The 72089-nt window shown below is 38.1% G+C and overlaps 1 protein-coding gene across 1 annotated transcript; it reads right to left on the bottom strand.

Annotated features, from left to right (window-relative positions):
- Nucleotides 1-30213: 30213 nt before the first annotated feature.
- LOC145788497 (alpha-galactosidase MYORG-like) lies at nt 30214-63746 on the bottom strand. Its single transcript, XM_082600260.1, has 4 exons — nt 63408-63746; nt 33644-34185; nt 32819-32999; nt 30214-31771 (listed from the first exon to the last, which is right to left on the bottom strand). Exons 1-4 carry the CDS (start codon nt 63744-63746, stop codon nt 30728-30730), a joined length of 2106 nt encoding a protein of 701 aa, XP_082456386.1. The 3' UTR covers nt 30214-30727.
- Nucleotides 63747-72089: the final 8343 nt, after the last annotated feature.

Here is a 72089-nt window from a genome sequence, read left to right as displayed (position 1 = left end):
GCCAACAAAACAGTATCATCAGCATAGCGTAAATTTGTTATGTTCAAACCGCCAACTTTTACCCCTTTCATATCATCAATGTGTCGAAAAATCATTTCTGTATATAAATTAAAAAGACATGGAAAGTACACATCCTTGGTGTACTCCACGTTTGATATCAATTCCTTTAGACAAATCTTTTTCCGTGCGAATAAATGCTTTTTGATTCCAGTACAAATTGATAATAAAAAGTAAGTCTTTGCCATTTACAGTATTTACTGCATTGTTACTCTCACAAATTGTTCTGAAATCAAATATACCCTTTCGTGTTCCTTTACAGTACAAATTGATAATAAAAAGTAAGTCTTTGCCATTTACAGTATTTACTGCATTGTAACTCTCACAAATTGTTCTGAAATCAAATATACCCTTTCGTGTTCCTTTACCAGTCATAAATCCACTTTGAGTCATGCTACCTCATTCTGAATAGTTTCACAATTTTTTAACAAAATTATTTTCAACAAAATTTTCAGTAGCCTACATGACTGATCAAACTTGTTCTAAAGTCACTATAGTCCTTTGCTTTGGACTTCTTTGGTAGTCTGACAAAAACAGTTTCATTCATTTCTTTAGATAGGCTAGTCCTACAAATCCAGTCATATAAATTTCAGTAGGCTACATATAATTTGTGTATGCGTTTTAAAGTTACGCCATTGAGTGCTTTTAGCATTTTTGAATAAATGTTATCCTTTCCTGCAGCTTTATTACATTTCAGATCTTGAATCGCTTTCTCAACTTCAGATATCAACAAAAGCTTAAAGTGCCCCTGACAGGTTGGATCCAAGTATAGTAAATTTTTTAAGCATTTCCTAGCGCAGAATTATGCTAAGCAAACTTTTTTATCTTAACCTCGAAGCTCAACTGGTTAGGGCGTAATTTATCTCAAACGACTGCTTCGCAGCGCCACCACGGGCAAAACTGCATATTTCACTGCTCTGGGACGACTTTGGTGGTGTTACGTCATCTTAAGTGGGCGTCGTTAGCGACGGATGAACCAAATGTTTCCTAGATGTATTTAGTGGATCACAGTTTGGTCGGAGTTGGTACAAGCGGTTACTTTTTTCAAAGATTTATTGTTTTTGCAGTTTAATAAAACTGTACTGGATACGTTCCTACAAACTTAAAATATACTTGAAGTGAAAAATGAAGAAATCGTAGGGGAGATGCAGGACCTATTATACATTTTTTTCTTTTTTGCTCTCATTTTTTCAGCTCATATCAAAATTAGACAATTTTTTTACAGAATACGGCCAAGGTCAATGGTTATTGACTGTATAAATATCTTGATAATCGGATTTATTTTTGTGAAGTTAGAGCTTATACAAACTTTTTTGAAGAGTGTATAATAGGTCCTGCCCCTGCAGGACCTATTATACACAAGCGAACATTGAAAAACAAAACATGTTTTTTCACTTTCACAGTAAAAACAAGAACATAAAAATGTGAAATAATAATACTTAGTGTTTATAAACACTTTAATTGCCAAAGTAAGATTGATTAGCATTACATCAATAGCTCTTAATTGGGGGAGAGGCGTCTTCATAAGGGGGGTGTTAAACTCTTTTCCGCCACGGCCAAAATTCACTATTTTTGTTGAAATGACTTTTGGAGCTTACGTGTAATATAATGTTGCTAGAAAAGTAAGGCTTAATTTTAAAACATACAAAAGTTAATTCTTCAAGTGCCTTAACTCATTGTATAATAGGTCCTGGACGTTACTGTATAATAGGTCCTTCAAGGAATCATTTTTATTTCTTAGTTAATACAAAAGTATCTACACAAGCAATCACTCTGAAATTTTGTGACAACCTAGGTTAATCACCACACAACCGTAAATAAATGCAAACTTTTGCAAAGAGCTTTAATAACAAAATTTATCGCGTTATTGCTGAACTTCCAAAAATTTACATTTTGACCCAAAAATGGAAAAGCCTGTGTTTCTCTTGAACCGAAAGCTTTTATCACACGAAACTTCATATAACTAAGTTGGACTAAAATCTCGATCCAAAACCATAAAAACCGAAAACATTCATTTTGAAGTAAAGAAAATACAGCGCTGTATAATAGGTCCTTCTGTATAATAGGTCCTGCATCTCCCCTACGAATCATCATTCATATTCACTATTCATAAATGAATAAAATTTCTTTCTCTCTCTCATAATGTGTCTCAGTTGGCCATTGAAATCCGGTGTAACGGCCATCTGGATTTGGAAAATTGTTTCGGATTCGCCAAACAATGCATGACGGCAGCACAATCCGATTGTTGCTTCCAAGGGCATCACCTTTTTAGTATCCACTCCAATATACATGTCTGTGGGCAACTATCCGATACTGCCTGCAAGGAAATAAAATCACTTCTTTTAGTGTGCATTCTGTAGCGTTTAGTGTATTTTTAGCCTAATGTAGCATCCTTACTCGTTTGATAGGTCTCCGTTTTCTCCTTTCGGTTTATTGGTTTTTCTCCGGTTCTTCCTGCTTCTCATAAAAAAAAGTCCTCAGAACTGCATGATGTAAGCGTGCCTCAAAATCAGTCAAATTTGTAACACAACTAGATGCGTCTTTCTTCAAAAGTTCTTTCGTCTGTGGCACTTCATGGCAACATAGGCATTCATTGGGCTGGGGCATAGACTCGCACTTGTGGCAAACGCACCACCATAACAAAATCACTTTCAGTGAAGTGAAGAGAACGTATACGACTAGTTTTGTAAGGCCCATCCCACTTTCGAACCTTGAAGAAAAGTTTGACGGTTTGACCATTTTCTTCTCAGCACCTTGTTTTGTGGGAAAGCGTAAAAAGATAGCACACGTCTTTGTCACTGAGACACTGACACTGTCACATAAGCAGCAATTTGTAGGCATTTGCCTCAACCATAAATTAAGGAGGTAGGCTACTGTTATTACATTGCAAATGGCTATACTGCAGCCAGATTAGGACATATAAAATTATCAAAATTGTAGCTCTACGAAACTGCAATTTCAATTGAATTGAGATGCTGTTTGATAAAAATAAACTCAACCTATTTGATCTAAACCTGATAGTAATAATAAGTGCACTTTTTCATTTTGGTAATTCTTATTTTGCACATGCTTTAGACCAGTGGTTCCCAACCTGGGGTGCGCGGACCCCTTGGGGGTCCGTGAGAACGCATTTGGGGGTCCGTGATTACCTTGATGAATTTTGAAAAAAACAAACGAAAAGCGATATTTTTACTTTCATTTCTCTCTTTAAATGCAAATGTGTCAAGCTCAAGCCCGCGAGAATAAACTGTACCGGTATGTATTACTGTAAAATAAGTCTATGCTGCTGTCTACAGTGCGTATATTGACCTTAAAGTACATCGATCTACCACAACGCATGTCGATTACAAATCGCCTGAACGTTGAAGATGACATGCATGTTGCATTGTCAAAAACTCAACTACAGGTCAGTCGTTTAGTTCAGGAAAGGCAACAACAGCCCTCTCATTAAATTTGCTTACGTTGAAAAAGTTTCGGCATGGCACCTTGGGTCACCTTAATATTCAAATACTGCTGACATTTCTTGAACAATTCATTCATTTTATTATTTGAGCAACTGTTTAACCTGATATTTGCCGCTGAAGTCATAGCGGCAATGCAATATGACACAGTACAGTAGTTGAGTAGTATAATTATTACAATAGTCAATAGTATGTTAATTGAGTTTCAGGCAAAATTTAGGCAGGGGTCCGCAGAACTAATAATTTGTCTAAAGGGGTCCGTGACAACAAAAAGGTTGGGAGCCACTGCTTTAGACTAACATAGCCCCACACATTCACGTTTTGCAGTAGTCTTACTATACCTTACCAAGTCACCACAGAGAAAGAATGTATCTTTCCCACTTATGGTGACGTCACAGCGGTGTTGCCGTTTTTATTTTCGCAATTGAATGAATGCCAGATTCGCCGAAAGTCAACGAAAGTTTGCAAGCGTGTAACCTTCACCTTTCGGCTGCAAGGGACTAAAGGCCTTTTTGAATGGTGTCCATTTGTGAATTTCAACCTTTATCCTATTCATCACGCTGGTTATGTGCGGGCTGGTGAGTGCCTGTAACTTGATTAAGCAGCAGGGCAATGCGACAGGTGGTAGGCTCTTACAGCCAAGTATCTTAATTTAAGCCATTTGCATTTATTGAAAAATTGCATGGCATTTTCAGTAGCATCAATAAATAGTTTACCAAATAGCTTTGACGTTCTTTTGTGTTCAATGAATACGTTCTTTTGTGTTCATTTGTTTTTTTTCCTATTTTCGGCTTAGTTTGCAAACACATTTTACATGTATGGCGTAATAACAAGTTGTTGCAATGATTTTACATTAATTTGTTAGGCTACTTGTTCCTTTTTTACGTCATCTGTTTTGCAATGGTTTGCTCAAATGGTTCGCTAAAAGAAAAAAGAATTTGTAATTAGGAAAAGAATTTGTAACGCGTAGAGATCAATTTTAATGCATTTTTAAAATTTCTACTTTCAAAAACAGTCAAAAACAAAAACCCCAAAGTTAGAGCAAGCAAGATTGTCTAAAAAGCACATAAAAACATACGAAAACAAATTCAAATTGTGGGTGTGTTGTTGAAGCAATCCAATCAGAAAAAGCTAGTAGCCCACTGATTAAGCAACACTTCTGTGGCGACAGCTTAACAATAAATTTGATTTTATTCAAGTTAGTGACGTAGCTTATACACTCTGCTATTTTTTCATATATTCAAGGTTGTATTTACATAATAATCAAAAGCCACATCAAGTAATTACCATTTTGTGCATCAAGTGTTGTCGAAATACTTTCAAGCCTTCATACAACACAGCAAACAAAAACACTCCAATACAAGAGCCCGCTAGACCAGTTTCGTTGATCACATTCCAGTCATGAAACAACACTCGAATGGGTAAAGCGAAGTTAAAGTACATCTTCATGTCCTGTACAAACAATATCGGATATAGAAATGGAGCAACATGATTGGTATTTGCAACTAGCTATAGCCTGCTATTGCAATGCCGAACCCTTTTTATGTTTCGTCAAAATGAAACAACAAAACAATTTTAATAGTAGCCTACAGTAGACTACGTTATATCCAATAGCACAGGGGTCGCAACCCATAGGTTGAGAATGGGGTCGAAAAGCGTAATTTTAGAGTCGCCAAACAAAATAAACATAGACTCACAGAGTTAGAGTGGATAGTTTACACTAGAAACTGTCCACAAAGAGGTCGCAATGAAAATAATTTTTCTGATTTGGGTTGGAACAAAAGAAAAGTCTGAGAAGCCCTGCAATAGCACATCTAGGGAGCTGCTTATTTTGTTGATTCAAACTAAAAAGAATTAAAGATACGCAATTAGGTTAACCCTCACTCAACCATATAAAAAACAAACTAGGCATATATGGCATGCCAAGAAGTCAATAGCCTAGCGGATTTTAAGAGGCGGTAAAAATAACAACGAAATATGTTCAATAAGTAGCTGCAAACAGTGCAGGAACTCATAGAAGTGTAATTCTATGAATTCCTAAAAGAATGTTTCAGCAAAGCTGCTTTTAATTTCTAGACTTTTTTACGCACACTATAATAAACGATTTAGAAATCGCTAAGAAAACAAAACGATCGATAGCTTACAACTTTTCATGTTGATGGTAGGTTATAACCAGCCCTTTTTCTTGTAGGCAATTGCACTTCACGACACGTAACAAGCCTATAGCCCACTTACCAACATGACCATACTATTGGAGCTGTTCCCCGCCAGCGTCATAGTTTCATGTTCTGTTGACATACCGGTATGTCCATTAATACTGTTCATGTCTTGCATCAGACCGTTATCGAAAACAAAGTAATTTGGAACAGAAGATTCATAAATTGTCTGAATGCAAAAAAAACTTTGAGCAATAAAAGTGAAGAGTAGCAGGGTACTGGTAAGTTAGAATCCTTAGCCTACTTCGTGTTTTGTTTCATTTTATGTAAACGGAATTAACCTGTCATTAATTTACAAGCAGGGACGGCTCGCTACTGCGTGCTGCGGTGCTGGAGCATCCCCACGGCACAAAAGTTTTTCAAATATCTTAGCGTTCCTTCTGCTCAAAATGTATTTTAAGCACTCTGTTCAGAGAATTGCTGACTGTTATAAGAGTAAACTCTTTTTGGAAACTCTGCGTGTTCAAGGAAATATTTTGCACACAGTTACAATAAAAGAAACACTCGATTGTGACGTCGAAAAGCCGCAAGTTTTCTTGAATTGCCAATACAAACGACTAGCAAAAGATTGTGCTGTGTTCAGAGAGCACAATTGAGCAGGATGCTATCTCAAGTGGAACGCGAGTGTTAGGTTGTGAAATTTAAGTGTTACGAACTAAAGTTTAAGTATTACGCAATAAACCAAGTAGTAGTTTACATTTTCGCTGATTTGTATTGTGGTAGTCTGCGTAACAAAAGAATGCAAACAGGGAGGCACTAGAAAAACTGATACTTTTTAGGATAGGTCTACTTCCCATCTTTAGAGAAAACTACTTAAAATTAATATGTCAGGCAATAACCAACGTATTTAGATGCAAAATGTGAAGTGACATAGACCACCGGAGATTTTTTTATCGAGTAGATCATAAAGAAAAGTAACCTATACATTTTCTCTTTTACCATTTGGATTAGAACGCGTTATTCACATTTGTTAGTTGATCGTCCCTTCCAAAATATTACACACATTTGGAAACTCTTGAATAAGCCAAGTTTTATATTAAACTTTTATCACAATTCAGAGTTGAAAATACGCTCAGAATGCAACCAAATGTACTTTTTCAAAAATTTCTGAGGGAGGCCCCCAGACCTTTCGCTGCTGTGTTCGCCGGTCTGCAGCACCCCTATTTCTAGAACTCGCCAGCCGCCACTGTTTACAAGTGTACAATATGTCTTCAATGATTGATTAATTTAAATTACACGCCTTGAAGAATTGATGCGCTTTCTTCTGAAGTAGGCTTTTGCCTAGCTTTTGCTGAGACTTTTACATTCAACTAGGCTACTATTTCACTCATGTCAAAACATCGATGCTCAACACTGAACAGCCTCACACAAGGACTGATGTTAAACTGTAGCCTAGGAGTCTGCTACCATTTCACCAGTCGGAGGTTGATTTCAATATCTTACTTGTTTAACGAAACGCAATGATTTAGTCTGTATTTTGTTTTTGTCAACAAGACGAGGCACTGTCAATCTAACAGAGCTAAACCATTAACTTCCGTTCTCTTATGATAGCTCTGAGCTGACGTTTTCGATGAAGGACTACCGCCTACCTAAACTATATATAACCAAGATAAGAGAGAGCTAACAGTAACAGCATCTGACATAGCATTTCAACTCATAATTGGTTAACGCAGGTTGACGATTGTTTTAAACAAATTTGTTTTTAAAAGTATGAGATAGGCCTATGGTTAAGGTCGGGGATACCAATTTGAACAATTTGAATTTGAAAAAAATTGCCTTTGCATGATTTTAGCCATCCTGCACAATTAGCCTACTGTAGGCAAAGGTGCATTGCCTAATTCTCTCCAAATGGAGTGTTTGGGTTAGCATATTACGATAATCAACGTTTCGTAAGTTGCGAGTGTTCGCAGGCCCAATATCTTTCCTTTTTGAGACAAAATGTCGATATTCAGAAAAATAGAGTCACTGACCCAGCGATAGGCTATCAGTGAAAACTAGCTTTGAATCTTCATAAAACTAGGTGTGAATTGTGATCACTGATCAGCGTGCACCAACAACAGCTTTTTCTAATTAAACAAAAGATCAAGCAGGATTTGTTCCATCTTCGGCCTATAACAGTGCTTTTCAACTTTTAAAACAACTGTACGCACTTTTTTTTTTGGCAAAAAATTTTATCCGCACGAACCAGAAATAATAATTAGTTGGCAGCTATTTGTTTTCACTGTTTGTGGAATAACAATGGAAGGGTTCGTCCAATAAAACCGTATAGGCTAACTCAGCTGATTTTTAGTCGATTGCTTAAGTTGTAATGGATTGATCTGAATTTAACTCTGATTTAATTCACTCGTTACTGCTCTCAATAACTAGGCCTTACAATTTAGGAAACGCGAATTTTTTTTATTTTACTAACAGTAACAAGGAGAGCCGTGTGAGCACCATCTTAACCCCCCCGAAATCCATTAATGGGCCCCTATATTTTGTGATGAGAGCGAAAAAAAATTACAAAAATAGATAAAACATCCATATTAAATGTAACCGTACGCTTGAATTACACAAGCAGAAAAACGCAGCACAAACTAAATATGTGCAGCCAGTAGCGTAGCCAGGAATTTTGAAGGGGGGGGGCTTTGACCACCCAATGGCGGGGGGTCTGGGGGCCTCCCCCAGAAAATTTTGAAAATTTCTTTGAATTTGGTGCATTCTGAGAGCATTTTCAACAAAAATGTGGGTACGAATATTCCCGTAAAATGGTGCTGTCCGGTAGCATAGCAAAAGGATAAGATCATGTTTTCTTCGGCATTTTTCGGAAAAAAAGCTAAGTCTCTGTGTTTTCTTGTTGCTAATTCCTGGCTGAGATGTTTGAATGTTTGGTATTGGCAAAACTCGCTCTTTTAATGCAATTTTGTTTAAAATTAGGCAATTTTTTTTTAGACTGAAAGCATCATTCTCAATATCGTGACGTCACACGCGTGCCAAAGGGGGGGGTTGTAACCCCCAAAACCCCCCCTTGGCTACGCCACTGTGTGCAGCCCTTAGATGGAGGTGGGCCTCCAGCCAGGAGTTTGAGAAACGATACGGCTTTGTGTGTAGTGATTTAATCTATTGATTGTATTGAGCTTCTTTTAATAGTCAATACACATTATACAAACTAATTGAGTGGACTTTAAAAAGCTGTGCTCTCCCTCCTGGCTGGGGGGCACAGGGGGCGGTTAACATGGCCCTGGTAACAACAACAATAACCGGTACAATGGCCAAGTCGTTTGAGTGCTCGCCTCTGTGTCAATCGATATGGGTTTGGTTCCACTTCGGGTCATGCCAAAGAAAGATCTTTTTAAAACAACCGCTGAGCAGCAGTGAGCACTCTGCTCTCAGTGATGGGGGATAAGCATGTTACCCTACGGGCTGTGCGAATTGCGTTTGATCTTTTAAAAAAAGGCAGTTGATTGCAATTTAAGAACCTTCAATATTAGAGCCTAGGAAGGAACCCAAACTGTTCAACAAACAACAACGAAAATTATTATATTTTAGGAGAACTAGCATTTTTTATTCGACCATCCAAGTAGGCTATCTTATATCAATGGCTACCGAATATTTCTATAATAATTTTAGACCAGACAATAATTTATAAACAGACATATAAACATGTCTGTTATAGTTTAAAAAAAAAGTTACCTCTCTACCCAAATTGTAGGTAGTAAGTTAATTTCTAGTGCACTAAAATCCTTTTGAGCCAAGTAGCTAGTGAAAGTTTCCACACGAACTTTAAGCGCTTAAATCACTCAGTCTTTTGAAAATCTATCAAGAGCTCCGACCCAAAATTCAGTGTGTTTTTCACAATAAAACCCTTCGCCTCGTTAAAATGTTGCAAAACAACTAAACTTGTAAACTTGAACAAGTAGGCCCACCACACTTCTAAATTATAAAACCGCAACCAAAAAGCAAAACTAATCCAAAAACTGGGGACTGCTGAATTTTTCTCGCGATTTTGAGTTAAAACTAAGTTCAATTTCGCAGGAAAACTGCGAGACTGGCAACCCTATAATGAAACATAAGTGGAAAAATTGAATTGGCATAAGGGAGTCAGACACATGGCTATTGCTTAATATGGCCTATTTGAATTATTGCACATAACGAAAAGTAAAAATCATCCGCCTCATATGCACCACGTTTGTTATCCGCATTACAAAATTTTTCATCAGCACAAGTGTTTACCACTGGCCTATACTGTAACATTATTTCGGAATCCAAATCGATTCATGGATAAAAAGCTTCCTACACTTAATTTCCCCTTATAATTTTTATGACTCATTTTATCTCTATAGGCTAGGCCAGGGGTGTGCAACGTGCGGCCCGCGAAGAAAAATTGTGCGGCCCGCGAAAATGTGCCAATTTTGAATTGTGTGCGGCCGCGAAACGTGTTTATAATTAGTTTAGTCTGGTACGTGTGAACAATTCATTGTGGAGTGGATTATTTTAGATTTCGCAACTTCTGTTAACCATTTTAGAAATCTCCCACTGGCCACCGCTAATCCATTGTATTTAATTATTTAGAATGTAAAAATGTATGGTCACATAAAAGGCGTTATGAACAAATTACAACTTTGGAAAGCTTACGTAGCCTACAGACAGGAAATCCTTTCCACTTTCCAACTTCGAGAGACTATGGAATGCATCCTGAGAAGAAAACTGATTTTGCAGACCAACTTGAAAATTTGTTGTATGAATTTTTGGCACTTTTCAAGAACTTCAAATCTCATGCACATTTGTTTGGTATATTCGCTTCGCCATTCAACACAGACATTGACAAAGCACCAGCAAATATAACTTGAACTGATTGATCTTTAAGAGAAAACGGATTTGAAAGCAAAGTATTTAGAAATTAATCTTGGCGATTTCTACCAAAAACATCTCAACCAAGATGACTTTCCACATCGGAAAAAATCCATGGCTTCAAAAATGGCTCTTTTTGGCCCAACGTATTTGTGCGAACAGTTTTTTTCTAAAATGGGCGTCATAAAATCTCCCTACCGATCAGTTCTGACAGACAAACACTTCTTCTTCATCGTGTGTCACACGGCCGTAGCCCAGAGCATCACGCAAGCTCTTGCTCTATCGTTGAACTCCGCCAAATCCCGTGCAGAGCACCTTTCTTTTAGGTCAGGGCATTCGAGTAGATGTTGCATTGTATGCTCCTGTCCGCATTTGCAACTTGTGCTCCCCATGAAATTTGGAAAATGGACTTGAATTGCGAGCACTTTCATTAAAGTAAATTTGTAAAATGCCGACGGTGAGGACAATAAATTTAAATACCGTAGCAGTTTTCTTCAGAAATTTATGCGTCTTAACTTAAGTTATTATTTCTGCAAGGAGATCCCCTAAATAATGCCATAAGAATAACAAAAAAACTACTTTTTTGTGCCTGCGACTACTGGAAATCATATGTTAAATTAACGTGCGGCCCGCGGTTTCACCCAGTTATTTATATCTGGCCCTCCTGTAATAAAGGTTGCACACCCCTGGGCTAGGCTACTATTTCGCTGTTTTATGACCATACAATAATAGTAGGCTATAGTGGTAGCCTGGCGCAAATTGTCCACCATTGACTTAGATTGCCAAACTGATCTCTAATTTGTCATAGGCTACTCACAAATATTTATGTTTTGCAGAAAAAGTCAAACTTTACCAATAAAGTAAAGTTATACCAAAACCTTTGAAAAAGAACAAACCGATCAACTTGTTTTTATATTTCCAGTTATTATGGTGACTTAGCGCTATAGGCCTACTAACAATGGCATGGATATTTATAGGAATAGTAGCCCATTTTTTTTATGATAGTCTCTTTTCGTTTCTGTTGCGCAGTGACAGCTGCCACCATTACCACAATCCAATTCCAACCCTTTTTTTTTACTGGTGACCTAACCCTAAAAAGGTTTCTTTATTGGCTATGAATACCAGTTAACCAAAGTAATTTTTTATCTATTTTCTTTACTTCTTTTGTTGAATTGTTTAGACTTAGAGACTACCTATGCCTACTGATCTTTCCTTTTTGGCCGAGAGGTTTTGTTTTAAAAGTTTAGCCTAAACAGCAGCTACGGATCATTCTAGCCACGCGTTACAAAGTTCAAACTCTGACTCAGGTCTTATAGCGGAAGTTGACGGGATTGAAGCTCCGCGTGTAGTTTCTGCAACGTCCTGAAACCAATCTGGTTAATATTCTTGCACTGATTCAAAAGCTGTTTTCAGAGAAACTTCTATGCGTCACTGGCTATAGGATTAAGCCAAACATAAAGTTTGGCAAAAATCACACAGTCTTCCAATAAGCTAAGTCAGTGCTGCTCAAACTTTATAATTGTCCACAGAAAAATGACATCAGCAAATCCAACCTTGGTTTTACAAGTTTATAATGTGCAAATTCATAAACAGTTTTTCCCAGACATTTCACTAACGGCGTGTGCTTTTCGAGCTTTCTCAATCTCTGGCACTACTTTATACTTCATAGAATGCAAGTGAAGCTTTTATATTTATATGAGAGTGCCGCCGGTGTAACGGTCCAGGAGTTACTGCGGTCTGAAAGTTACCGTAACTTCTGGACCGCGTATACGCGGCCTGAAAGTTACTGCCAGTCCAGAAGTTACTAAAACAGGGTTTTCAGATTTGACGCTTGCAGCAGATTTGTATAAATGATTTCAACATTGGAAACATGTTGAACTTGAAGACTTATCCACCATTGCATCTTAACAACATGATTTACAGCAGAAACGTATTATTGGGAATGAAGCGAAAATAAGATGAGTTTTGTACCAGAAATTGTTGCTGTTTTGGAATGAAATTTGAATTTGTAACCTAACAATTTACGTAGGCTATCATTTTAACCTGATTTGTTTGTATCATACCATTTGAAGTTGTGTCCGTGCCTTACGTGCGTTGGCAAATAAATTTGCATGGGGAAGTGATTGACTAGATGACCACTTAGCTTATACCCGCACAACAACGTGTCGTTGGTCCAACGTTAGACCATCGGAAACGTCCCGTGGGCCCTCCGTTGGTTTCCGACGTTGGCGCGTAACAAATTTGGCCAGCGGGCCACCTTGGGCGAATCGTCAGTCACAAAAATCGGTTGGTTAAACGTCGATCCCCCGGTGGCACACTGTTGGCCAACCCTTTCCCAACCATTTGCCACCTGCGACCAACCTGCGACCAAACGCTTTCGTTGGTTCGACGTGGGATCCACGACGCAATTTACAACTATCCTCACTGTGGCGAAAAAAGGCTTGGCTAATCGTAGACCCAACGTTGATGCACTGTTGGCCAACCCTTTCCCGACCATTTGCCACCTGCGACCAACCTGACGACCAAACGCTTTCGTCGGTTCGACGTGGAATCCACGACGCAATTTACAACTATCCTCACTGTGGCGAAAAAAGGCTTGGCTAATCGTAGACCCAACGTTGATGCACTGTTGGCCAATCCTTTCCCGACCATTTGCCACCTACGATCAAACGCTTTCGTCGGTTCGACGTGGAATCCATGACGCAATTTACAACTATCCTCAATGTGGCAAAAAAAAAATGCTTGGCTAATCGTAGACCCAACTTTGGTGCACTGTTGGCCAACCTGACGACCAAACGCTTTCGTTGGTTCGACGTGGGATCCACGACGCAATTTAGCCTACAACTATCCTCACTGTGGCAAAAAAGAGTTGTTTAATCGTAGAACCAACGTTAGTGCACTTTTGGCCAACCTACGACAAAACGCTTTCGTTGGGTCGACGTGGAAGACGCAATTTACAATCATCCCCTCTGTGGCGAAAACGATTTGGTTACTCGTGGGCCTAGCGTTGGCCATCATTTGCTCACCAAACCGAAAACGTTTCTTAACTTTGACCACATGATGGCGTGTTGTTAACTCACTTTTTTCGAGTTAATCTATGCTGAAAATGATGACCACGAAGACGTGGGATCGAGGCCTCAATTCGCAGTAAACCTTATCACCTACCATAGCCTACTAGCATTCCACTCGGTACAACATTGCTAGAAAAGGCACTTATACAAGCAAAAAGTAGGACAGATGGCAGTTAAGTTTGTTTTTATTTCTAACCATCACAGCAAAAACAAAAAACATGCTAAATATAACAGCGGTCTAGAAAAGGGCATGAGGCAAATTAAATCAAATTTCCTGTCTTCCTCTTCTCAAACTTCTCAATCCCTATCTCTTGCGTATTTCAGCCAGTCTGAAATAGCGGCATGGATATTTCAATTTGTTGCTGTGGACAAGTTATGCGTTCTTCGTACTCCATCTAAAAATAATAATGTCATTGGGATAAATTGCCAATAGCTGGTCCAAACCAATATGTCTAGTGGAAAAGGTTGGTTGCTGAAGCCACGTAACTAACTCTAACAAGCAACTTTTTCCCATAAACAATGAACTAATCACACTGAAAAAGCTCTGAAAGTATCTCCCATGGATAAACTCAGAATTACATTGATTACAACAGTCTGGAAAAGAAAATGAGAATTATCCTGCTACAAATAAACTTTGAAACCATTTCTTCAAAGATTTTGCGAATTACTTCTATTACAAATACAAAATTATGATTTTTCGTCACTGTAATAAACACCTTTTTCATGCAACCTTGCATTAACCGTATCTGTTACTGGCGTAGACCTTATGGTCTCGCCCTCTGCTAATTCAGCAATTTCACATAGAAGCAGTGACGCTAGAAACTTGAGATTTCTTGACTTTCAGTTTTTTTTCTTGCCCTAACTTTTAATTCCGATTATGCTGGTATCCGATAATTGTGAAGTTTACAATAAACCTTTTGTCACAGCCAGTTATAAAATGCAAGAAATTTCCTGATATTCAATAGCTTGATTGACAGTTTATTATTAGCGTGCGGTTTCATTTTGTGTTTGTTATTCATTACGCGACAGCGCTAAAATTCCATTCTCCACCCAGGCAGCAAAATCCGTCATTTTTACATTGATTCAATGTCGATTTTGCTGTCTGGGCAGGGAGTTGGTCTTTGACGCGATATGAGTCATTCTTTGCTGGCGGACATCAATTAGGAAGGTAATTTATTATTTGCGCAAATTGCTTTGTAGTGCAAAAAGTGCATGGAATACTGTTTGTACAGAAACGGAAAAACAAAATTGATGAAATTCTGTGTTCTATGCAAGAGGACTTTCAAAATAAAATGTGAACTGAGAAATTTGACCAAGAAATGGCGAAAATAGGTCAAAAACCGAGTCTTTATCACCTTTTCTACCTAAAATACACAATCACGAATATATTTTGCGAAATAAATTGGTTGAAGTGATAGATAAGGCTTTAGACCAAAGGCATACTTTTTCCCGTTGTTATTTGATATAAGCCGACGGAGTAATTAGCAATAAGAGAGACGTAGACCTGATGGTCTCGGCCAGTAACTCTTGCCTCCAAAAGGAAGCAGTGACAGATACGGTTAAATTAACTACAGAAGCTTTGTCTGTAGTTATTATTCATTAAAAACTGAGAGTTTGTTGAAAAAGAAACATAAGGTAAAGGGGTAAATGCTTAAGCTGACCATGCTTGTGCTTGGAGTGAAAAAGGATTATCGAAATCTGATGTAGCCTCATCATCATCCGTCATCACCATCATCCATCATCATCAGCCTATTTCTCACAAATAGAGCAAGTTTTCATCGACCTGAATATTCAAAACAATTTACTTTAAAATGTGAAAATGACCTTAATGACCTAACAAAAACTTGACCAAATAATTTAGTGTTTTTTTAGATTTTATGTTAAAACTAATTGCTTTTAATCAATTAGATCGTACCAAAATTGCAAAATTGCGATACAACACAGTAGTCTAAGCCACAAAACTGGCGACATAAAAATAAACAAATTATTGAGGGTTAGCTTTTTTTATCAATGTAGGAGGAAACACTTTGCTTTACCAGTGTCCATTTAAAACAAACTGACTTGAAATAAGTAATGGTATTGAATTGACTTTTCATTGATCTATTAAATAAGCATCTGGAACCTTTTCCTTACTTTCAGAATCCTTACAAAAAAAGCACCGCGCAAGCTTGCTACAAAAAGTTGACTTCATTGAAAAAACAGGAGATAAGCTATTTAGTATTATCAAAACTAACACAAAAATCAATGCACTGCACAGTACACACCCAGGTGTGTCCTAAAATTTAAATTTATGAATAATTATGTATCGGTATTGCATTATAATTAATTATAGTAGGCTACTACATTAAACTAATTGAACCATCTCATGCTTTATCAAAAATGCTAACAACAATAAAAACAGCGATATGCAGTACCTAGTAGGCTATACACTCACCAATGCTTTTCCAGGCGACTAATGATATTATTTGAGGCTGGAGCTTGTAGGCTTAAAATCTTTCGCAATTTCATTGGTTGGACCTTGCTGACATACCAAAGCACCGCAATATTATCTTTGTAATTCGTACAAGCCCTCAAGCCGTCACAACTCACTGTGAATAAATTTAAAAGCGGGGCAGCATGGGAAAAAATGAAAAAAGAAGAGGATGACCTAATTAACACCAATGCATGACCTAATTAACAAAGAGCTGTTTATTGCCAGCCAGCAAAGCATGCTTTTGTATCAACATCTGTGAACGTTGAATCAATGAAAATCAATTTCTGCTCTGTTGTCCGGGTGAATCTAGTAGTTAAACTTAATTCAATTCAATCAAACTTTGGATTTAATTAAACCACAATTCTATTTGGGTTAAATCACTGGCGAACAAAATCAGGCATTTTACATTGATTCAACATCTTCAAACATTGGATGAATGTGAAAAAATTGGACTTTGCTTTTCAAAAGAAACTTTTAGGTCGAAACGAAATACTTCGAAAATTCGAAGCAAACGAGATGAGAACAACAAGTTTTGTGGCTAAAGGAAGTAATTTGTATTGAACGCTCGAAAGTCTGAATGGTTGAGAAATAGTTTTTGCCCACCACAAACATTTATATGATCATTTGTAGGCTACTTTATGGGGGATATTTGCGGTTATTGTAAAAACATGATGAAATCATTTTTTTGGTCCAAATTAAATTATTTTATTTTGATGTAGTTAATTCTAGTCAAACGTTAAATACGGCAGATGTAGGCTAATGAAAATCCTTATCCTCAAACAAGACAAAATTTTTGCATTTTGAGTTTTCTTGGTTATATTTTCAACAAAATATTATTTTTATATGAATTTTTGGCGACGGCTTATATTTCATTTCCAAAAATTTCCGATATCCAACCGATTTACTGACTTTTAAACCATTGAAAAGCTGTAAAAACGTTTATCAAAAGAAGATGAATTTCTTTAATCAAATTTATGCAGCATTTGGTCATGCAACATTTTAATATAGGCTATTTGTATGAGTGATTGTAACACTTTGTTTCGTGAGACTTGTGTTTTCTCTAATTGAAAACTATTTGATTTAATTGCATAGGCTAAGCATTTTGAATTCTATGGACTTTGAGTCTGATTGCAAATAAATAAATAAAATTAAGATTTTTTGGCAAAAGGTTTGCTCACAACCGAATGCCCACGGCGACGAACGCGCTGTGGGGCCCACCATTGGCTCAACGTCGCTTCAACAAACTATTTTTATATAGCGTTTTTGTTAGAATAAACCTTTGTTCACTTTAATTTCGTCAAATTGTAAAATATACTGGCCAATGCTTTGAATTATTTTGTTGTGAATACGAAAAATGATATTTGTTGTAGAAAGGTTGATTCACAACCGAATGCCCACGGTGACGAACGCGCTGTGGGGCCCACCATTGGCTCAACGTCGCTTCAACAAACTATTTTTTATATAGCGTTTTTGTTAGAATAAACCTTTGTTCACTTTAATTTCGTCAAATTGTAACATATACTGGCCAATGCTTCAAATTATTTTGTTGTGAATACGAAAAATGATATTTGTTGTAGAAAGGTTGATTCACAACCGAATGCCCACGGCGACGAACGCGCTGTGGGGCCCACCATTGGCTCAACGTCGCTTCAACAAACTATTTTTTATATAGTGTTTTTGTTAGAATAAACCTTTGTTCACTTTAATTTCGTCAAATTGTAAAATATACTGGCCAATGCTTCGAATTATTTTGTTGTGAATACGAAAAATGATATTTGTTGTAGAAAGGTTGATTCACAACCGAATGCCCACGGCGACGAACGCGCTGTGGGACCCACCATTGGCTCAACGTCGCTTCAACAAACTATTTTTTATATAGCGTTTTTGTTAGAATAAACCTTTGTTCACTTTAATTTCGTCAAATTGTAACATATACTGGCCAATGCTTCGAATTATTTTGTTGTGAATACGAAAAATGATATTTGTTGTAGAAAGGTTGGTTCACAACCGAATGCCCACGGCGACGAACGTGCTGTGGGGCCCACCATTGGCTCAACGTCGCTTCAACAAACTGTTTTTTACATAGCGTTTTTGTTAGAATAAACCTTTGTTCACTTTAATTTCGTCAAATTGTAACATATACTGGCCAATGCTTTGAATTATTTTGTTGTGAATACGAAAAATGATATTTGTTGTAGAAAGGTTGATTCACAACCGAATGCCCACGGCGACGAACGCGCTGTGGGGCCCACCATTGGCTCAACGTCGCTTCAACAAACTATTTTTTATATAGCGTTTTTGTTAGAATAAACCTTTGTTCACTTTAATTTTGTCAAATTGTAACATATACTGGCCAATGCTTCGAATTATTTTGTTGTGAATACGAAAAATAATATTTGTTGTAGAAAGGTTGGTTCACAACCGAATGCCCACGGCGACGAACGTGCTGTGGGGTCCACCATTGGCTCAACGTCGCTTCAACAAACTATTTTTTATATAGCGTTTTTGTTAGAACAAACCTTTGTTCACTTTAATTTCGTCAAATTGTAACATATAGTCTACTGGCCAATGCTTCGAATTATTTTGTTGTGAATACGAAAAATGATATTTGTTGTAGAAAGGTTGGTTCACAACCGAATGCCCACGGCGACGAACGCGCTGTGGGGTCCACCATTGGCACAACGTCGCGTCAACAACTATATTAGTCATATTAAATTTTTGTTGAAATAAACTTTAAAAATTCTTCATTTCACAGAATTATAATACATACTTGCCATATTTCTTAATTCGTTTGTCAGAAACACCAAAATTGAGATTTATTCTCAAAAGGTTGGCTGACAACCGAATGCCCACGGTGACGTACGTGACGTTGGTTCTTCGTTGGTTCAACGTTGTGTTAACAACCTATTTATGATATTGACGTTTGTTGAAATAAAAATTTATAAAAGCTTCAATTCACAGAATTGTAATGGGTACTTTTCATTATGTAAGATTATTTCACCCGGAATATCAAAATAAACAATTGGTGGCTGGAGGTTGGTTTTCAACTGAATGCCCACGACGACAAATGCGACGTTGGCCCACCATTGTCTTAGCATTGTGTCCACAACCAAGTTTTACACAATATATATTTGGTAAAAAAAATGTTTTATGTGGTTTATATCACCAAATTATAACATGTTGTACCCTTTTTTACTGATTCTTTGTTCAGTTAAAGAAATAGTGTTAGTTGGCAAATGGTTGTTTGGCGGCGAAAAGCCGACCGCGACGTTCGCGACCGTTGGCCAACGATCAGCCGACATTGTTTGCTGTGCGGGTAGTCTTTTGCTGTCATCCTGATTGTGCTATAATGCAACCTACGATTCACAATGTAGTATTATGAGTGTTTTATTGACTCATTGTAGGCTATATGGCTCTGTTGAAACAAATAATTTAATTGATCATCGCTCCAAACATTTCAAAGTTTAAATCGGGCTATACGCGAATCGGTGGCATTTAATAAGCTATACAGCAGAGTTAACCATGAGAAACTGATTCATTGTTTGTCCAATATTGGTATGAATGGCAAAGACTTACGTTTTATTATCAATTTGTACTGGAATCAAAAAGCATTTATTCGCATGGAAAAAGATTTGTCTAAAGGAATTGATATCAAGCGTGGAGTACGCCAAGGATGTGTACTTTCTCCATGTCTTTTTAATTTATATACAGAAATGATTTTTCGATCCATTGATGATATGAGAGGAGTAAAAGTTGGTGGCTTGAATATAACAAATTTACGCTATGCTGATGATACTGTTCTGTTGGCTGAAACACAAGAAGATCTTCAAGAAATATTGGACAATGTTAACTCAATTGGTAAAGAATTTAATATGAAAATTAACGCTAAAAAGACCAAATCAATGATAATATCAAAATCACCAGACACTTCAGTACTCCAAATTATAATTGACAACGAAATTATACAAAAAGTAAAATCTTTTTCATATCTTGGTCATTTAATAACTGAAGATGGGAGGTGTGACCATGAAATTCTTAGACGGATAGAAATTGCAAGAACTACATTTGGAAAAATGAAAAATATTTTAACCAATCAACGTTTAAATTTATCAACTCGTCTCAGGATATTAAAATGCTATATCTGGTCGACCCTATTATACAATTCCGAAACTTGGACAGTGTCACAAAAAATGGAGAAACGGATCGATGCCTTCGAGCTCTGGACATACAGGCCAGTAGCGGCGCCACGGGGTGGACTGGGGTGGACATGTCCACCCCACTCCTATTTATGGTCAATTTTGTAATTCGTCGAGATCCGATGAGAAAACTTGGGGGGTGTATGCAGGGGGTTAGGGGGGCCTAGTAACTGCGTCATAAGTTAATTTCAACTACTTACGTATGAATTACTTTTGCAGCATTGACATACGAAGAAATGAAGAATCTTCAATTGTTATCGCTCTGTTGTATTGATTGATTGTAGTCTAATTTTACCATTTTGAGGTGATGGCTTTTATCACAGCTGAGAAACAAGCTTTATAAGACCTAATAGGCAAAGGTTTTGATGGGGCCACCAACATGTCAGGCAAGGATGAAGGTGTACAGCAACACCTAGTTGCAGCGAGTGCCAAAAACTGTCGGTATATTTTCATTGTTTTGCACACCGATTAAAGCTTGTGCTTGGGCGCAGTGTTGAAAACGTAGCGACAGTCAAAACAATTTTTGAAACAATTGGTAACATCTACCACTTTATGGACTGTTCTCCCAAGAGACATTTTTTGTATGAAGACCATTTGAAAAAGGAGGGAATCACGTCTGGAAAAATTGCATTGCACTCGTTATCTGATAGGCTACTAGATGGTCTGCACGTTTAGATGATCTGGATGGGGTTATTAATGTAGCCTCTATCCAGCACTGCTGTCAATGTTCCAACAGATGTCAAACGAAGGTAATGATGTAGCTACTTGTTTGTTGTTCCGCATCAAGCAATCTGAATTTGTTACTGCTAGTCTTATTTCTCATAAATGCTTTTCGTTAAGTAAACAGGCTTCAGATTATTTAAACAGTGAAGAAATGGATCTCACCACTGGGGTTGTTGGCTTGTTGCTATCAACGACTTGACAAAAGCATTTGACTCACTGCGTTCAGAGGAAGATATTAACAAATTGGTTTTCAACTCATCGCTGTTTGCGGATAGAAATCAAATTACCAGTGAAACCACCACGCCGGCTAAGCGATGCCGCTACCCACTAAGCCATTTCCGAGATGGTAAGATATTATATTGATAGGTTGCAACAGTCTTTTTTGGAGTGAATCTGAATCCATTACAGAAAAGTTAAGAAGAGATTTTTCTCCATCCTTTGACAGAATGCTAAATGAACTTAAAAAGCGTTACTCGGATCAAGCATGTGAATTAATGTCAAATGCCGCTACATTTTATTTCATGCACATGTCTCCATCAAATTTGCCTAAAGTTGAATATTTAGTCAAATTCTATAATTTCGATGAAAATCAGGTTGGGCAGCAATATCTTATTTTTTTGATGTCAGTTAATTGTCGCAAATGGAAACTAGAATTTGAAAAGCACCAAAGTGGATTGACCAAGACCGCGTGGTTGTGTTCGCCTTCACTTTTGAATTTGTGTGGACAAAACGATCTTAAATCATTTGTAGGCTACAGCGATTTGTTTCAAATTATTGCTACTGTTGCTACTTTGCCCATGACTGTGGCATCTTGTGAACGTATCCACAGCAAAGTTAAGACAATAAACTATTATCTGCGACCTGCCATGTCATCACAAAGACTTGAGCATCTGCTGCAGATCAGCAGTGAACGAGACATTGCCGTTAACATTGGTCCTCAAAAATTGGTGAAAGCTTTTAAACTGACCCGCGAGCGCAAAATAAAACTTTAGTGCAGGGATTCTTAACCTATGGGTGGCTATGGGTAATATTGGGTAACAGCCAGGTTTTTAAAAATTCTGTTTAAGGGGCCACCCAATAAATTTTTATGAGGCCGCCTATCATTGCAGCAGCAGCTCCATGACATAAAATAACGACAAGTTTGCTAACATCAAGATCGTAGTCGGCAATCCTAGATGGACCGCAGAAGAAATGTTTGGGAGCGTTTGGCTCCATTCTATTATTTTGTTCATAATTTAGAGTGTGCTCAATAGAAAACCAGTTTTGCCCCCTTTAAATTTCCTTTGCTTATTTTTCAATAAATTTCGCAACCGAGCTGCAGTGAGTCACATCGCAATCGGTAATCTTAGTGACCATACTTTACGGTAGTATATTACCTCGAAATATGTTTGTCCACCCCACTCATTTTTGGCTGGCGCCGCCCCTGATACAGGCAAATGTTAAAAATTTCATGGAAACAAAAGATCACTAACGATGAAGTACTCTCCAAATTCAATTCAAGCAAAATGCTCTTACAAACAATCAAAAGAAGAAAATTGAAGTATTTCGGACACACAATAAGGCAAAATTCCTTACAAAGATCATTAATAGAAGGGAAGATAAACGGTAAAAGAAGTAAAGGCAGACCAAGAATGATTTGGACAACAAACATCACAAAATGGACAAAATTAACTTATGAATGTGCAGTACGCACAGCTCATGGTCGAGAACAATGGCGCATTGTATCCAACCCTCCATACGAGGAAGGAACAAAATGATGATGATGACAGCAACAGGCCTTAATATATCGTACAAAGTTTGCATTTGAAGGCTGACTTGTTAGCCGCTGGTCTTGAGTTGTAGTTGACGAACATAGTCTTTGACTATATTTTATGTAGGCCTATTTCATGAAAGTTAAAACCAAAGTTTTCTAGTGAATGAAGCACTGAGCCTATTTTTGGTCTGGTTTTTCATAATTACCGTTTTGAAGAAATATAAAGTAACTTAGGCTATATGTAGGCCAACCAGTAGTCAAAACGCCATCAACCTTCAGTGAGTAGGCTATCACAGTCTGACACGCGGGGAAGGCTTTAGCTTTTACGAAAGTGTTGAACACTATGAGATTCCAATGAATTTCCGTTGGACTCCCATCGAAAACACGTGGCACGAAACTTAAAAGTCTAGAATTATGGTTTCGTGGTGAGAATATTTATCCTTGGGATTCATCTTTCGCACACTTGCAGAGGGTTTAATCTACTGACCAAGTGAAGTTTCAGTCCATTCACAAGTTTTCCCAAAAGAATTTCGAAAAAGCACACCCACTTACAATAGCAGTAACTTTTGGACTGCTTCTGCGGCGTTGCAGTCTGGAAGTTACTGTCAGTCCAAAAGTTACCAGCGGTGCCAGGCGTTTTCACAATCGATAGAAAAGCGAAAATTGTTTTAACTAAGTGTAATGAATTCATTGCTCTCAAACTAATGCAAGCTTTTCAGTTAACATTACAAAATACTTGTAATTATTAATCTGACCTTTTGAGAGGTTAAAAATTTAATTATTTTTTTGAAACAAAATTAAATAAAATTTAAATGAAATATTTGGCAACTCTTGTAACTTTGACATGCAGTAACTCTTGGACTGCTACACCGGTACATTTTTCCGCAGCTTTTAATTTGTTTCGTTTTCCTTTCAAAAAATTTTTTTTGACATATTTCTAATTTCATACTTTGAATAGGCTACACCGCAAATGCTTTGTTTAGATCTGAAGTTTCATTGGGTCATTGATTAGCACAAATCCACAAACTGACAAATTGCCGTTTCGGCACACTAGCATCATCTATTGTGATATAAGTTAACCAAATTTTTAATAAGATGTAGCCTACCGTATTGTAGAAAAAAAAAATTACCTCCAACGGTTTGGCACTTCCAATAACACTTTTACCGGAATTGAGTCAGTTCAGTTCAGCAGTTTGTTTTTATTTGTGACCATCACAACGAAAAAAACAATATATGACAAACATAGCAGAGGTCCAGAAAAAAGTAGAAGTGACAAAACGCGGACGTTATAGCGTGCATGATACCAATGCAGGACAATCAGTTTAAAATATAGCACGGTCGCAACACCTCAGTACAATTTTTATACATTTAGAAAAAAAATAGACTAGTGAATTTTTTCTTTAAACAATTTATATGAGTAAAAAAAAAAACAAGACGAAAAGACAGTTGTTATGTTGATCGACCTTGGTGGGTTATCAAAAGTGTTGATGGTCTTGAGGGGAACACTCTTGATGCGTTAGCTCATCATGTAAAGCATCAAGGTATATGCAAAGATATCCTACCACGGGAAAAGTCTGAAAGTAATTGTTTCTTTTTTATGTAGGCTACATGTCGAGGAAACCACTTCTTGCTAATTGAAAAATTATGTCGTATATCGCTTTAACAACATAAGTATTGGAATTATTCCGAGCAAGAAAAACAACCTGAGCCTGGTGAATTTCAAGCTAGTCGCGTACCGACAGTCAAGTGCTTGTGTACCGGCACCGGTACGCGTACCACAGTTTGAGTAGCACTGGGCAAAGTGACCTTGTAAAACAAACCTATCGAATCGATGATTAATTTATTTAAATACAGTATTTAATGTGCACTCATACTTAGATAAATGAATCATTTAGTTTCTTACAGGTCCTCAATCAACAAAAGAGCTGATGGCTAAAACAATGAGCAGCCTATAGGGTCATGCTGATGATTATACGGCACACCACGAAACTTAAACTATATGCTGATGAGTTGTAAGCCGATGAGTTGTTTCTCTTGGACCGAGATTATGTAATTTTTCGATTGATGTGCACTCGTCATTCAAGTATTTCACAGGCTTTGTTACATGCTTTCTTTTTTTGTTTGTTCAATTTTTGGTATTCACTTTTATTGTGTTTCTTTTGATTTTTGATCAGGACAAGATAAATTGGCTGTCTGAGATCATTGGATGAATAAAGTGATAAATAACCTTGGATAAGCAGTTGTGCAACTTTACGCATTCCGGATTAACATAGAACACGTAAAGAAAACTTAATACTTAATATTAAAGAAAACTTAATATTATCAAGAAGGACTAAAACGAACAACAAAAACTCAATTTTGTTAATGAGGCTGCTTAGCAGCTTCTTCTATCGATCAATAAACAAAATCACATATTTGATTTTTAACTTATTGTAGCCTACACCTGGAGGTCATGAAAATAAGTTTTATTCAGAAGCCAACCATAGGTCTCTATAGTAGTTAGCTATGAACACCTTGAATGCCAGCGTTTGGAGCAATTTGGAGCAAATTTTCCTCTTCCTCTTGTTGCCATGGTTATGAAAAAATATGTTGCCAAACAATCGCAACGCACTTTGAAGTTTTGGTGCAAATTGGTGTTGTGACTGATCGGTGAAACGACCCATTGCATTTACCAGCGCGTCGCGCCAGTCAGCAAATCAGTTCCCTTTTTACATAGAATCAACCTATTCAGACATGAAACAACGTAAAGAAAAACGATAGGCCAACTGGGTGATTCAATGTATTCAGACGTTGAATCATAGCATCTTTTCATATATAAACTAGGTGGGCACTTGCCCACCTAGTCCCTTTGCTTGCCTCCCTAGACCTTTCTTTGCCCCTCTAGTTTAAAACTCGGTGGGTAGTTTTTAACACTTAATTTTTGTTTAAATTAGATCCAAGTTAAAAAATGAACAGCTAAATTCAGTGGTTCTCAACCTTTTTTTGGCTGTTACCCTAATTTCCGCCCTGAAGCAAGCCAATTACCCCCAATATCAATTTTCAAAAACAAAGTGCTTGTTGCTATGTAGGCTATTTCAAAGGGCTAACTATGACAATAAAATGCAATACACAATGCTGAATACAAGATGACAACGCGTGGTAAACATTCAATGCGAAGGTTGGACCTGGACTTCAGCCGCCAACTTTGTGATCCTGGGCTTTGTGGTACTGAGGGCGATTCTTGTGTCGCTTTCGACATCCAGGCGATTGCGCTTCTTTGTCTTCATTCCCAAGATAGTTGAAAACCTTTGTTCACAGCGATACGTTGTTGAAAAAGATGTCAGGATATTTAATGCAGTGTCGCTAATGTTGGTGCGTCCTGGAGTCTGCCAAACCAGAAGGGTTCCAATCCAAATCTTTTCCCTTGAAATCGAGTTTCAACGCTTCGTTCATTCGGAGAGTGATCAATTCTACTTTGGCCGGAAAGTCGTCATCATCCACCTGGCTGTCATCACATGTGAAGGGCTCAGCGCAACATTGGAGACTAGCCGTGTCCAAATTCGGAAAGTAGTTGGCCAATGTCCATCTTCTTGGCTTGGTGACCTAAGTGGTCAGCTATTTCCTCCTTCAACGCCGCTGTCAACTCAAGTCCATTGCCTTCGACGTACCACATGTCAAGCGTCTGAAACTGCACTGCTGTGCCTCTTCCAACTGGGTTGTTCCACAATTTAACCTTTGCGATAAATGCAGCTACGGCTACTTTGGTGTCGATCACAGTTACATTCTTGCCTTGAATTAAAAGATTGTTTTGTTCAATTCACCAAAGACATCAGCCAGGTCGCACAGCTGGGAAATCCACTGTTGGTTAGGGAAGTATTCAGCCAAATCGGACTTCTTTTCTATCAGAAAAACATGGACAGCCTCACGAAGTTCGACCAGGCCGGTTATCACCTTGCCACGAGACAGCCATCGTACTTGTGTGAAGTGATGTACGCGCATACAAAGAATATTGACGCCGTCAGCGTAAACGCAAACGTTCGAAAAATCATACGCCGTATGCGTCAACGCAACTTGTAAAAAAAAGTTGGTGGCTTCAGCGTTAGCGCATACACTAGCGTAAACTGATTTTGTTTGCTAGGTGCCAAACATTCACACGGTAAGCTATAAACCACTCGAAACAAACAAGTTTTATTTTGAATTTCCACGAAGAAACACAAGCATCTGAAAGTGTTCATCTGACATTTTGCTGTGTTTTGGTTCCAATATGTCTTTGCCGATTGAAAACATTCTTTCAACTGCAGTGCTGGGAGGCATTGGCGTGCGGTAGCAAAAAAAATACATTAAAAAGTATGCGTTGACGCTATGCGCTAAAAAACCGCGAAAACTTCACGGCGTAGCCTCAAGCGACAACTATCCAAAAAAATGTGGCCATAAGCGTTAGCGCAAACAAAAAGTCTACGCCGCAAGTCTGCGGCGTATATGTACATCTCTGCTTGTGTGTGGTACAATAATGCTTCGTATCTTTCTCCCGTCTTCCTGCACAGTTCCTTGAAAAGACGGCTGTTCAATTCCTTCGCTTTTATAAAGTTCACAACCTTCACTTGCTTCATTGTTTCCAAATCGCGTCTCGTTACCCCCCCCCCAAAATAGGCAAATTACCCCCCGGGGATATTTTACCCTCAGGTTGGGAACCACTGAGCTAAATGGAAAGCTTTAGCATACATTTAGAACTGATGAACCTACCTTTGACCTTACTTATAATCAGTGTTGGGCGCGATAACTCATTTTTCAGTTAAGCGATAACGATAATCGATAAACGAAAAATGCCTAAAGCGATAACGATAAACGATAAATCAAAAAAAAGTTAAGCGATAACGATAAACGATAAATTATCGCCGATAATGTCCGATAACGATAATTTTTTTTTTCTTGATTAGCGCTGCCCCACCCCATGCAGCACGAACTGTTTTCATCAACATGACGAAAAATCGAACAGAATGTGCTGTAAAGGGACAAAACTTTTTGTAAGTTATGCATGAATAGAATTGCAACAGCGGCAGTAGGTATCGAATCTTCAACCTCTTGATCCAGAATCAAACCACTGAGGTAACCGCCCTGCTTATAATTATACCTTCAGATACCAGTTGGATGCTTTTATCAATTGAGTTACACTGCCGCTTACGTGCAGTAGGCAAAATAATTAAATCAAATAAAAATACCATAAAAGTTCCAAACTTTGTATTTTGCTTTCTACGGGCTGTTTACAGCAAGGTCAGCAATAATTGAAAAAATTCCAAAAAACGCAAAATGCTTGAAAATTTATCAGTAATCTTAAGCGTTATTGGTAGTAAAAATGTGCATACTGTGAAATCCATCAAGCTTGTCAAATTAGTCGTGTTTGTTCAAGAACAATAACATAATTATCGTAACTTACTGATAATTTCAGACAAATTTTTCTGTTTTCTTTGTGAACACCATCATTAAAGCAATGGCAGAACGCTGAGTTGTTAAGATAAGAATTACAATATAGGCACTGTATTATTAGTGGGAATAAAAATATTTGATTGAGCGTTGGCTATGTCACATAGGTAAATCGTCGTCGTATCCAGGCTTACGCCCGGTGGTTGAAGATTTAGATTAAGTGGACGGGAAGGCAAGGAAGCCAATCTTCATGTCCACTTTCAGGCATGCCTTTAAGTGTCCTGCGAAAGACAGTGTCCTGTTCTTTTGATTGCCGTTCCAGCGCTCTCACCACTCGGCTATGCAGCATAGGTAAATGAGAAAGGTTATACTGCATTTAGCATAATTTTACCACGCAACTCGATGTGCCTATTGTCATGTAAAAACTACTACAAGATGCAAAAAGTGTGATGTCGGTCTGCATGTCAAATGCTTCAAGCAATATCATATTCTGCAATGACTTTTCTCAGTGATGGTGGCGCGAAAGACCATGTTTCCGATGTAAAAGCGGCCTCGTATTGCGACACTTTCATAAACCACTTGCCAATTTCTTTCGCTTCGCTTCAAAGGAATCTGTCCCGCCTGTGCGCTTACATTTTAATTGTAAAATTCACTCGCGATTGCCGATTGCAGCCAAACAACAAGAGACTTGTTGCATGCATTTCATTGCATTGCAATTTGCAATTCTAAAAATTATTGTGTTGTCAGGGCCGTCGCTGCAGGGGGGCGTGCCACTCCCATGACAACGACCTGTGCACACACACTTCAGGCACTGAAGAAGAACTGGTTTTAATTTTAGTTTCATGAACTAGGTGGCTAGTAAAATATTACTTTTCATGTTCTTTCCACTTGTGTGTTGATCCGAAATAAAATTTATCGGCGATTAATTATCGGCGATAATCAAATATTGCCTTTGGCGATAACGATAAACGATAACTGAAAAAATAATTAAGCGATAACGATAAGCGATAAAAATTTATCGCCGATAATTATCGCCGATAAATTATCGCCGATAATGCCCATCACTGCTTATAATATCCTTAATATTCCATTCAAGCAGATTAATATTATCAATTTGTGTAGTGATCGAGTACCTCAAATTTTGTGTGAGATTCTAAATGTCTGAAGTTTGTTTGTTTCCGAGGTTTGTTTCCTGATTTTCATCAAAATAAAATACCAGCTTTTTAGAATCATCTAATTCTGCAAATCTTTTTACTTTAGTACAAGAGACCTCTGCAGTCTGCAACTAAATGTCGCTAGATTAAATTTTATTACATTATTATTTACAAAGAATTGTGGGCGGGGATGAATATAGGAATCAATTATGGGTCTCAAAAGTTTAGTCTAGTTATAATATGCCTTTTCATCTACAATTTGCCTGAAAAATCTACATTTTTAAGCTTACATGTTTTACGCTAGGGAAATAAATGCCCTTTTCCCATCATTTACGCTCGCAAAGTGCCCTTTTCAACATAACTCTCGCACTAAAAGTGCCCTTTTTTGAAAATTTGCCCACCTAGTCCCAATTTGTGAAAAGATGCTATGCGTTGAATTAATGTAAAAATGAACTGTTAGGCTAGCTGGGTTCTTGGAACAAATAGAAGGGCTTCTGTGAATGTTTCTCAGTTTCAACGTATCCTAGTCAGCAAAAGTTCCTTTTTCTGCACGATTTTAACGTTTAGCGACGTTGAAACGATGCAAAAACGACAATTTCTGCTGGTCGGGATAACTAGGCTACGATAACTAGGCTTCGGAAACTAGGCTATGCTACCTGCTGATCCTAAACGACCACTACATCTAACTAAAACTTAAATTATTTATGATCTTACTAAAATAAAGAAAAAACTTACATAGCAGCACTATCAAGAATCATTACCTGAATACAGTGCAGTTGTGCACTGTGCAGCCTATAAAAAAACAGTCTTAGCTTTCCAGACCTGAAATTACAGTTTTGCATAACAACAGCATGGAACTCTACAACTCCTCTGGCGGATAATTTGTATTTTCATTTTTTAAAAGGGATCAATAGGTTTAAAATTGTTTTTGGGGTTAAAAAATAACAAAACCTGTCAAACCCCAAGATTGGCAACACAGTAAGCCTTTTTGGAGCAGTGTGACACCATGGGGCGTCAAATGACATCACAATGCGGCGTGTAAACGCGTGGTCGGCACTGGTAGTATAGCAAGTTTGTTTGAAAGTCAACGTGAGGCCAAAAGAAATGAAATTCAAGTCAAAACGTATTTTAGAAGTATTTTTTTGTTTTTAACAGCTTTGTTAAGTGAGTGACACTTAAGCAGGGCCGGATTGAAATAAACAGAGGCTATAGATTATTTATTTTTTAAGGCTCCCAACCTCCACCCTAACAGCCATGGAGACGAGTATTTCAAACAAGCAATGAATAAGCTATTATTACTTACACTTGAAACTAAACTTTAGATTATAACACAGTTTAGTGATAGCTTGTCACAAAATTATTTTTTTAATAGTTTGTAAGTTTTAATATAAGTTCAAGCTAATTTTTCCCACCAGGAGATTTCTTCCAAATCAACTTTATAAGATGCTATCCATTTTCCTCCTGTTTTAATACATCCTTCAAGTTCACTGTTATCTGTGCAGTCTGAACGCATTCTATCTTTCCATTTTACAGTTTCATCACCTGGTAAGTAAATATCTCTCTGTGTAACACCTTTTTCAGTAATTGGGGCTACGAGGTATTTGTCTCCAACCATGAATTGATCGTCGATCGTAAAAGCTACTTCATCATCATGCTTTGCTTGAAACCACAAGGGGGCGACAAGGAGAGACATTTCCCCAGAAACATAGCGATTAGCCGCAAGAAAAAGTTCGTCGTAAACCACAGTTCTATGAAGATTTACGTAACGATGAGCTATGGATGTCACTGTAGCGTCGTATTGCCAAGGAGAAATAGAAAATTGCATGCAAGGCAAAAACGCTCCCAGCTCAATCCACCTAATGTAAAGTTCTCGGTCGGGTTTCAAATCATTTCTTCCAAACACGTATACATTTCCACCGATCATGTCAGGAAGTATGAAGGGATACCCAAGAATACTAAATGTAAGTGCAGTTGGGATTATAGTTTGAAATCCCCTAAGGTTACCCCAGCTAGACCCTTTATCCATTAAGCGCATATAAAAAGCCTTGTCTTGTGTTTTCCAAGCTGATCTCATTTCCGACATGTTGCCGCCAATTTTGAAAGCTGCACTGGCGTAAGCTGTTGAATAATCACCGGGATTTTGGCTCTTGGTTGCAGTAAAGTTTAATCCTGACTTTGGCAAGTAGCTTGTTTCCCCAGCATCGAACTTAAACGAATCTAATCCGTAAGTTGTTTTGATATCAGTCAAGATTTTTGTATACCAATCTGAAGCCTTCAGGTTTGTAAAATCAACCAATGACCCTCTTCCATTCCACCATCTGATCACTGCTGGAGATTGGTTTTCGTTTAAAACAAAGAAATTTTTCCGTCGAGCATACGCGTAGTTCTTGGAATTCAAGTTTATAAATGGAGTGACCCACGTAGTTACTCTAAACCCCTGAAAGCAAAAATGCATATTTAGCAATATATTTGTGTGATAGGTTTAAAACAGTCATGTGGGCCTTGCTGGCCACAGAAAAATACCACTCGTCGTCGTGTGAGCCTCTTGGGCAGAGGGTCTATCATTTTACCAATTCAGATTCACGATGTTTCCAGACTACACTGGAAGGTTACTAGAAAGCAATCAGTCTTTAGTTTCATATCCATGACGTGCAGACCTTTCACTCCGTTAGGTTGCTTGAAGATGGAGCAGTTATTGATGATGTGGTCTGCGGTCTGTTCCTCGGCACCACATTCACAGGAGGAGGAAAAGGCCATTCTCTATTGGTGCATGGTTGAGCAGAAAAGCCCGAAACCCGTACGAAGACGGTTGAGGCGCACCCATGCCTGTCTTTGTATTGTCAGGCTGATGAGGCGTGTGTCGGCGTCGGAGATGAACGAATGGAGTCTGATGATACTTGACTTCCATTCAGAATTTCATTTATGGTCTGACCAAGTAGCTACATAGATGTCTTATTCATCAGCTTTGTTGATCAGAAGTTGAGCGGCTGGCACGAATGGGTGTCTTGATTTCAGTCAACAAGGATGCTCGTTTGAGAGAGCAGAGATCTTGTGGTAGAGAAGATGGTTAGTGCCAGTCGGCGAGAGACAGAGTGGCTTCTTCGAGACGAAGCTCAGCAGGTTGGGTGCCAGTAAGAATGGGAAAATTGGCCAATGGTGTGGAACGCAGGCATCTGGTCACTGTGCGCAGGGCGCTGTTTATGGCAGTGAAATAGGATACCACATAGAAGACACATAAAAATACAATTTAGGCATTACAACATTAAAACTCATAAAACTAAAGCAAGACGTTTTTTTTTTTATAAAAGATATGAAAAATGTAAGTCAAAACTTTCGTAGCTAACCGATCAACCAGCTATAGCCAAAATTTTGGTACATGATAAAAGTAAATTACATGCCAATATAGTTGCCATATTGAACTGGATGGTAGGAAGTAGTAACATTGGTAGGCATAGCCTAACATTTTAAATGATAGTTTGTTTACTTGTTTATGTAGTTGATTGATCATGTCTTTGGCGTTTGGGAACTTGGTTTGATCAAAAGTGAAGTCACCGTAGTTGCTTTCATATCCGTCGTCGATCTCTATCTGACTATTTGTGAAGTTGTGAAGCAAGATTTCTTTTGCAAAGTTTTCAATTGTAGTTTGATTTATCGAAGACTTGTATCTACAAATGTTTCAGGATAAAATTAATACAAGTGTTTCGAGTTATGGATTAAATAGTTGTGTGAAGAATTTTGTGCGTTTTTTAAAATGAGTTTTGACTTCTGTGAGTTAGTAAAATTTAAAAAAATGGCTTGGTAGTTTACTGACTCAAACAAGTTTAGAAACCTTTTTGTCATAGGCCTGTAGTGTACAGTTGTACACCTATGACAAGGGCGGTTGGAAGGATAATTTAGGCTCGGTAAAAACAAGATTTTGGGCTCCAAATAAAGATAGTTCTAATAAAACAAAAGCTTTTTATCCATAAAAGTGTGGTTTCTTCACGTTCCCAGGCTTTTTGGAAAAGTAACGGCCTTTAAAATCTGGGCCCGGGTCCAAAAGTACCCCTTGCCAGTTCTAATTCTTGTGGCATAGAATAGACTAGTATATTTAAATAAGAATAGACCTTTATTAGTTATTTGCTATCAAATTTATGGCATCAGTCCATATTTCATAACAACAAAGAAACCATCAGTGTTTATTACAGATATGGTTAAATGAGTACACCCCAACCTTGGCATACAACGCAACATGTAGGCTTAAAGACTACAGTTAAGTCTACTACAATACTATATACAATATAGCCTATCAAAGATAAAAAGTGCTTACCTTGCCCATGTTGACCAGATTGGATTTTTCATCATTAACAAATCTGGCAAGTCTTTAGGCCTTTGTATATATCCGTTACTTGGATTAGTGATAACATGATGAATATCTTTTGGTGATTTTCCAACGCAAACGGTGTAATTTAGTCTGAGAGTATTTTTGTCATTTTCCAAGTTTAAATATGTCGGGCCCACCAATTGCGATTCACTGTAACTTGCTTCCAAACAAATAGCTTCCTCCGGTAAGATAGATACATACAATGGTGTGTCAAGGTCAACGACAATGGCTGATCCTCGAGAAGATAAAAAGTAGCGATCTAAAACGTTGCCGAATCTCTTTGGAAGATCAGAAGATAAAAACGATGTCGCCTTTTTTAAATTGAGTTTATTAATTGGCCATTTTTGTGAAACCATTTCAGCTCCTCCGAACCAACTGATTGAGGTATCTCCATCTGAAGTTTTCATATAAATACAATCTCGAACTCGTGGATTAGCTTCATCTCGGCATAAGAAGTTGCTTTTAAATTTTGATTGAATAGACCAGCACTAAACAAATATAAAAAACGTAGCCTATATTTGGTTTGAAAACCTTATGATCCAAAACAATAGCGCAATGCCTCCAACTCTCAATACGAGGAAGGAACATGCAATAATGATGACGAAACAAATACAAAAAAGTGCACTACAAGCAGAGGCGTCTAAGTAAGAGGTTGGAGTAAAAGCCATTTTTCTTGGTTTACCTCAGCTAAACTAAAAAACTAGGTCTCGTTTGGTTATTCAAAAAATGGTAGAACACAGTTGTAGCCGGTGGTCTCTGTTCAACTCATCAAGCCCTCTACACAAATTAGCCTACTTGTTGCATATTTCCAAATTTGAATTTCCGCCATAAGCCTACAAAGATAGTAAATGAAAGTATTTATAAGCAGAACAACCTCTTCCGATTATCGGTCACAGTGGTAAAGCATAATATCTTCGTGGGAAAGTTGTAACATAAATTTCTCGGATCGATTCGTCTGTATGCGATGACACGAAAAAATACTCTTCTGAAAACGTCTTTTTTCAAGAATTTTATTTCAGCAAAATATAGCCACAGACTGTCGAAAATGGGGTGCGACGCGATACACTACTAAAAATTTGTCACCACAATACAAATTACTGAGATAAAAAACGGAAATTTCGTCTAGTTGGTAAGCACAAGCAAACAGTTAAATATTCGACCAACTTTTCAAAACGACAATTCTAAAATGACAAATTGATTGCAATATTTTAACTGCACGTAACCAGCTTATGTGACGTAATAGTGCATATGCATTGTTATGCAATTCTCAACAGGTGTTCAAACGGTTGTGCAATGTTATGCTACATGTGCAATGCTTTAATTTACAGGTCTTACGAAGTATGTTGCAATCTCTGGACATTTTCTAGCAATTTCCATGACGTAAGACGCCAGCTAGGTTAAGTAGACCATAACTGTTTTATGTGACGTTTGATTTGTACAGAGATTGTCCGGAACATAACGACCCCTAGTTATGACAGTCTGACATGGCATAACTAAAAAAGAATTTAAGGACAGTCGTGAGCCAATAAATAAAAACACACGACACACAAATTGTTTGAATCACTCATGGTTAGGTTAATACGCAAATACAAAGGGCATGCAAAGAATGAACAACAATAAGAATGATACACGACGATGCATGAAATTGGTACCATAGGTACACGCAAAAATGACTCTATATACAATGGTTGCGATAATAACCGACTGTTCCGGGCTCAGACAAATGTCGGTAACCGCAGACAAAACTAGGCTCAAACCCTAACTCTTAACCTTTTAAGGAACATAATATTTCTAAGAAAGTTTTTTCCCAAATAAATATGTTTGTGTTGTTGAAAATGGCAACTTAAATTGAATTTAAGACTTTTTTTTTAATTTCTTTGGTTGTTTATTATAAAATGGTATGGTACATATATGTGTACCATTGTCCCTTAAGGGAAATTTTATTGATAACACGTTTGGTTATAGTTGTTCCATATTAGGAGCCCTAGTTGTTCATAAGCACTATCACTTTACAATCTTGTGATTTTAAAGATTTTACCCACATGACTATTCAATGTTAGGTATGTAGGGGGTCAACCCAGCCCCATATTTATCCCTTTTATTATGAAAATGTTGTTTCCACGCAATATAACTTGATGATGGAAATCAGAAATTACCACATTCGTACAGAAACAACTCCCAAGTATAATGGTGACAGTTCAGTAAAGTTAGCCACACTCATGGTAGCCTACAATGAGAAGCAATTTTTACCATTTACATAGCACAGGTGGACATTGCACTCAACACATATAGGGGGTCAACTCAGCCCCATGTTCACCCCTTTTATTATGGAAATGTTGTTTCCATGCAAAATAACTTGATGATGGAAATCAGAAATTCCCAAATTCATACAGAAACATCTTCCAAGTATAATGAGTGACAGTTCAGTAAAGTTAGCCACATTCATGGTACAATGAGAAGCAATTTCTACCATTACATAGCACAGGTGGACATTGCACTCAACACATATATTGTTTATTTTGTTTTGGAGTTTTTTTTCTGGTGCAATGTTTACATATATGTACAATTGTACATAGGCTATTAAAATTTGATAATGTTAAAGAACTGCGAATCAGCAACAACACGAAAACACACTGCCTACAGGCACCTCAACAAGATCTGAAAAGTTATCTGATATTTCCCCCAAGGGACAATGGTACACATATGTACCATAAAATTTATATGATTTTTTTCAATACTAAAATACTCTCAACAATGGTAAAAACGTTTATATATTACAATACAACAACTATCCTTTATGTTTCGAAATGAAATAGAGCAAACTGCTGCTTGTAGTTTCCACAAACATACCGTGAACAGACGTCACCGTGGTACTGCGCTAACTGCTCAAAAACCAACCTTTGAAATGTGTGAAAAATGATCCAGAGTTTCGAAATTCTAACCTTATATTGAACAATCAATGTAGTAGAATATCATCAAAACGTAAAATGAAAAACAATGTTCATTTTAGTTGCGTAAGTCCAAAATTTTCATGGTACACATATGTACCATTGTCCCTTAAAGGGTTTTAAGTGTTCTTTACGGGGGTGAGGCACGAAATATCCCTCAACACGTAGTCTACTTTCACTTCCCCCGTACTCTCATCATAGTTGCAAACGGCAACTTTAGCTCTCCAAACCACAGGCTTCCCTTTCCTAATTTGTGGGACCACCTCATGCACCCTCCCAAGTTGATACTTCCCACGTTTACCAATGTCTTGGAGAGAACTCACCACTACAAGTTGTCCAGGCTCCAAATTTTCGGCCATTTTAACCATTTTTTTCGGCCCTGAAGCCCTAGCAAGTAAAAATCTATCCATTTACTCCAAAACTGCTGAGAAAGTGCCAAATTGAACCGATAATCCCTTCTTAGTTGGTCACGATCATGTGGTTGCCCAACAGCACAGTATGGGTCCGAGTAGGGTCAACAGTGAGGCAGGGATGATGACAGTAAAATTCCTAGGGTCGTCACTCAAAGGTACCAAAGGGTGTTTGTTCACGATCCGAACGGCACTGCTGGTGTACGTAAGCAGTTCAATAAAATTGGGCTTGCGTATTGAAGTGTCCAAAATGTGAAAAAAGTATTTAGTCATATCGGCCACGAAACCAAATCTACTAAGCCAAAATCTAGCCAAGACATCTACCAGAGGGCTTAACAAATCAGGACACGAAAACATTACATCATTTATACAAGTTCCTCGGAATTCAGACTTGCCATCGTAAACAATGCGTTTTTTAATTGTGACGTCACAAAGTATGTTAAATACCACTCAAATCCCTTTACATTTCCTGCTTCACCAGCACGCTCAGTATAACCATTAGATTTAAGATCTTTCATGGTGTCAGTAAGGAAATCACGCAGTTCAGGTTGTTTTAAAGCCTTCTTTCTTAAAGCAGCAGCTCTATCTGACGCCAACACAAAATTGTTAAGTAGATCAATATCTTCCTTCAACGGTACAGGTATCTCAAATCGACCATCTTCCAACTCAATATTTGGTTCAACAAGTTCTCTAGCCAAAACGTCATTGCGAGACAATTCACAGGTTTCATTTTGCAATGTCAAATCCTGAATGACTTTATTCAGCTGACTAATAAAACTTTTTTGTTTTTAGTGAACCACCCAGCAAACTGTCCACTTGAAGCGGTTGACTGTCTCTTATCATTAGTCTCGTCCTGTTGCTCAACACAACAAACAGTGTACCAGCCAACACAACAAACAGTGTAACACAACAAACAGTGTACCAGCTCTTAACAATATCAAACTGAAGATGCTTTAAAAGCGAAATCGATATTTGATTACAAAAATGAGGCTGGTACACTGTTTGTTGTGTTGAGCAACAGGACGAGACTGGTGACTTTATTCAGGTCTGCTATTTCCATATCACAAGACTCAATTTTACGATGAAAGCCAGATATGACATCCGACTCGGAAGACGTATCCACTCTGCACACGTTAGCAACGTTTTCATCTAAGAGTGAGTTACCACCACAAGCCAACCAATCAAGCGGAGTAAGTAAAGCATGTAGTTCACTGCGATTTTCACCAACACGCTCTTCTTTTGCCCACATCAAATAAGCGTTGTCGTTGCCAATCAGTACATCTACAGTACTACATTCACTCAAATGATACATATTCACGTCATGAAAGTGACGGAAACCACTTAAATCCTGCTTATGCGGTAAAGTTTTAACATCGTCAGCCCAAGCTGGGTTAACTACTGAAGATACATCACAAAACAGTTCATCCGTCTCTAACGACTGGGTGTTGAGTTTAACAAGGTCAGCACAAGTAGCTTTCTGACGAGCCAGAATATCCATTTTAAACGACGCTTTATCATACGATTTAAGGCCAAGTTCGCACACCAAATCACTCGAAACAAACGTCAACTGCGAACCAGGATCATGCTGACAATACACCAACTTCGATTTACCAGTTATTGGATTCAAAATACGAGCGGCAGTAGGCCTAACGTGGTTAAAGGCTGCTTTAACATTTCCAATCTTAACATTACGCACAGGAACTCTGGCACAAGCATCATTTTTGCCGACCGAATCCAGAGAATCACGTGACGTCATATAAAAATTATGCAAGAGAAAAAAGTGTTCCCTATCGTTGTTAGGCTCACATTGACGACAGTGGTTTGCATGATTACAGTCCCTAACCATATGCCAGTGATGTACGTATACGCCGCAAATTCTACGCCGTAGACTTGCGGCGTAGACTTTTTGTTTACGCTAACTCTTGAGGCCACATTTATTTGGATAGTTGTCGCTTCAGGCTACGCCGTAAAGTTTTCGCGGTTTTTTAGCGCATAGCGTCAACGCATACTTTTTAATGTCTTAGCTGTTGTTTGCATTTTTTTTATCAAACTTTCCAATTTTTGAATAAGTTGAAAGAATGTTTTCAATGGGCAAAGACGTAGTGAAACCAAAACGCAGCAAAATGTCAGATGAACACTTTCAGATGCTTGTGTTTCTTCGTGGAAATTTAAAATAAAACTTGTTTGTTTCGAGTGGTTTATACCGTGTGAATGTTTGGCACCTAGCAAACAAAATGGGTTTACGCTAGTGTATGCGCTAACGCTGACGCCACCAACTTTTTTTACAAGTTACGTTGACGCATACGGCGTATGGTTTTTCAAACGTTTGCGTTTACGCTGACGGCGTCAAGATTTTTTGTATGCGCGTACATCACTGCCATATGCTGGCGCAAACAATTCAAGCATTTTCCAGCTTTCACAATAAATTCTTAACAATTAGACAAAAAACGATATTCCATTTGACCCCGTGACGAACAACAAATACATGCCGATAGGTCTTTACGTCTGGCCTCACCACCGCGCGGTGCGCCAACAGCAGTCGAGTACTGCGAACTCCTTGACATCACATTATCATGGGGTTTTACCGACGTCTGCCTAACCGGACATGAAGGCAATTTTCCTTTACCAAACTTTTTAAAATGCTGCGACTTACCATAATCGCCCTTTAGCATAATGCCAAAATCAGTCGACTTACGCGTTTCCTCTCGAACTACAAAATCGAATAAACTCTGAAAAGTAGGCTCATTAGTGCCACCATACTGATCACCTAAAAAGTCAAGATAACGCTGCTTAGCGTCAAACGGGAGTCGCTCAGCCAAATCCAAAACAAAACGTCCTTCCAATTTATCACGCTGACCATAAGCTAGCGCGTAAAGCAGGCACTGCGACAATGCATCTTTAAACTCTTTCAAATCACTTGAAGAGATCGAAGTCAATTTGCTACCATAACGGTACTTCCTAATTTCCGGTTCGGCAAAAAGACCTCCACGAACTCCAAAACGTTGGAACAAGCGAGCTAACGACATTTCTATCCTGTCTTCCTCTGACAAGCCAGAAGTGTCAGAAACCAAATTAGCAATCGTTTGCGCAGCTGTTCTAACACAAGCTGCATATAACAAAGTCAAACGACTTCCTTTAAAGGGCGAAGCTGCCATCAAGGCCTTAACACGATTTTTAAAGAAGATAAATGGCATATTATTACCATCGTAACCAATCAAGTCCGCCTTATCAAAAAACGTCCTACTATTTTCGTATTCAAAAAAGCAATCCTGTTGTTGAGAAATCGATTTAGCGAGAGAAGACAAGCTATATTCCTTAAGGGCTGAGGGGGCTCAGTCACATGCACATTGCACAGCCCGATCACGGTCCTTACAAACATTAAAATCAGTAGACGCGACATGCCTCTCACAACCACTCAAATTACGTGTAGTTGGCCGATCAAAAACTAGCGGCGCAGAAAACTGTAAAGGGGGCAAAACATTACTTATGATAGCGGCCCCGTGACCTGTACGCTCTGGGGCAGGAGTTCGGCTATAATTCGCTGGCCTTGGCTTTAGATCCTTCGGAAGATCCTTAGCCAGGGCCCCGAGACCTCCTAAAACAGCTTGAAAACATATGGATTGTACTGGACCACTTACGGATTGAACAGGTGTTTGGAAAAGGTTATATAAATTTAACTGCGATGGATGTTCACGTTTGTAATGCCTAGAAGAGCCCTTCTTAGAGCTACGCCGGAGCCCACCTCTGATCCATATTTAGCTAAAGCTACCTCCTTACGTTGTTCAGCCCTCAACTGGGCGTCTTTAAGTGCGAACTCAGCAACTCTCGCTTCGGCTTTCGCAGCAGCCTCAGCTCGTACGGCCTCAGCTCTCGCGGCGGCCTCAGCTCTTGCGGCAACCTCAGCTCGTATGGCTTCAGCTCTCGCGGCGGCCTCAGCTCGTATGGCCTCAGCTCTCGTGGCGGCCTTAGCAGCTCTCGCTTCGGCTTGTATCTGGAGCTTCTCTCGTCTCAGCTGTAGGTTAATTTGTGCAACTATCCGTGACGAGCTCCTAGTCATCTTAGTGCTTACATTTGAGGCGCTATCCTCAGGATGTATGTCAGCATCCAACATATCGGAGTACTCACTTTCCTTTTGTTCGAAGTTATTTTTTAACGAGTTAAATTCGGAATCTACCCTATCACGAAGTTCTACCAAAATTGCAGAATTAAAAATTTCACTCAAAAGTGCATGGAAATGCGTAAATCCTTTTCCAAAGTAGAAAACTTAGATCTAAAATTTAACAATTCCCGCTTATCACCCAAAGAACCTAGGGCCACAGAAAGTTCTCCAATTTGAGTCAAAATATCCTTTCTAAGATACCGGGCCTCTCAAACTGACTTAGCCTCATCATTACTGGGTCCTGCCCCAGAATGGCCTGCCCAACTGCAAAGAACATCATCAGGTTTAAAGCCAATCGAGTCAACGGCTGTCGAGTCCTTGTCGCCACCGAGTGTAGACATATTAAATATTAGGGCCTAATTCAACAATTAAAAAAATTAAGTTACAGAAACGCACAAATTATTACAGCAGTAACAAAAACTTAACTGCAATGACCGTAAAAAATAGAAAAAAGAATTTAAATGCACCGTACCGTAGTTGTAGAGATAGCCTATATGAAATCTAACCCCTTCTGGAGTCTTCCAATCTCGGCTTTTGAAAGTTCCACACAACTTGCTTGGATTCGTCCAGTTGAATCTTCAAGCACAGATCGATAGTCTTTAACTTTCTTTCTTGCCAAGAACCAACAAAGAGACGTCTTTAGTTTTTAGCTTGAAGTTCTTCGGTCCCAACTGACAAGAACATGTCTTTGATTTTTCTTTCTTGGTGTGCTTCTGTCTCAACTGACAAGAACACGTCTTTTATTTTATTTTGTGCCTAAAGTTCTTCTGTACCAACACTAGCCAGAGGATCGTCTTTTATTTTTTATGGTCACAGCGGTAAAGCATAATATCTTCGTGGGAAAGTTGTAACATAAATTTCTCGGATCCGTTCGTCTGTATGCAGTAACACGAAAAAATACTCTTCTGAAAACGTCTGTTTTCAAGAATTGTATTTTAGCAAAATATAGCCACAGGCTGTCGAAAATGGGGTGCGACGCGATACACCACTAAAAATTTGTCACCACAATACAAATTACTGAGATAAAAGACGGAAATTTCGTCTAGTTGGTAAGCACAAGCAAACAGTTAAATATTCGACCAACTTTTCAAAACGACAATTCTAAAACCAGCTTATGTGACGTAATAGTGCATATGCATTGTTATGCAATTCTCAACAGGTGTTCAAACGGTTGTGCAATGTTATGTTACAGGTGCAATGCTTTAATTTACAGGTCTTACGAAGTATGTTGCAATCTCTGGACATTTTCTAGCATTTTCCATGACGTAAGACGCCAGCTAGGGTAGACCATAACGGTTGTATGTGACGTTTGATTTGTACAGAGATTGTCCGGAACAATTATTGTTTCTTTAAAAGCTTACGCCAGTAGTTCTCAACATTAATACAGTCACACACCACTTTCAAGGAGTTATCAAGCCTGTGTTGGGCCAAAAATGTGTAAGAGTAATCACAATTAAACTTTAAAAAATCAATCCTTAATATAAGAATTTAGTTGGAAAATGTGTTTAAGAATATCTTGAAAATTTTCCACATAGGCTACTCAAAAAGATTTGTGAATCTCCCAAGATTACATTTATTAACCTTTGCCTTAATTCTATCAGCTGGGTTTAAAAAGACATTATTGCTTGCCTCCAAGTGATTTTTGTGATCAATAAACGCAAAATTCTTTAAATTTTTTAAAAAAGTTCACACTCTCATAGATAACATTTAGGCTACTCCTGTCATGCTATCATGCAATATTTTAGTTCTTTTCATTTCTGTTTGTGATACCTTATTTTGCAGCAACTTTATATACAAATTTTGATTTAAAGATTTTTGGTTTTTACTGGTTTCTTTCAACGATATTGAAACTAGAATTGACAGTTATTGTATTTTACAAGACACATTCCAAGCTTAGTTGAATGTTTACTCAGTGTCCACCTACATAGCTCACTCGATTAGGCGAGTGACTTTAATAAGAACTTGTAATATCAAGCGAGGGTGATTCGATTTTCCAGGTGTGCGCTCGAGCAACCCAGTTCAAAGACTGATTCCATTCAGCGGCTACTATAGTGGTTGGAATAATTTATAGACAACAACACTTCAACAACAATCGCAAGTTTTATTTGGTCAAACCCGTAACCCGGTCGCAATTTTGTAAAAGGTACCATAAAAAAATCCCCTTTGAGCAATGGTTTGACCAATCAGAGCGGGTCTGCGTCAGTGGTTCAAAGCCTCTGCAAGTAGGCAGGGGAGATCAAGGACCAGTGTGACAAAAAAGTTTTGTTATAATAACTCAAATAATTTGCTAACAATGTGTATCAAACCACCATTTTTATAAAGTTCCATTTTTTACTCACACCTTCAAAAAATTTTAAGAACTTTTATGTTTTCAGACATATTTTTAAATGTCGCCCTAAAGTGTCCCAGTCTGTCCCACTGGTGCTTAACCAAAGAAACCAGGGGGACACTTCAGAAATGTATTTAATGCAACAAGAAACTAGTTGCAAATATAAAAAAACAGAGATATTGCATTGCTTTTGTGTATGCATTTATATATGCAACTTCATATCAAAGAAACGTTGATATCAATAGTTTTAATGAATTGACTCGGAAAAGCTCTCACTCTTACAAAACAAACACTATTGAAGACAAAACGGGACAGGTTGCACAGTGGAGTTGTCTAAATATCTTTAGACTGAGGAAAGGGACTTGTCAACACCATCATATTGTTAAATAACATGGTATACGTGTTCCGGACAATTTTTAAATCAAACGTCACATAAAACCGTTCAGGTCTACTGAATCTTGGCGTCTGACGTAATGGACTATTGCTAGAAATTAGCAAAGATTGCATCACCTCTGGTCACACCTGTTGAAACATTACATCATCGTTAAATCTTGAATTACGAGATGTGGTGTAAGCCAAAGCCAACAGGTGCTTGAATAGCTTCATAATGCTTTTTATTATTACGTCACAGAAACTGCTTACGTGCGTTTGAAATAAAGGGTTGGTCGCATATTTAACTGTTTTGCTTAGTGCTTGCCAGCTGGACGAAATTTCCATCTTTATTTCAGTAATTTGTATTGTAGTGACAAGTTTTTAGTGGCGTACGGTGTTGCGTCGCAATTTCGACAGCCTTGGGGCTATTTTTACAAAAATACAGTTCTTGAATAGACGTTTCAGAAGAATGTTACTTTTCGGTCATTGCATACAGACGAACGGATCCGGAAATCTTATGTTACAATTTTCCCACGAAGAGATTATGGTTTACTGCTGTGACCAATACGTTCTTCTGGTTCAAACTATGCTGCACTATAACAAGATGTATATAAGGTGATCATCTGCTTTGATCCGACGTTTTGTCAATCAGACACAACTGACTTCTTCAGGGGGCTAGATCAGGTAGCGACTACAGGTCTAGCATGACAACTAAACATACAAAATTATTGCATGTTTAGTTGGTTTACAGCAACACGGCCCTGTGCTTTGCCATGCTAAACCTATAGTCACTACCCGATTTAGCCCCCTGAAAAAGTCAGTTGCATCTGATTGACGAAACGTCAGATTAAAGCAGATGATCACCTTATACATCTTGACATCTTGTTATAGTTCAGTTTAGTTTGCACGAAAAAAACGTATATCATGTTATTTAACTAAATGCGTGGTGAACAGCCTCGTTCATGTTGTATGTGAATGTGTATACGTTCATACTGTCCCACAGGTCCCTGAACAAACTGTCCCAGAGGTGCCGGAACTTCATTTTGGAATGTTGTTGCTTAAATTTAAAAATTGAAAGAAATATTTGCAGTGTTTGCTTAACGAAAGAACGAGTTATGAGGATAACTCAATGTGAAAACTACTTCCTACAAAGCCATTGTTAAATCAAAAACATAAAAAAATTGATCACTCATGATAACTTCAAGAAGTGAAAAAAACTCTGTTTAATGTCATACGTCAACTACACAAAATTTTGTCATCAAACTACGCTGAACGATATTGACCAGTTTCTCGGCTCCACACGCAAAATTTCAGTCAGTTACGTTTACCACGGTTCAAGAAAATTGTAGTGCCCCACTGGTCAGCGATCTCCCTTATGCAAAATTGCCAGGGCTCTCAAAGAAGCTTTCTCAGTCAGAAGATAAAACTTCCCACAATCTATAACAATCAACATACAATATTTATTTGAATTAAGTTTCAGTTTAAAACGAAATGGTTAGGGAAAAACCAAAAAGGTGAGGCAATGCTTGAACGACTTTTCTTTCGTCATCTGAAGAACAGAAGAAAGTACATGTATGTCATCAAAGCAATACAAAATCGTTTAAAAAGAAATACATTGGAAACGACCTTAGAATCCGGAACAAAACAAAAGTCATTTCAATATAATCTGTAAATTTTAGCAGAGAACCAAAAGTAGCTAATCTTAAGAACACATTAGAAAACTGAAGTTTCCTACCAAGTCAGCAGTTCTGAACTGAGTAGGCCTACATGGCAGTTGAGCAAGTGACAACTGAGCTAGCAACATCTCAGCAAATGACTGAAACTTTGCAAATGACGGAACTCAGCAAGTAACAACTGAGCAAGCCGAAACTTGGCACGTCACAAGTCAGCAAGTTTAGTTTAGCAAGCGATGACCAAGCAAATCCGACGCTAAGTGAAAATATCTTTTGCTGACTTGGGCAGTAGCTGAAATGTATAATACTAAAAAGGTTGGGTGTTCATTAGGACAATTATCGTTTCTAGCCATAGTTGCATCGTTCCTCTGATGAAAGTGGAAGTAAAGGCAAAAATAAACAAGTTCATTTACCGCTTCACTGACGTTTCGCGCACTATGACAATGCGCATCCACAGAGCAAATAACATACAAAATAAAATTTACAAAGTTATATACTGCAGTGCTGTTGAAGGCAAGAAAAATAAAATAAAACGCACATTATTTTAAACATTGGCCAAAGATGTGGGAGCAGTTACTTTCCACGTTATGCCCTGAACTGAAATGCCCTGCACTGAAATGTACTTGCTGAGTTGTCGCATGCCGAGTGATCCAACGACCAAAAACTAGGCTATTTGGGTAACCAACAAGCGTATTTGAGGGCTGTTCGATACGAACTTTTTCAAGCCAAAAAGAAACAAAATTACGATAAATAAATTTAAACCGAAATGAAACAAAATATTTCGTAATTTTGAAACGAAACGAAATATTTTACAGCAAGCAGACCGTTGCTTTAGAAGTCAGTAGGAAATTTTAAACATCCTTTTTTGCAAAAAAATTGTGGCATCAGGAAAAGAAGTCGACAGTCAACATCCTTTCTCGGCCAAGCAGAGTTGTTTGAAACAACTCTTCTAATGATGTCAGGGTAAACCGGGGTCAGGTTTTGAGATGTTTTTTTAATTGAACAAAACTTCTACTTACAAAAATGATGCAGTAGAGTGCAAACAAGAAAAATCAGACAGTCAACGGATGTTATAAACTATTGAGAAGAAGGCACGTGTCCAATAGAGTTCCTGGTTGTTGCTCTGAGAAAGAGCATATCACAAACTCTTGATGTGGTACCAGCACAATGGTACCAGCAGCAGACCACACTGGTGGTGAAAGTGGCTGGTATAGCTAACAAAATCTGTGCCAAGTTAGCCACCATTGGGAAGTAAGTTTGATTCACTTTTCACCATTGTGATGGACACTCGTTTGTTGTTATCCACTCGAGTTTCCAAAAGCGTTGCAATTCGCTTTCTAAATCGCGTGCTGGCACTTTTTTTCAACAATCTTTTGTTTCTTTTTCTGTTCTAAAATCCGCACCCTTGAGCAATTGTTTTATTCGTTTCCGTTTCCTGAACTTTGCTATATTTGTCCGATAAAATCAGCTAGATGTCCTTTCATTTAGCGATGCACTTCTAAAAGAGCTTCGGAACGCATATCCGCTAACTACTTTATCAAACAAAATCAGCTTAAAACGTGGGTCGACAGCAGTGGCAGCTTAAAGACCATTTTCTGTGCTTATATTTCGATTGGCATATTGGTAAAAGTGTAATTTTGACTGCAGTGTAACTGCAAACTCAATAACATCTTTATGAAACAACCTTGGCCCACTTCTAAGAACTTCTTTTTCTTTAATCGCTCGCTCTGCTTTCTGTACGCCTACTGTTGGTGTACAGCACTAAAGGAATTTTTGAGATTTTTGATCGATTTATTCAAATATTTATAAAATGAACTTTTTCAGATTTGGAAATTTCTTCAATTCAAAATTTTTTTCCCCAAAGACCTTAAAGTTTTTCCAAATTTCGATAAGTTGGAGATAACAATCCTTATTTGGTAACACTAATGAAAAATGGAACCCCGACTAAAGCGAATATAATTAAAGAAAAAAAAACTAAGCACATCGCAAGCTTAGATTTTTTTACTTTGTGAGAGGAGTATTATCAAACCTTTGAAAAACAGAATGCAAATTCACTGTAATATAGTAGCCTACCGTATGTGTTTTGGCATAGCCTACTCCCAAATTCTTGTAGCTTATATTCTGTTTCGTTTTGAACGCAGAACGAAACGAAATGGCTTGGATTTCGAAATAAAACGAAACGAAGTTCTTCACTCAGACATTTTCGAAGCGAAACGAAATCAAGACAAGAAATTTCGCTTTGAAACAAAACAAAATAGTTCAAAATTTTGAAACATTTTCAAAATATTTTTGTTTCGTACAGCCTTAGCCAGCAGTAATTTTTGATTAAAGTTAAAATTGCATTCGATATTTAAACTTTCACAGAGTAGTTCGATTTATGTTTTAATTAAGGTAATGGTGTTGCCTATCATGATCGAACTATTATGGTTTTTACTTCTCCGTTTAGGCCTGTTACGGACAATTTTCAAATCAAACGTCACATAAAACCGTTCAGGTCTTACTGAATCTTAGCGTTTGACGTAATGGAATATTGCTAGAAATAAGCAAAGATTGCATCACCTTTGTCACACCTGTGAAACATTACATAATCGTTAAATCTTGAATTACGAGATATGGTGTAAGCCAAATTCAACAGGTGCTTGAATAGCTTCATAATGCTTATCATTACTACGTCACAGAAGCTGCTTACGTGCGTTTGAAATATTGCAATCTATTCTCTCATTCTTAAAATTGTTGCTTGAAAAGTTGGTCGCATATTAAAACGGTTTTGTTTGGCTTACACCAACTAGACGAAATTTCCATCTTTATGTCAGTAATTTGTATTGTAGTGACAAGTTTTAGTGGGTACGGTGTTGCCCCATTCTTCGACAGCTTTGAGGCTATTTTAACAGAAATACAATTCTTGAATAGACGTTTTCGGAAGAGTGTTACTTTTCGGTCATTGCATACAGACGAACGGATCCGGGAATCTTATGTTACAATCTTCCCACGATGAGATTATGGTTTACCGTTGTGACCAAGGCCTACTATCATGCTTTTCATATTCAGAATCGGTATCTGTACAGTGACATACGCAAAGACCGTGAGAGTCTATATTTCACCAACAGATAAGCTACCTTAAACCTTGGTCAGACTATAGAGTAGCATAAGGCCACTCCTGATAAAAAAAAACGCCAAATTGTATTGAATGCCTCCCTCCTCACGGAACAAAATCCTGCGTACGCCACTGAACGTTCCCTTAATACGCGTAGTTTATTGGGTTTAGTAAGCCACCTACGTCGTTTACGAAAGGCATTAAATGCGACGTTAAGAATGTTATGTCGTATCGTTTGTTTTCAATACAACATCTATCCAAATGAGTAAACTAGCCGTTGCAAATTAAAACATTATCGTCAATGCAAGCTGAGTACCTATGCCAGTAACCTATTGTCCAGTGGCGTAGCCAAGGGGAGGGGGTTTGGGAGTTACAACCGCCCTTTGGCACGCGTGTGACGTCACGATATTAAGAATGATGCTTTCGGTCTCTATATCTCTAAAACAAAGTTTGCCTAATTTAAAACGAAAGTGCATTAAAAGAGCGAGTTGTGCCAATACTAAACATTCAAATAAAACTCAGCCTGGAATTAGCAACAAAAAAATATAGAGACTTAGCTTTATTACCGAAAAATGCCGAAAAAAACATGATCTTATCCTTTTGCTATGCCACCGGACAGCACTATTTTACAGGAATATTTTTACCCACATTTTTGTTGAAAATGCTCTCAGAATGCACCAAATTCAAAGTAATTTTTCAAAATTTTCTGGGGAAGGCCCCCCAGACTCCCCGAGGCTTGGTGTCGCCTTTATCAAATCAAAAATCAAAACCGTATCAAACCGTCAAAAAACCCACTTTTAAAATTCCTGGCTACGCCACTGCTATCGGCTATTATTACCAAATGGACGTTTTTAAATTTTTTTTTGTTTCGATTCAAAAGCATTTTCAATGCCCCCCCCCCTTGAGAAAATCCTGCGTACGCCACTGGCCTTAGCTATTTGAAAACTTCCATTTTTATGGTGGTTAATTCTTTGACAAATGAAGTGACCAACAACATAGAAATCGGGCAGCTTTGAATAAAATTTATAAACTTGGGTCATGGCCTACTTAAAGTAGGCCATGCTTGGGTAATCTTAGCATGGATGAATGGCCAGACTCAATAACCCGAAGGGGCGTAGACGAGGTCACAATTTCTACTTTCAATAAATTGTGTGGAGAAATTTCAAGTTTTTTTGAACGCAGCAATTTAAAAATATCCAACAAAAATACAATATAGGCTACTCTTCCTGCGCACATCACTGCTAGGCTATAGCCTATTAACATACCTTATCATTGACAACTACTAACGAGCATGTTGGTGATTTGGTCACAACTTACATTTGTCTGAGAAGAAAGTTCTTGAAACGGTTCAAGCGGATAAACATCGACGACACTAGCTCCACATTTTGTTTCTGCCACTGAGTCAAGCATGCCTTCTGCCAGTTTCAGTAAATTTGAAGCAATTTGTAATTTTTCCATTCCAGATTCATTGTCATTCCACAAAATAGTGCCATTCTTTGACGTGCGGTAGTCATAGGTTCGTTTTTGTAAAGTAACTTCATTTGGAAGCAGTATCACACATAGTGCTGATATCAATCCAGCAATTATTAACCCGAACAAAGCAACAATTAAAAACGTTTTCATTTTAATAAAAAACAAAACAAAACAATTTTGCTGTCAAAACGTATGAAAGCTTAAATTGTAGCCCACAGCAACAACAACAGTTCGAAGAGAAAACAGCAACTGTTAAGATAATGTATGAATGGGCTTCTATGCGAATAGCGAACTAAAGGGGCAATTAATTATAGTAGGCCTACCGGTATCATTGAATAGAGAAGTTGATTTTTTAACCATAAATTAACATGGCTGAGCAACACCACAACATTTAACATTATAACAAACACAGTTAAAACAAGATGGCAAACGTTTTCAACTATGCATTAGGTACAAGATTAGACCACAGACCTTCTTAGATTAGATTATATTTTGTTTGTACGGTATGTATGTTTCTTTAGTATTTCTTGTAGCCGGTAGCCTACATGCAAAAAACATTTTTCAAAAGGCTATGCATAGTCGAAAAAGTTTGATTTTTGAAAAAAAGGACTATAGGCTATGCATAGTCGAAAACGTTTGCTACGGTACCGTACTTAATGATTGGCATCAAGACATTCGTGTTTCAAGTTAGTAGCCTATCCAGGGATGGCAAGCCTTTTTTAGTGCATGGGTCGCTAAAAAGACCTTAATCCTTGAAAAAGCAAAAGTGGATGCAGGGATATCTAGAGAAGGGGATACGAAGGCTTTTCTTACGTCTGACAATAGAAGGGCTTCTATTTATCTTAAATAATTTCTGTTTATGGTCAAATGACAATTGGTACATATGGTAATTTAATAAACTTTGTTATGACAACCTGCATTGCACTATTACAACCAGGTATGGATATTCAATGAATGCTCATAATTACTTGTTAATTCAACTACCCGTATACTTGCTTTACACCTAGCCAGCTGCAAAGGTTTTGTCAAAAAAAACAGCTAAACTGGTAACCTTTCAACTGTCTTTTCAAACAAGTATTCTTTAAATATGTTCTACATAACACTTGCTAACTGTCTTGTGTAGCTAAGTGTACCAGCTGCACTACAAAACTTTCTGCAATTTTAAAAAGAACCGCATATTTAATGCGGTACCAACTACCGCCCTTCTAGTGTCATGAGAATCAGCAATCGCTCTGAGCCTTCGTATCCCCTTCTTTAGACATCCCTGAGTGGATGATACATTTAATTAGCCCACATGTTAATGCGAAACTGGCTGCTGCATCTTCTCTGCAAGTCTTATTAGCCTTGGTTGGTAATCCGTAGTTTTTAGCTTTACCCATGCAGCACTCATATCTGAGCTGAAGGCGGAACACCATCATAGGCTAATAAAAATAATTGTGTCGGGCAAAATCACATACGGTACGGTATCTATGAGTGACGTGTGCTCATTTATTTCTATAAACTTAAATTACAACAGGTAACGTGGTGCATGCCAATGGATAGTTTGCTACTTTGCTTCAAACAATAGATGGATTTATGGAACATTGCAAACTTACATTTTATGTAGGCTAACAGTGCCGGTCTTTGGGGTGTGCAAACCGTGCGATCGCACAGGGCCCGCAATTTACGGTACTCAAAAAATGCAGTAATTTTTGTCATTTCTAATGGAAAAATTCAACAAGTAAATTCAATAAAGGAATTAGCAACAAGAAAACATAGACACTCAACGGGTGCAACCTATTTCGTCCCCTGAACATTTCGTACCCTGATAAGTTCGAGAAAAAAAAACAACAGAGCCGAAGTCGCTGATCGCAGTTGCCGCAAACATTTCAAAATTTCTCTTGATTTTTTCAGGGGACGAAATAGGTCGAAGTTCGATTTTGTTGACAGCGGACAAACGTGTCCAGTCTGAGCAGTTATCTCGGCGGACAAATTAAGTCTCACGGCGGACACACCAGATTTAACTTATCTGACTGAAATAGGTTGCATCCAGACTCAACATAGAGACATAGCTTTATTTTCGAAAAATGCCAAAGAAAACATGATCTTATCATGTTGCTATGCCACCGAACAGCACCATTTTACAGTAATGTTCATACCCAAATTTTTGTTGAACATGCTTACAGAATGCACCAAACTCAAAATAATTTTTCAAAATTTTCTGGGGAAGCCCCAGGCCCCCCAGACCTCCCGCCGCTGGGTGTCGCCTTCGGCAAACACGGCGTCAGGCTTCGCCCGCCGACCATCAAACCACTCCCCTCCCATTTCAAAATACTTAACTACGCTACTGAATTGGATCATTGTTATTGGGGCCCGCAAAGCATATTCCGCACAGGGCCCGAAATACCTTAAGACCGGCACTGAGGCTAGGCTTGATAGACTAACCATTTAGGTAGTCTATGCCTGGTACGCTTGTAAAATTTCGTTTTTCAAAATTAACCAACCAACCTTTTATTCGAAATTGTAAATAAAAACAACATAGCCTATAGGAAAATAATGTCAAGCATGACAATAACCTACCGTACGGTAGCCTACCCCATAAGTGCTGTTGAGAGAATAGTTATACGACTCAATAGTCCAGCAATAAAAAGTTTGTATCCCACAAACAAGACAACTGTGAAACAAGACCTTTCCTTTTGAAGAGAAAACGCTGCAAGATCATCAAAAAATACGATTTTTCACCAAAACATAGTGTTGTCTCGAAAGAAAAAGGGCCCAAAGAATACGCACTGTTTTTTTCAGTTTCTGAGCTCCTTGAAGTGATCCATGAAACAGTCAGTGTTGTACGCGTCAATGAAATAAATTGACGGCGTCAGCGTCAGCGCGAATTGCCTAAAAACTTTACGGCGTAAATTACAGTAGGCTACTGCGTAAAGCTTTTAAAGAAATTGACGGCGTCAGCGTTAATTTGTAGCGCTATTTTAGCCAGGGTCTCACAAAACGGAAGTATTCGACTTCTAACGAGTTTGGTTTTTGAAACTGTTTCGAGCTGTGAAAGACAATTTCGTCTTTTCTCGACTCAGATTAACCCAGGATACGATAAACAAACTTGAAACTGCATAATTGGATAGACAAACAGCTGTCACAAAAAAGATTGTTCATTGTTATCAGTCTGAAAGTCACAACGTCAAACAAAATTTAACTCTCATAGTGAAACGAGATTTTCCATGAAAACGAAAAATGACGCATAGCGCTTGACGCTTAAAATCGGCAAAATAGTTGACGGCGCTATCACTTCCATCAACTAAAAAATAAACTGACGGCGCTAGCCTCAGCGTCAACGTACAACACTGGAAACAGTAGCTGATCTACAAAAAGTTTTTTTTTGCAGGAGCAGTAAGGTAGGCTATCAAAGGACACCCAAAGTAAAATCTCGAAGACAAAATGAACAAATAATAAAGTTGAGTTAGGAAAAATGGTTTGATTGGTTGGTTTTGAATCTTTATCCTCAAACAAAGCTTTTGACCGGTTATTCCTGGTAGTTTCGCATACTTGCAAAGGCTTTTGACGCAGGGCCGGTTATCAAAATTGGCAAAATGGAGTTTCCAATTGTTGAAATTTTGTTGCCGAAAAAGTATTCCATCTATTAGGTGCCGTTGAATGGAGGGCAGTCATGAAATGCGTTGCTCTAACGCACACCCCGAAAGCCGACCAAGCGCCGCGTGATCTTGAGTTGAGTGCTTAAAACTACTAACCACTAAAAGAGTGTAGGCTACTAGGGGGCTGAGCAGTGCCGGTCTTTGGGGTGTGCAAACCATGCGATCGCACAGGTCCCACAAATTAGGGGGTCTGCAATTTAGTCAGAAAAGGCAGTATTTTAAAAAATTCAATTCGATTCACAAGCAATTACCGGTATCCTTGAAGTCAGTTGCGGCTTTAGGAATTAGCAACAAGAAAACATGGAGATTCAGCTTTATTTCCGAAAAATGACAAAGAAAACATGATCTTATCCTTTTGCTATGCCACCGGACAGCACCATTTTACAGTTAATCTTCATACCCAAATTTTTGTTGAACATACGCTCAGAATGCACCATATTCAAAGTGATTTTTCAAAATTTTCTGGGCAAGTCCCCCAGACCCCACTCCGTTGGGTGTCGCCCTCGGCAAACACGCCGTCAGGCTTCGCCCGCTGGCCGTCAAACCCACCTCCCCTTTCAACGTACTTAGCTACACTACTGAATTGGATCATTGTCATTGGGTCCCGCAAAGCACATTCTGCACAGGGCCCGAAATACCTTAAGACCGGCACTGGGCTGAGGGACTTGCTACCCCAAAGAAGTTTGACAATTTCAAGTTTATCTTGATGGCTTTTTCTGAATTTTTAAGCACAGAAATGTTTTTTGATCAAGACACATACCGTAGCTATTATTATTGGACCAAAATCATCACAATTGGACTTTTCATGAAAGTTATAGACAGAATTCCAACTTTTAATTAAAAATTGAAATTGATATTTTAAAGATGTTTTTTCATGACCACAGAAAACATTTCAATAATTTATGTACCGGTATCAGCACTCTTGATAACGCACCATGGCCGATCTTCATAGCAACTGTCCATACAAATCTTCAATATATCAGCTAAAGTTATGTAGGCTAATAAAGTATTAGCCTATATATGTTTATTTGTTTTGTAACATTTTTTATTTTTTTATTTTCCCTTTATATCTTAAATTTTTCTGAAGGTGTTGCGACCGTGCCAAATTTTTTTCAACTCAATAACTTACTTCGTTCACAAGCACGTTTTAACGTTCGCGTTTTGTCGCTTTTACCTTTTTCTTGACCTTTGCTATGTTGACGTGTATTGTTTTGATATGATGGTCAGAAATAAAAAAATAACTGAACTGAACTGAACTGGTATTGAAAATTTGTATGGTATTTGTGACTTTGCAGTAAAATTTCGAAAATTTGCTGAGATGGCTACGCTATTCCCTTGATGAGTAGGCTACGCTACAAGGTAGGCCACATTTCACATCACAGTTCATGTACTGAAATAGGTCACTTTAATATTGTTAACTTCAATTTACTTCAAAATATTGCATTATTTTCTAAGTTTTTAAAGGCCCATAACAAGTTTATAGCCTACTTCTAAAATCCTATGCTCAGTGCCGGATTAAGGGTCTGCTGGCCTGTAGACACATTTTATAAGTGGCCCGAAAATCAAGGTTGCCAACTAAGAAATTAGAATTATTAGTGTTGCCAAATTATTGTCACTAAGATCGTTGTTGCAACTATAACACAGGGTACCGTGCAAAAGCTTGGTCATATGCTAAATGACACCTTTGCGCGTTTTTGCGATTGAAAACGCGTTAACTAGTTTTTGGAGGTCAATCTTACGGATTAGATCACTTTCAATACACAAAAGTGCCAGTGTACCAAGACGTTGTTGATCGTTTAACGTCTTTAATTCGTTTCAGTTGTGAAAACGAGCGTTTCCTCGAGCAATTCGTAGCCATAAGAGACAAGTACGGTACATTTTAAGTGCTACTTTAGTGTTAGGAAATGCATTATAAACACCACTAGTATGAAGCATTTTAAACATCTTCTGGGCACTTCCTGTTGCTGCTGTTTCATCGCCTCTTTGCTCTTTATAGTCTTTATACCAGCACATAAAGTGACGAAGTTCTGATGGAAAGTTATTTCTAATTTCTTAACAGAACACAACGCCACGTTTGTTTCGTCGCGTCACCCAACGGAAATGCAAATTTTTAGAATCATCAAAAAGGAAGTGGCAACATGTTTGAATTCGTCTTTTTTTAACGATTTTTGGAACCTTTATTTCATCTGGAAAAACAGAGCCATTAAGATAAATACTTATCAATTTAGAAACTAATCATTTTGAAAACATGACTAAATTTTTACTGATTTTAAAGTGGCCTGGATTTTTGACTGGCCTGTAGGCACGTGCCTACTTTGCCTAATGATTAATCCGGCACTGCCTATTCTGACCCCTTGCGTTTCCGATGCGTCGCCGATTATGTTTATCAATTGTGAAGAAAAAATTTGAAAACTGCCAGAAAAATTCCACGCTTTAATTGGGGGGCCGCGTGATCCATTAGTGCTTCCTTCTGGATCCGATGCGTTAAAACGTCAGTTTGAAAACCACTACAAACGTTTTGTGCAAATATGCAATGTAGCCTAGTCTAAGGCTTAAAATAAGGTCAGCTTTACTATCATCTTTTTCACAATTTATTAAACTTTTACATGTTCAATGGACCTGCTAAAAAAATCTTGTAAGCGTCAAAATAAAACTGCTGTTTTCTTTCGCCTATAGCGAGATTGCATAGTTTAAATAGCTTTTTGCGTGAACTGGAAAAAAGATTTTAACGACACAAATGTTTGTTTTTAACTAGGTAATTATTTACTAGAATGGTGACCGACATCAGGTTCAATCACGCAAATAAGTCAAGGACAATTCTGTGGCACTATAGCCTATCAGTGTTATTTTTTAAATAAAGCAATCATTGTTTTGACATTTATATTTTAGCTAGCTTACCAGCTGATCTCACATTACCTTTCAGTGTAGTTCGGGAAACATCACTGAAACTCGGGGTAAGTCAAAAAAACTTTTCAGACTGTATTGATTTCCATACGAAGCTAAGGAACCACCAATGCTTTCGAAATATCTTCTTTCTTATTGGCAGAGCTACTATACCATCCTTATTTTTAAGATTTGTCTTTAATTTAAAGAACTACATCTTAGAAAATGTTACTGTTCTTAAGAAATGTCTTAAGTTTAAGTTATTTTCAGCAATAACGTCAGTTTTTATATATGGTTAAATGCCTTTTTTGTATTGTAATCTCGGGGGCTGACATGTCATCATGACGTAACTTCGTTTGTTGATGTCAAACAGGGGTTTCTACTTTCTAGAAGTACGAGATGCAAAACTACCTTGTCAGAGTAGGCTAAGGGGATACTCCTGATGGAAATAATTTTTTTATCAAATTTTTTTTTTTGTATCTAAAAAGCAGTAAACTTCATCGGGATTCTGCCTATGGTAAAACTTTGACTCTACTCAATGTCTTTGTGCTTCAAAACTTTCAGTGATAAATGTGACTAATGTAGCTTGTGTTTTAATGAGTGTTGTTCAAATGCTTTTTTTTGTGAAAGTCATTTTTTGATGTTTTCAACTACTCAATTTACAAACTACTCATTTATTTCTTGTCAAAATGTCATGGAATTTTGCAGGCATAGTCAATATAGGTATACAAGAAAAGTTATCTATGAGAGGATTTTTGCTATTTTTGCGTAGTCTCACTTAAAATTAAAAAAACAATTGCAAATATATCACTTCAATTCAATTTCATTTTTGCTGCTGGCGCAAACATATATAGAGTCAGAACGGCACAGTAAACATACGAATTTAACATTCACAAAAGGGAAAGACGGCAAAACCCAAAAGTTTAAAATGTTCATCGATGAAACACTGTTATCACTTTGCACCATTTGCACAGCCACCAAACCTAGAAACGAGATAGAAGAAAGAAAACCTGCATTTGATGCAATTTGTGAAAAAGTAAAGCATGCACATGAAAACCGCAGATCCGTTATATGTTCATTGGTACTTGATGAAATGCCTATTAAAAAGCATGTTGCCTGGGATGGGAAAAGCTTCAAAGGTTTCGTTGATAGGGGAAATGGCATCACTGATGATCACTCTCTGCCACATGCAATAGATGATTTAGTCCTCATCTTCACAGAATAATTTTCAATCGATTTTATCCGGTAACTTTTTCAGCTGACCTAGCTCAAGTTACGGCGGCCACTTACTTTTGGTCGTCTGTCAGGGGACACGCACCATCATATTTGTCTGTCACATACATTTTTGTGAAGCTTAACACTCAGAGATGAATAATCATATGGTTTTATCCGGTAACTTTTTCAGCTGACCTAGCGCATAGTTTAGGGGGGTATAAAACTTGTCTGTCACATAAGTTATCAGACAATCATCTAGAAAAAAATTACTTTACAATTAACTAAGTTTCAAGCGGTAACTATTTTGTCTGACCTAGCGCATGAAAAATACCCCATGAAAAATCTTTTGGGGCATGAAAAATACCCCCCATTTCCACACCCACCACCGGCGGCCTGGCAGACTTCTAGATTATGAGTAGCCTACCAATACATCACCACTCACCAGACATCGCTGTATGAATACAAATTGGTGAGTTTTTCACCTAGGGTGAACGTCACAGTGTTACGGACAATTTTCATATCAAACGTCATATAAAACCGTTCAGTTCAGTTGTTTTTTATTTCTGACCATCATATCAAAACAATACACGTCAACATAGCAAAGGTCAAGAAAAAGGTAGAAGCGACAAAACGCGAACGTTAAAACGTGCTTGTGATCGAAGTAAGTTATTGAGTTGAAAAAAATTTGGCACGGTCGCAACACCTTCAGAAAAATTTAAGATATAAAGGGAAAATAAAAAAATAAAAAATGTTACAAAACAAATAAACATATATAGGCTATAACTTTATTAGCCTACATAACTTTAGCTGATATATTGAAGATTTGTATGGACAGTTGCTATGAAGATCGGCCATGGTGCGTTATCAAGAGTGCTGATGGTCGTAAGGGGAACACGTCTTGATGCGTTTAGCTCATAGCAAAGAGCAAGGCAGGCAAAGAAAACCCCAAAAAGAAATCCTACCACGGGCAAAGCCATTTCAAGCGCAACGCACCAGGCCTTGCACGACTCACAAAATAGATAGGCTACAACTTGACGACATGAAACAATGACAAAAAACAAATAAATCAAACTAGCAAAAAACAACATCATCATCTTGCGGAAATTCAATTATACTCAGGGAAGTTATGTCTTAAAGATATCAAGCGTGCTTTGATAAAAGTTGCGTTGATAAAGCGATAATTTTAGACCCCTGTCAGCTAAACTCGCCACTTCCACACCGATCCAACGTTGGCTAACGTTGAATTAATGCAAAAATGACAGTCATCGCCAGCTGGGATGTAGCAGTGGTATGTCCCAGTAATATGATAAATTTGGGTTACCGTATGTTTTACACGTTAAACCATATTAAAGTGACAAAAAATATCCAATTTGGCATATTACGTTAATAAACAATCAGACAATAGCATGACGATCCAGTCCAAGATATTGAAATAAAACAACTGGTTGGAGCACATGGCCACCGCTTCACCGAAAGATGGAGATTGGTCAAAAAGGATGGAAAAACTTCTGCAGACTCTGTAGAACTTCTGTGGACAAAAAACACAAGAACCAGAAGGCCAGTAGGAGTACTTACACTCTTACTATTTTGCTAATAAATCTACACACATTGGCTAATCATTGCTGGGCAATAAAAAAATAAAAAATATTAGTATGTTTGGTGCATGATGTAATACTTAGATGGGATTATTTCAAGGAAGATTTAGCTTGTTTATTTTTGATTTAAAGCCTTTTACAGTTTTACATTCATTTCTTATAGTAGTTGGAAGCTTGTTCCAAACTGTTGGCCCCATGTACCGTATTGATTGTTTGCAAGTGTTAATTCTGCAATATATCGGAATATAAGGAGAATTACTTCTTGTTGTTAGGCTACTTGATTGTTTACACATAAGTATATCATTGAATGTTGTGGGAAGCAGCTTTTTTGAATATTTAAACATGAAAGTTGCAATCTCTGTAGTTTTCATGTGGTTAATTGATTTTAAATTATTGAGTTCCATTACACCTTTTATGCTTTCTCTGCGGTCAATGTCAAATACAGTACGAAGAAAGTTATTGCATGTACGTTGTAGCTTTTGCAATGTAGTTTTGTTTTCATGACACCACGTTGAGATACAATATAATATCTGACTCTCCACTAGAGAATGGTAAATGGAGAGAAGTGCTTGTTTGTTTAGGAAAGGCTTAATTTTTTTTGTCACGCAGAGTGTTGATCTTATTTTTTGAAGCAAGATTTCCATATGAGATTTCCATGACAAATGCTCGTTTACAATTATTCCCAGAAATTTTATTGAGGCAACTTGTTCTACGTTGCTTTTTCGAATATTCAAGGGTGGGTGGTATGATAGTGTCTTGCTTCCTTGACTTGAAAATAATATATGTTTGGTTCACTTTGGTTTTGGTGACATTTAGAGACAATCGATTTGTTGATAGCCATTGATCTATGCATACAAGCTCTTGATTTGCCGTATCATATACCGTAGAAACGGTTTTATTTTTATATATAATGGTGGTGTCATCTGCAAACATAATTGCAGTTCCGTGTTGAAGGCAGTTAGGAAAGTCATTTACATAAATCAGGAATAGAAGAGGGCCTAAGATAGACCCTTGTGGGACACCCAAAGATATGTTAACATTAGAAGATAGTGTGCCATTGAAAACCACTCTTTGTTTTCTATTACTCAGGTAACTCATGAACCAATCATAGGCCACGCCTCTTATTCCGAAATGATATAATTTAGCTAGCAATATTTTATGGTCAATGGTGTCAAATGCTTTAGATAAATCAAGAAAGATTCCTAATGCAAGGTGGTTGTCATTGAGTATACTAGTAATACTTTCTATTAGCATTGAAGCAGCATGGCTTGTGGAATGATTTTTTCTGAAACCAAATTGATTGTTATAGAAAAATTTATGTCGAATTAAAAACGAGTATAATCTGTTGTACATGAGTCTTTCTAATATCTTTGAAAAAACAGGTAGTAAGCTGACTGGTCTGTAGTTGTTTGAATCTTTGCAGCTACCCTTTTTAAAGATAGGTATCACCTTCCCCAACTTAAATGAATTTATGAATTTTCCACTCGTTAAAGATAAGTTAAATATATGAGTTAAAGCATGCAGTATGTTGTTTGGGGTTGACTTTACAACTATGGATGGTATTTCATCGATGCCACTGCTAGTTTTTGCTGGCATAGCATGAATAATATTGTTTATTTCATTTAAAGTAGTTTGATAAATATAAATTGTCTCAGAGCATGGAGAATCAAGATATGTTGAAAATATTGTATTTCATTTGGGAATTTTTTTTGTAAGGGAATGGGCAACACAGGAAAAGTGATCATTGAAGTGATTTGCAATAGTTAATCTGTCAGTGACTGTACTATCATTTATTTTGATGCCATGGTTAGTCTTAGACTGGGATTTACCTAATAGATTGTTGATTGTTTGCCAAGTAGCTTTCATATTAAGCTTTTGCTTTTCAGATTTATAAAATTCCTTCTTTTTTTGCTGAACTGTATGGAAGTATAAGTTTCTTGCAGAGGTGTAGTTCTGTTTGGAGTGAATAGTTTTATTTGATATGTACTTTTTAAACAAACGCTCTTTTCTTCGTAATAGATGTAGTAGTTCTTTATCAAACCAAGAATTATTCTTTTTTAAAGGTGTTTTTTGCAAAGGAAAATGCTTATTAAATTGACTGGTATATTCTCCTATGAATGACTCATAAGCTTCATCAGCATCAGTTTGATTTAAGCAACAAGTGATGTCCATATTTTCCAGAGCATTTGAGAAATTCTGTATGTTTGAGAGATTAAATGATCTGGTATATTGATGACATGTAACTGAGGGTTTTCCAATGTTAGTACAATACATAACTGGGAAGTGGTCTGAGATTTCATTAATTAGAATTCCACAGCGAGTTTCATTACCTGTTTGCACATTGGACCATATTTGATCTAAGACTGTTGCACTGGTGTCAGTTATTCTGGTAGGTTTATTAATTAGTGGGTAAAAAGAATTTGAAAACATCAAGTCTGTAAAATTGCCTACATTGATGTTTTCATAATCCAATAGATTATAATTAAAATCTCCCATTATATAGCATTGTTTTGATGTACCTATGTTATTAATGCACTCACTAAGCAGATCAAAAAATTCCAAACTTGACTTAGCTTCCAATACAGGTGCTCGATAAATGCTACCACAGGTCACTTGTTTACCACCAACAAAAATATCAATAAAAATAGACTCAAATACTTTTTCTTTCATAATGGTTAGGTCATCACGCTTGGTATACATAATATCACTTTTTAAGTATATTCCTACTCCTCCACCGCGACTGTTTTTTTCGAGCATTTGATATGAATGTATAGCCCGGTAGGTTTAAGTAAGGACCTTTTGAATTAGGCTGAATCCATGTTTCGACTACAGAAATTAAATCAGGACTGATGTTTATAGACATCAGCAGGGCCTCAAGTTTGGTGAAATTTTTTACATTAACAATAGATCGAGCATTGATGCATAATGAAGAGAACACTGGCCTCAGTGAGCAGTCCATTTTTAGTTTGTTGACAGTTGTTGAGTCTACATATGTTTCAGATATGTTAGGCATAAAAAGGTCATCTATGTCATTGTTATTTGTGTAAGATGTGCTAGCAAACATATCATTCAAATGATCAGGCTTGAAGGTAAGATTTGTTGATACACTGTGGCTTTCAACCAGTGTAATTAATTCGGTGTTGGATAGATGGACAAAAGGGGGATTCCAGTCACTGCACAAGGTACATGTCCAATTTTGTATGTCATGATAATTTGCACTTTTTTTACAACATTTGACATGAACTTCAATGGAACAAGTTAAACACTTAATATATTTTTGATTTTTTCTGATTGTTTTTATACAATAGTTACATTTTGGTTTTATTATCATGTATAAACAAGGAATTAAAAAACAAAAAGGTATAAGATAGGGTTGGTTTAAAGCTAAGCTTAAAAGATAGCTAAGCTAAGGTTTAAGAGAATGCATAAAGTAAAAAGGTTCCTGAGTTTGGTTTTATTGTCATTGGTAAATATCATATGATTTGTTTAGCTTCAAAATGATAATTGAAATTGAAAACTGCATAATGTTATAGCCTAACAAAATAGATTAAGATGCCTCATGGTTAAAAATTTTTGCAATATCTGAAAAATCGTCTATCACTTGCCTTTTGTTATTCCAGAAGCACCACACTGTTCCTTTGGATGTCCAGACGTCCTTGAAACCAAAAGCATCTCTCGCTTGACGAAGTAATGACAGACGTCGTTTGGTCAAGGACTCTGTGATCGATAGTTTAGGACCATCAGAATCAGTTTTTAATTTGCTTTTTGAATAAAAAATTTCGTCCCTTGTCATCCTTCTAACAAATTTAATAATTATGATATTGGTTTGTTGAGTTTTTTAGATGACAAGGGGTGGCATGCGTCTATGTCACTCACAGTAAGGCAGTTAGTTGGTTTAACTACTTGATTAATTTTATTTACCACATATTTCGAGTAATCTACATTACTTCCCTTGTTTGGGGCGTCAGTACATCCATGAAGTATGAGGCAATTGCTTCGCCCATACTGCTCCAGGTCATCTAGCTTGCGCTCTGTCCTGTATACGGAGCGTTGGAGTTCCCAAACTTGCTCTTGAAGAGCATAAACTTGTTTGGATAGCTCCGTCAGCTCCAAGTGTTGGGCCTGCTGAAGTCCATCTGTAAAAGATGAAGACACAGCAACAGCAGGGGGTGCAGCAGTGGTTTGTACAATAGCATACTTTTGCTCATACCTTTTTTGACTTTTCATAATCTCTTCCATTCCTTTTAGTATCTCATCCATCTTTGCCTTGTCGTTCAGGTCTACTGAATCTTGGCGTCTGACGTAATGGACTATTGCTAAAAATGAGCAGATTGCAGAATCGTTTGCAAGACCTGTAAAAAATTTGCAGCTGCAGCATAACATTACATCATCGTTAAATCTTTAATTACTTGAACAAGTGTAAGCCAAAGTTGAGCAGGTGTGAGCTAGACTTGAACAGGTGTTAGCCAAACTTGAAACAGGTGCTTGAATAATTTATCATTGCTTATCATTATTACGTCACATAAGATGCTTAGTTGCTTACGTGCGATTTGGAATATTGCAAATTATTCTCTCATTCGTAAAACTGTTGCTTGAAAGTTAGTCGCATATTTAACTGTTCTGCTTAGTGCTGCCAGCTGGACGAAATTTCCGTTTTTTATCCAAGTAATTTGCATTGTAGTGACAAGTTTAGTGGTGTATCGCGTTGCACCCCAATTTCGACAGCCAAGTGGGCTATTTTTTACAGAAATACAATTCTCGAATAGACGTTTTCGGAGGAGTGTTTCTTTTCGGTCATTGCATGCAGACGAACGGATCCGGAATCTTATGTTACAATTTTCCCACGAAGATATTATGGTTTACCGTTGTGACCACGCAGGCACCCGGTCTTTAGGTATAAGTTGAAACTGAGAAACATTTACAGAAGTACTTTGATTTGTTCCAAGAATCCAATTAGTCTAACAGTTTATTTTTATATTAATTTAACGTCAAAATACGGTAAATCGCCCAGTTCGCCTATTGTTTTTCTTTACATCGATTTTACGTCTGCATAGGTTGGTTCAATGTAGAAAAGAACTGATGTGCTAACTGGCGCGGCGCGCTTGTAAATGCAATAGTCGTTTTGTCGTTCCATTGCAACAGCGATTTGCACCAGAATTCCAAAGTGCTTCCTATAATTTGGCAACATAAGAAGACTACAGTATAGTTTGGCAATACCAACAGATTTTTTATTACCATGGCAACAAGAGCAAGAGGAGAACTCCTCTAAATTGCTCCAAACGATTGTATCCAAGGTGTTAAGGTGGTAATCAGCAACGTTTACATGCGTTGAATCAATATATAACATATTTTAGTAAAAGAACATTTTTTTCTTAAAAGTATGAAGACCGTAAAACATAAATACAAGAAACTTTTTTGCAATTTTTTGTATTTGGGTTGTATTTTCAAGGTCTTATTTCCTCGTGATTTAGCCTACTCTTTTTTGATTTTTCAATTTTGCTAATTTCATCACAAATTTCCTTTTTCATGAGTTTGTTGATCAGACTTCCTCATCTATGAACATGAAGAAGTCTCAAGTGGACTCACAGCTCTGCACGCATTCAATCATCACTGACCGACATTTCTTAGGATAAACTGAAAGTACGGTGCCGTATTATTTATCAGTTATCACTATTGCCATGTGATGTGATTGATTGATTGTTTATCTTTATCCTGCATTGCGGGAAAGCGGACTTGAGCGCTATGCATCGGTGTACGCCTTCCGACGTACACCTGACCCACGCTGCAGCCGACGGCAATGTCTGTTTCCGGTTGTCTACTCTATTTATGACTTAAATTTGGTACTACCCATTACTCGAAATCGATCACTGGGTAGAGGCAATTATCGTAAAGTTTCTTGCCCAGAGAAACAACAGCAAGTGCGGGTGGCTGGAGTCGAACACGCAGGCTCTCGACTGCGAGCCCAACGCGCTAACCACTCGGCCATTGCTGCCGACTAATGTGCAGCGACCAGGGCCATTGCTGCCGACTAATGTGCAGCGACCAGCGACCGACCATGTGCAGCGACCAGGGCTCCAGGAGCATAGTTTGCACTGTGTATGTGGCGCTATATAAATGTTTTTATTATTATTAAACGCAAAACGATGGCGTTGTTATAATGAAAGTCGCAGATTGTTTACAATTAGGCAGTGGCTATTCGACCGTCGCCGGTCTTTGAATCTGAAACACTATTTGACCGGTCATGACGTCACTATACAGTCACTTTTTTTCTTTTTCTCTTTCAAAGCAAAAGACGAGAAGCGCGTATATAAGTTCTAAATTCGACCATTTTATTCAACTCCGTACGTGGCGCGTGCGATACGTCTCCGGCTCCTATTGTAGAGGGACTGAATTCGATACTACCCGAAAGCGTTCCTTTTTTTTATTTATTTTTTTTTTAACTAAATTTTGACCCGAAGTGCATTTTTGTAGTCAATTTTTAATTTGAGTTGTCTACAGCCCGATTTTTTATGTCTTTTCAAATGTGAGTAATAAAGTTAGAGTTTTTTTAATTTGCTGGAATTTGAGAATTTCTCTGGGTAATTTTCCGTTTGTGGCCGTGCTAACTGTAGCCTACTACATAATTTTTCATTCAGGCACGTTTTAAACCTTTCAAGGTTTTGCCACCTTTTCCCGTTCATTAACGTGCTGGTAGGTCTATATCGATTTTTGTAGTTAGTATTTTTTTCGTCCCTGACGCGTTAATGACGAAAAATAAAATGATTGATTGATGTGACCGTGTTTGCCGAACGAAGCATTACATTTTTGCTCTCAACAAATTAGTTATATACAATGCTTCTTTTAAAAAAATGGTAATGGTATGTAAATGTAATGCAACTCAAATTAAAAATTGACTACAAAAATGCACTTTGGGTCAAAATTTAGTTAAAAAAATAAAATAAATAAAATAAAGGAACGCTTCCGGGTAGCATCGAACTCAGTTCTTCTAGAACAGTCGCCGGCGACGTATCGCACGCACCACGTAAGGAGTTGAATAAAATGGTGGGATTTAGAACTTATATACGCGCTTCTCGTCTTTTGCTTTGAAAGAGAAAAAGAAAAAAAGTGACTGTATAATGACGTAATGACGGTCAAATAGTGTTTCAGATTCAAAGACCGGCGCCGATCAAATAGCCACTGCCTTACAATTACAGTTCAACCAGGTGCACCAATTTCTTGTAGCCTACAATGTAGGCTATGATTTAGCAAGTTACTTGAAACAGAAAATTTTTAGACATCAAATAGCTTATACAAGCCGTCGCAGAAAAGTCACCAAACAACAAAATCCTGCTGAAAATACAAGCAAGAAAATTCAATATACCAAAAAGAGAACATTTGAGCATTTTAGGGGGTTCTCGGAGGACTATTCATTTGTTTTTGAAAAAAGAGGACAAATCTTCTTAAAAGAGGACATATGGTAGCCCTAACTACATAAACAGTTCAAAAGAGTTGACACTCTTCTTCCCTCGTGTGTCACACGGCCGCAGCACCACACAGCACAGAGCATTTATGCAAGCTATTGTTCTATCTTTGAACTCGGTTAAATCCTGTTCAGAGCATCTTACTTTTTGAGAGCATTCAAAGATATATTGCATTGTTTGCTCATGTCCATATTTACAACTTGTGCTTCTTAAGGGATAGCCTACTGTCGCATCAACGTTTAAATCTTCCAATACCAGAAGCTTTACATAAAGCTAAGTCGTATAAGATGATTGAGAAGGTAGTCGGCCAGCCATCCAGGTTTTTCAAGATAAAACTATATGTAAACACACATAGGCTACCTCAGCTATGCTCAGCAACACCACAACATTATACTATTTAACAGTAGGCTATAACTAACAAAAATAAAATAGCAAACTTTTTCAACTATGCAAAGCTAGGCATGCCATAGCCTACGTCTCGGTTTAGCCGGGACAGTCACGATTTTAAGGCCTTGTCTCGTTATCCCGCCCGGTTAACCAGGTTGTACCAGTATTTTCAATTTGAGATTTTCTAAAAAAAGAATTTTTGAGTTAGCCATTTTAGCCTTCTTTTCAAGTGGATATGCCGCTATACGCAAGCTGATTAAGCTGTGCCACAGGTGCACATTTCTGAAAAGGAAATTTGATAGCCTACTGAACCCGATGCATGTAAAATTTAAGTGGCTCGTGTTGTGGTTTACAGTTCTATTTGAGATTTATTGAAGAAGTGTCATTTATACAAAATCGTGTTAATTTAATGATTTAAAAAAAAATACCGTCCATCTTTTCTTTAGCCTACACTGTTCTGCTGAGAGTTCTTTCCAAATGCCCACGAATCACTAATTTATGTTCAGTAGGAAACTTGAGTAATCTCTGCTTGCTTCTTGGAATTTTGTGTTTACGTTATTTTAAAGAGGCTATGTTTTTTGGTGCGTATGTTGAAGCGCGGGAACGTTTTATTTTTTCTCTTGTATTTTAAATAGCAAAATCGTCATTTTGGCAATTGACTATAGTAGACTGAGTAGACCGTATGGTCGTCTCGTTGTCTCCCTGTCGGTATGAGAACTTGTGTAACTTTTGCATTGTGTAGATTACTTGCATATTTGAAACATGTAGCCTACTATGTTTCTGTTACTGACAAATGAACGATTGATTGATTCCAAACCGAGTAAGAAACGACAAATAAAACCCACTTTCCTAGGCTACTGTAATTCTCAATAAAAGGTTTGTAACTTTTTTTGGAAAGTTATTGATATTTTATGATCAAAATCTGTTTTTCCAAGGGTTTTGATCATTTAAGTGTGAGTAAAATACGAAGACGCGTTGGCTTCGTATATTCAGCCTTGTTTGCCACATAAGACGCCCATTGAACTTTCTGGTAGCCACTTTAACAAGTCGAAATTCTGCCACTGCGAATACTACAATGCAACCGCCAACCAATCAGAACATGTTATAAGAGGCTACCGTCCAATTGTGACCCTTCTAGCACTCATCCAGAGAGTTAATGCTTGTTTTGAACTTTATTTCGTAATTACAGAAGAAAAAGAGCAATAGCAGTGGTGGGAATCGAACCCGTGTCAATGAAATGACTACTTTCTAGCCCTAACCCTAACCCATAAGCCAGCCAGCTGACAAAAAATCCATCACTTAATTTGCTTTCTATCTTCTCCTTTTCGCCATTTTTACGTCACTTAAACCGTAGCTTATGATTGGTTGGCGGTTTCATTCTAGTCAAGTTTAGTGGCAGAATTTCGACTTGTTAAAGTGGCTACCGAACTTTCTACCACCGTCATTCTGGCAGAATAATTTTTCTGCTTTCCGCCTAAAAAAGTTATCCGTGAATAAGTGCGAGGTGTAGCGCCAGAGAGCTCTGTCGTCTCTGACGTCACACGTACACGTCACTAGAATTTTCCAGAAGACTCCGCCTTGAGCGCATAACTGCACGTCTCGGGAATTCAATTCAGCAATCGGGAATTCAACTTCTGTAATCAACGTCACTATGCCGAATTCCTACCTTGGTTCATCGTTATGTAGAATTGCAGTCGTGTTGCGTTGTGTGATCATATGTAAAACTCGCAATCTCACACTAGTACCTTCTTAAAGAAGTTAAGCTCATGATTTTAAATCAATCAGTCGTTTGCTATGTGAAAATCAATCAGTCGTTTGCTATGTGAAAATCAATCAGTCGTTTGCTATGTGAAAATCAATCAGTCGTTTGCTATGTGAAAATCAATCAGTCGTTTGCTATGTGAAAATCAATCAGTCGTTTGCTATGTGAAAATCAATCAGTCGTTTGCTATGTGAAATTTAGTCTTTTGTAGAGTTCTACATGTAAAAATCAGAGTGTGTTAAGTTTTTGCTATGTGAAAATCAATAGTTTGTTGAGTTTTTGTTCAATATGAAAAGTCGGTTCTTTCAATATGGAAATCAGTTGAATGCAATATCAAAAGTCAGAACTTAAAACCAGTATCAAGAAATCAGTCTTGGTAATTCTAAAGCAATATATCAGTTTCGTTGTTGCTACTGTTTTCTATTTTTGGCACTGCCAGGATGACGTGTGGATCAGTTTATTGTTAATGTAGCAGCGACAACATTTCGTATCCAGTTGTTGGTGGTGGAGCTTTAATATTCCGGTGTTTTCCTTTACTTTCTGTGTTGCTGGATCGAAGATTAAAAACTATAAACAATTACGTTGTGAGCAAGCATTGATCTTCTGAGTTGAGTTAGTAAACAATATAGCAGCGTAATCGACCTCGTGTCCTATCATTCCTTGCCGACTTTGCCCAGGAATGTTGCCATCCCACTGATGGCTGTGTATGGGTGGATATGCTGAAAGCAGCGTCCGCTACATATTTCTGGTGACCCCGACGTGATATTTTGCTAACTGTGAGCTGTAACGACGCGATCTTACTGTGAATTAATTACTTGACTTAACTGTGAATTGACTGAATGTGAACTGATCGCTGGATGCACTGGATTATTCTGGATTATGTCACGGATTATAACAAGCCTGCCTTTCATCGGACGCTCCTTCAACGACGACGCCGTGGGACTCAAGTTAAGTAACATTAATTCATGATGTTTGAATACTCTTTTTACATTATCGTAGTAGCCGTAAGCCTTTTTATTTTCCTCGTCGTTGTCGTCCTTGGCCGCCGCCTCACTCGTGGCGCGCGATCGGGGCGTCTTGACAGCAGCGATGACGATGTGTTTCGCCCCCGTCCGGACGACTCCCTTCAGACACTGGATTGTGGTGTCTGCAGGCACCCCAGGCCCTATGGCATGTCGTTGCCGAGGTTCTTCGAGACGGACGTACCCCTTTGGATTGAGCTAGTCGAAAGCTTCTTTAGAAATAGGGCCATTGATAATACTGACGAACGATATGACTTAGTTATACAGGCACTCAACGAGCAGCAATTGCATAGGGTCGCCGACGCCGTCGTCGACCGTGACGGTTGTGACGACCCCTATGCCATGCTTAAACGGGCCCTCCTGCGCGAGTTTGGTCTCACGGAGGGAGACCGTGTGAGTGCCTTGTTCCACAAGACTCCTCTCGGAGCCGAAAGGCCATCGACTCATTTAACTAAAATAAGACGACTTTTGGGTAGTGCTGCTAGAGGAAATACATCCTTGTTGCGTGAATTGTTTTTGAGCAAGTTACCGACTGACGTTAGGCGCATTCTAGCCGCGCATGCGGGTGATGATTTGGAGACGTTGGCGCGCCGAGCGGATGAAATAGTTAAAATTTCAAGCGGCGATGATGCCGTTGTGCAGGGTTTACGCAGTCTTTCCTCGCAGGCAGACATTAATCAATCTTTGGATAGGCGTGTCTCCGCATTGTCTGAGTCTGTACAGTCATTCGATCGCAGGATGAACTCTTCCGGTAGTGAGATTTCTGGGAGCTTCAGGACGCCTGACTGTCGGGCGTCCCCCTCTCTCGCCGCTCGGAGGCCCACGCCCTCACGTGACAATCTTCGAGGTCGCCCCTCACTCTGTTTCTATCACGATAGGTTTGGTCCTAGGGCCCGTCGCTGCGCCCCTCTTTGCAACTGGGAAGGAGCAAAAAACGTATCGGGTCCCACTTCAGCAGAGCGGGCGAAGTGGGGACCATCAACTTAAACTCCGGCGCGATGCTTCGGCTCTACGACCCGCACACGAATCTAACTTTTCTTATTGACACCGGTAGTAGCCTAAGTATACTTCCCTGCCGTTCCTTTAATCGTGTTAAACCCTCTAGTGTTCTTACCGCTGTGAACGGCTCGCCCATTCGGGTGTTCGGCAGCGTGCGCAAGCGGCTCTCACTTGGCCTACCCGTCGAATTTGAATGGACTTTTAAGCTCGCTGATCTGCCTGTACCCATAATAGGCATAGACTTTTTGTTGCATTTTGGCCTGTCCATTGACATTCCTAATAGGCGCCTGATTATGCCGAATTGTGATAACTATGCTAATCATGTGCGACACACCGCACCCTCTAGCGGACCGAAAGGCAAGGACTCCAATGTTGCCGAACTAGGCGCCTATGCATTCTTAAACGTCGAGTTCCCGAAGGTTTTTGCCCTGGAAAACTATCATCGTCCGTCTAAACATGAAACGTGTCATCATATTCTCACTTCTGGTCCTCCCACAGCGTCGCGCGTGCGCAGGTTGTCGCCCGAAAAGTTAATACATCTGCGCGAGGAAATACAGCACCTCTTAGATCTGGGTGTCATTCGCCCTTCCAATTCTCCCTGGGCCTCCCCTGTTCACATGGTCCCAAAAGGGGACACAGGTCGCTACCGCATCACGGGGGACTATAGAAATCTCAACCGTCAGACCCGGCGCGATACTTATCCGCTACCCTTCTTGCATGACTTCGTCGACGCGTTGCATGGCTCTACCATCTTCTCTAGTCTGGATTTGTTCAAGTCTTACCATCAAATCCGTGTCGCAGAACGGGACATTCCAAAAACGGCCATCGTTACGCCCATTGGCGGCTTCGAATTTTGTAAATTAAGCATGGGTCTGTGTAATGCTAGCCAAACGTTTCAACGCTTCATGAACGAGGTTTTGCGTGGATTGAACTTCGTGTTTTGCTATGTCGATGATGTGTTAATCTTCTCCAA

The sequence above is a fragment of the Aplidium turbinatum genome, chromosome 2 (genome assembly GCF_918807975.1).
Source record: "Aplidium turbinatum chromosome 2, kaAplTurb1.1, whole genome shotgun sequence".
Classification (NCBI taxonomy): Eukaryota; Metazoa; Chordata; class Ascidiacea; order Aplousobranchia; family Polyclinidae; genus Aplidium; species Aplidium turbinatum.
Note: the sequence above shows the minus strand (reverse complement) of the source record. Positions and strands in the feature narration are given on the sequence as shown.

What these genes read in the sequence shown, in the direction of transcription:
- LOC145788497 (XM_082600260.1), bottom strand. Translation starts at nt 63,746, where the DNA reads ATGGATGAGATACTAAAAGGAATGGAAGAGATTATGAAAAGTCAAAAA. An exon ending in TAGATTACTCGAAATATGTG is followed by an intron (nt 34,186 to 63,407) that starts GTAAATAAAATT and finishes ATATTTGTTTAG; the next exon opens with TGCTGGTCTATTCAATCAAA. An exon ending in TCAATCAACTACATAAACAA is followed by an intron (nt 31,772 to 32,818) that starts GTAAACAAACTA and finishes TTTTGCTTTCAG; the next exon opens with GGGTTTAGAGTAACTACGTG.